The 72,089-nt window shown below is 37.8% G+C and overlaps 2 protein-coding genes across 2 annotated transcripts; both read left to right on the top strand.

The window, feature by feature from the left end:
* The first annotated feature begins 31,397 nt into the window (after window positions 1-31,397).
* On the top strand, window positions 31,398-32,077 carry LOC138910161 (uncharacterized). The gene is made up of 2 exons (XM_070201383.1): window positions 31,398-31,439; window positions 31,640-32,077. The coding sequence occupies exons 1-2, from the start codon at window positions 31,398-31,400 to the stop codon at window positions 32,075-32,077; spliced, it is 480 nt and encodes a 159-aa protein (XP_070057484.1).
* An 8,762-nt stretch (window positions 32,078-40,839) lies between these two features.
* Window positions 40,840-41,498, top strand: LOC138910160 (uncharacterized). Its single transcript, XM_070201382.1, has 2 exons — window positions 40,840-41,292; window positions 41,400-41,498. The coding sequence occupies exons 1-2, from the start codon at window positions 40,840-40,842 to the stop codon at window positions 41,496-41,498; spliced, it is 552 nt and encodes a 183-aa protein (XP_070057483.1).
* The last annotated feature ends 30,591 nt before the right edge of the window (window positions 41,499-72,089 follow it).

Genomic DNA, 72,089 nt, shown 5'->3' with positions numbered 1-72,089 from the left:
GATGCAAAAGGAAAGTGTGGACCTCAGGGGAATTGTGCGGACCGCACAAATTTGGTGCGGCCGCACTCCAGTCCGCAGTGGAGTATGCGGACCACACAATTTTGTGTGCGGCCGCACGCAAGAACTCTCAGATTCGCTCGTTCGACTTCGGAAGCTTATTGTAATGACCCGACTTGTTATTTTGAACATTTACGCTCCTTCTAACTATTTGAAGTCTTGAATAGCTTCATATGATGTATTATAACATGTGTGAATCGTCGGTTTTGATTTTCAAGTGTTTCGGGATTAGTTCGAAAGAATAAATTCCATGTTAGAAGCCTTAAGTTGAAAAGAGTTGACCGGAGTTTGACTTTTGAGCAAAACGACTCCGGAATGGGATTTTTATAGTGTCAATAGCTTCGTATGGAGATTTCAGACTTAGGCGTATGTCCGGATTTGGATTTGGAAGTCCGTAAGAGAATTCGACGCATTTTGGCGAAAGTTGAAAAATGAAAGATTTTAAGAAAAATGTTGACTGGGAGTTGACCTTGATGTATCGTGCTTGGACTTCGATTCCAGAAATTTGTATAGCTTCGTTATGTCATTTACGACTTGTGTGCAAAATTTGAGGTTATCCAGATCGATTTGTTATGTTTCGGCATAAGACCTAACTTAGAACGAGATTATCTACATATATATAAGGTGTTATGTGATGCACAGCCTATCAAATGAAAGATTTTCGAGTCTAGTTTCTAACGCTTCAAACCGTTTGTCATTTGGACTTTTCGACAAGAAGTTATGACCAAATTACCAAAGGCTGACAGAGGAGACTGCGGATGCGAAGCATCCGGGGCCGCATCCGAAAAAAGGGCTGGCAGTGAAGTGCTGCCATAGCATCCGGGGCAGCATCCGAAACCCAGAAATCTGGGCCTATAGATACAATTTCGGGGTTCATTTTCCCCACTTCATTTGGACGAATTTTGGAGCTCTTCTCCACTCTCTCAAGACCACCAACTCCTCTCTTCTTCAAGGTAAGCAATCCCCATTATCTTGATGTGAAATTCCATTATTTCTACACTAGTATTGATGAAATCTACACATAAAATACTTAGATCTTCAAGAAATTTCTTCAAGAACTCAAAAGCGGGTTTTGCAAGATTTCTTCCAAAAAGATAATCCTACACCCTTAGACTTACATGTATGGATATATTATGGGAATATGAGTTTGAATTTAAGTATTAGAACTTATGGTATGGTGATTGGAAGCCATATGTTCCCAATTTAAATACATAACCATTGTAGAGATTGAAAGGTTATTATTTGATGGAATTTTGTTGGTTGGGTGTGGATGGATGGTCATGTATGTGATGCTGGAAGTTATGAATTGTTTAAGAATGATGGTGGGATAAATTATTGGTAAATGGTAGTAGTTGGATGAACTAATTCTATGGTTAAGATATGTAGAGATTCATGCCTACTAGGTGTTTAATAAAATGCCTAAATGACCAAAAATCTGAAAACTTGTTTACTAATATTGGTGCAATTGTTTTGTATTGTTGTAGATTGAAATTTGTTTAGTGTGGTGGACCATCGTAGTATTATTAAGGGGTGAATTTCAGATTTGAGCCGTCTGAAGGTGGCTTCACTCACGAAGATCATTTAAAATATTGACTTAGTTTCGTCGAGGTAAGTGTCTTGCTTAACCTCGAGTGGGGAAATTATCCCTCAGGCATTGAGTATTATGTGCAAATTATGTAATTAAAATCCATGTACGTGAGGTGACGAGTACGTACTTGGTTTATATGTGCAAATTTTATTGATTCAAATAATTATACGCCCTTATGTATCAAATTGGAAATTATTGGCAATTATTAAATCCTCTATTTGTCATGCCTAGATCCTTGTTTGTTGAAATTATTTTTACATGATGATTTGGTATAATTGCCACCTTGATTTTTATGTGAAATATTATTTTGTCGAGTTGTTTGCTTCCGGATATTTTGTTAAGATTTTTGTGCACATTATGATCGAGTCGTGGGCTCCTTATTGTAGAAAATAATGTATTGTTGATTTCTGTGGAAAGTTGTAATATTTGGGCACTCGATGTGCAATTTGTGATATGTTGTAAGATTTGAGCACCTGATGTGCAATCTGTGATATGTTGTAAGATTTGAGCACTTGATGTGCAATTTTTGATATGTTGTAAGATTTGAGCACCTGATGTGCAATCTGTGATATGTTGTAAGATTTGAGCACTCGATGTGCAATTTGTGATATGTTGTAAGATTTGAGCACCTGATGTGCAATCTGTGATATGTTGTAAGATTTGAGCACTTGAGGTGCGATTTGTGAAATATTGTGATATTGATACGCATGCGGTGAGATAAGGGTGGCTTGAAACGCGTGGCTAGTAGGGGAACTACTAGAAGTCATTGCGGTGATATAAGGTCAGGGTGATGAAACGCATGCGGTGAGATAAGGGTGGCTTGAAACACATGGCTAGTAGGGAAACTACTAGAAGTCATGCGGTGTGATAAGGGTGGCTAAAACGCGGGATGCTATTTCGGAAAAATGATTTCTTTAAAATTAAATGTGAAGGCTCCCGCGGTGATATAAGTAAATGAGATATTGTGAATTTATTTATGATTTGGAACTACGAGGTAGTACCTCGGGAGTGCCCTGTTGATATTTCTTTATTCATGTACTTGCCTTGGGTGATTTTGTTTCTTTTAATATGTAAATTCTTGTCTTCTTCCGTGATGTACTAGTTGACTTTATTATTATGTGTTTTATTCTCCTAATTGTATTGTGTTGACTTTGGCTTTTAGCACGAAACTCTGAAGAAGTATATTTCTGGTTTTCTTATTGATTTTCGATGATTGAGTTGATTTAAATAAAAGAAATTATTATTATGTTTTTAAATTAAATAGTTTTACAACCAAATCAGTAGTTTATCTAATACTTTGATATAAGTGCAAAGTTATTTTCTTCACTCAAATGATTTATAAAAATAAATTCAATTCTTTGTTGATTTCTTAATTGATTTAAAAACTTTTAAACTCACTTTAGTGGAAATAAATTGATCATGTGGATTTTATATACATTGAGGATATTGGCATGTGAATTGTGGTTGTGATATGAAATGTGGGCACGAGGTGCTGTGATTAAATGATAATGATATTTGGCACGTGAGTTGTCCGTGCAGTTGAGATATGAAATGAGGGCACGATGTGCCGGAGAAATATAATGATTTAATTATGGGCATGAAGTGCCGTGGAGATATAAAAAATAGGCTGAGACCCGTATTTATGAAAAATATAAAAATGGGCTGAGACCCGTATTTTTATGATTATGAAATAAGGTGTCACATGATGACTTTTTAAATTGAAGAATTATATTCAAAATATTTATTTAGAAGGATTTTTATTTAGAAAGTATTATATGAAAGAATTGTATTTGAAAGATAATTATTTGAGAAAAATTATATTTGAAAGAGAGTTAATTGGTAGAATTATATGTGAAGGATATTTAATTGAAGAACTTGATTTAACTGAGTGTAATTTTATTAATTAATTGTTGAGCGATATTAAATGGTGATCTTATTGTCTTACTGTGCATATTACTGGTTGAGTTGTTGTTATCATTGCTAGTTATTTTCCAGTACTATTGTATACTGCTATATTGCACAGGGTATTAGACTAGTGAGTGTCTTGATTGTACCTCGTCTCTACTCCATTGAGGTTAGTCTTGATACTTACTGGGCACCGCTGTGGTGTGCTCACTCTACACTTCTGCACATTTTTGTGCAGAGCCAGGTATTGAAGATAACGGACTTTAGCAGAGTTAAAGCGGGATCGTAAGGATTCAAAGTAGAGCTGCTTGGTCGTCACAGTTCTTTGGAGTCCTTTCATTTCATTGTACTGTTAACTTGTAATCAAACAGTATGGTATATTCGGTCCTCGTGATCATTCTATGTATTCGGTTAGAGTTCGTGACTCAGTACTACCAGTCTTGGGAGGTTGTATATTATAATTATTTTCGCTATTAGTTAAAAAAGAATGATGATTTCAAAAATGCAATGGAAATCGGCTTACCTAGTCTTATAGACTAGGTGCCATCACGACGCCTGTGGTGGGATTTTGGGTCGTGACACTTATATATTTTGATCTACGAGGAAGTTTTAGATGATTCAAAAACGAAAGTTATAGCTCCTAGTGTCTAGTTTCCAGAAAGATAAAGAAGTCATCATTTGGATATATGTAGAGAAAGTTATGGCCAAGTACTAAAACATAGCAGTACAGTCACCAAGAGAGTGCGACCGCACCATTTTTGTGCGACCGCAGGAGCTGGGATGTGCGGCCGCACTTGGAATTATGCGGACCACACATTGAAAGTTCAGAGGATGTACTATATATCCTATGTTTAGGTTATTATTTTATTTTTGGACTTTGGGAGCTCAGTTTGAGACAATTATTCGTGGGGTTTTCAAGAAATTCATCAGGAGAAGTGATTCTAACTCAGTTTTGGTTAATATACATGAATATATCACTGATTTCATCATTTAATTAGTACTTTGAGATGGAAATTTGGGAAAAATTGTAGAAATTTAATAAACCGCAAATTTAAGATTTGGAGGTCGATTTTTATTGGAATTCGATAAAATTGGTATGGTTGAACTCGTATCGGAATGGATGTTCGGATTTCGTGGAAATTTTATCGGGTTCCGAGAAGCGGGCCCCGCATTGACTTTTGTTGACTTTTTGGAATAAATTTTTAAGTCGACGTTTTATTATCCGGAATTATTTTCGATGAATTTTAATGAAGTTATACAACTGATTTGAATAGATTTGAGCGATCCGGAGGTCAATTCAAGAAAGAAGGCGATTTTAGAATATCGGTATAACTTCAAAAAATTAAATGTCTTGCTTAACCTCGAGTGGGGGAATTACCCCTTAGGCATCGAGTCTTATGTGCCATTTGTGAAATGTGAAAAGCCGTGTACGCAAGGTGATGAGTACGTACTCAGGCTTATATGTGCAAATTGTATTGGATTAAAGTCTTAGGCATTATTGTGGAGTAAATTGGGTAATTATAGACATATATTAAATCATCTGTTAGCCATGCCTAAATCCTTGGTGTTGAATTTGTTTTTATATGACAATTTGATGTGATTGTTACTTGAAATAATTCTTGAAAATTAATTTCAATATGAATTTTTCCTATGCAAATAATTAATTAAGCAAGTTTAAAAAGAAGTGTTACTATAATTATCTAAATTTGGATTAATGAAGGCTTTGCCTTATGCTGAGTAATTTCTATCTCTGTTGATGGTTTTTGGGGTGTTATACACATTGTGTGGAGCCTTCGGCTATTTGTTGTGAAATTAATTAATTTGGTTGCATCTCTGGAATTTTGGTTGTGGTCATTGGGCAAATTGTGATATGAATTGATTTTGTTATATTGCCGTAATAATTTTCCATGTAAATTATTGTGTTGTGTGAGTTATTATTTTGAGGAGATAAGGGTAGCATTTCACCGTTGATATTATGTGGGTATAAGAGTGGCATTTCACTATTGTTGTGTTTGTTGGAATATTGTCTGGACGGAGCGATAAGGGCGGCTATATGAGCGATAAGGGCGGTAATATGAGCGATAAGGATGGCTATTGATATCGTCAGGGTGGAGGGATAAGGGTGGCTATAGGAGAGATAATGGTAGCTATAGGAGAAATAAAGGGGGCCATTGTCAAGGACGACATGTGATGATGTGGAGTTGTGGTGTTGGTGATTCTTATGTGATGTTGTGATATTCTTGTGTTTATTTTTATACCTTGTGCAATTTATTTTGTTATTGGTAAATTGATAAAAGTCTGATTTATGTTGAAATTTAGAGCCTGTGGCTATTGCTAGATGGATTATAAAATAAAATGTGGGCACGAGGTGCCGTGAGTAAATAATGAGGATATTGTCACGTGAATTATGCGTGCGGATGTGATATGAAATGTGGGCACAAAGTGCTGTGAGTAAATGATAATAATATTTGGCACGTGAATTGTCCGTGCAGTTGTGATATAAAATGAGGGCACGAGGTGCCGGAGAAATATGATGATTTAATTATGGGCACGAAGTGCCATGGAAATATATGAAAATGGGTTGAGAACCGCATTTTTAAGATTATGAAATGAGGTGTCATTGGGTGACTTTTTAATTGAAAGAATTATATTCAAAATATTTATTTAGAAGGACTTTTATTTAGAAAATATTGTATGAAAGAGTTGTATTTGAAAGATATTTATTTGAAGAAATTATATTTGAAGAGATTTAGTGAAAGAAGTTTTTATTCGAAAGATGTTTATTTGAGAAAATTATATTTGAAAAAGAATTTTATTCGTAAGAATTATATGTGAAAGATATTTAATTGAAAAACTTGATTTATCTGGGTGTAATTATATTTATCAATTATTGAGCGATATTAATGGTGATTTTATTGTCTTACTGTGCATATCACTAGTTGTTTTATGTTGCCTTTATTGTTATTTTCTTTCTATTATTTTTGTATATTATATTGCACAGGCTATTAGACTATTGAGTGTCTTGACTGTACTTCATCTCTACTCCACTGAGGTTAGTCTTGATACTTACTGGGTACCTCCGTGGTGTACTCATACTACACTTCTACATATTTTTGTGCAGAGCCAGGTATTGAAGATATCGGACTTGAGCAGAGTTAAAGCGGGATCGTAAGGATTCAAGGTAGAGCTGCTTGGTCATCGCAATCCCTTGGAGTCTTTTCATTTCATTGTACTATTAATTTTTAATCAAACAATATTGTATATTCGGTCCTCGTGATCATTTCATGTATTCAGTTAGAGTTCGTGACTCAGTACTACCAGTCTTGGGAGGTTGTAGAATCATATTTGTTCCGTTGTTAGTTTTGATTACTTATTTAATTCAAATAAAAAAATAAATGACTTCAAAATGTAATTGAAATCGGCTTTCCTAGTCTTAGAGATTGGGTGACATCACGACGCCTGTGGTAGGATTTTGGATCGTGACAATATATCATTTATCAGGCATAATTTTTACGTGCAGTAAAACTAACTTTTCAATAGTAGCATAAATATAACATAAAGCTAAAGCAGTTAAATTAGCATATATAGTTTATGAAATTCAATATTACGGAATATCTCAATCTCAAAGCTTAAAGAGTAAAAGAAAAATCATAGTTGACGCAATAAAGCTATATAACTTTTAGAACATAATAAACTACTCCAAAATAAATAGATTTTATAAAATATTATTTATGAGATCGATAAGGAGAATTATTTACTTGAACTAATGAAAACTATCAAAATTTTGGTTAGATGCAAGGACGCCAATTGACCAGGGCTATTCTTTAATTACCAAAATTTAAAATTTTGATAGGTATACTATAGTCAATTAAAAGAGGTAATCAAATTTAATTTTTCCTTACCAAATATGAACTTTTTGAGCTGGCATAACAACTATAGAGTGAAAATAATTTTAAATTAATAAAATATTTAATTGATATGAGTTAGAATGTCTAACCAATTTTATGTGATGAATACATCGAGCCAAACATTCATAAATGAGTCAATTATAAACAGTAATCATATATGAGGCATTATAAATAAAAATTACAATTAACAAACTTTCGAGTAGAGTTATTTATCAATTATCAATAATGCACGAACAAACATATATGTTTAGACACTAAAGAAAAAAATCACTTTGTTTTTAAGGCAAAGTAAATTATCAAGCAACAACTCTAAAACAATATTGTACATCGAAAGGAGAAGATTCGAGGTACAATCATGTAGCTATTTGCAACGGCAAATTGAAATAGAACAGAGGGGAAAATCTTTAAAAAATTGACTCGTTTGATGCAATCATTCATGTGATATGACCCAAAAGGTCATCTTATACTTTAGAACTTGAATCTACGCTCTTAAGCCTTAAAAATCTCATTTTTATCCTTCTCGATTTGCGTGCACAGTCCGAACATATTTCCGAAAAGCGTTTACGTTGAAAATAAGAATTTATGCCTTAAAAGTTAATTTTAGTTGAATTCGGTCAATATGTTTGGTAAACATGCCTGAATCTGTGTATTTAATATCCCGGTGGGTCCGTATCGAATTATGGGACCTGGGCGTATGCCCGGAATCGAATTCGGAGGTCTCTAGCTCAAGTTATGAATTTTTTATGAAAATTAAAAGTCTGAAAAATTAATTATTTTTAAGAATTGATTGATGTTTGGCATTGTTAGTGCCGGGTCTGTATTCTGATTCCGGAGTCTGGTACAGGTTCATTATGATATTTAAGACTTGTCTGTGAAATTTGGTGAGAAACGGAGTTGATTTGACGTGATTCGGACGTCCAGTTGAGAAAATAGAAATTTAAAGTGTTCTTGAGAATTTCATTTGATTTGGTGCTAAATTCGTAGTTCTAGGTGTTATTTTGACGATTTGATCGCGCGAGCAAGTTCGTATGATATTTTTAGACTTGTGTGCATGTTTGGTTTGGTGCCCCGAAGGCTCGGATGAGTTTCGGATAGGCCACAATATGTTTTGGACTTTGGAAATCTGGTATTTTGCTGCAGCACGTGTTCTGGCATGTCCTTCTTTGCATTCGCGAAGGTGCTCTCGCGAATGCGAAGAGTAAACTGGGCAGCTGAAGATTTCTTCTTCGCGAATGCATAGGCTTGGCAGTCAGTACCCTTCGCAAATGCGACAGTGCTCTCGCGAACGCGATGAACACTGTCGCCCAGCACTTAACAGAATCCAAAAATAGAATTTTAGCCAAAAGATTCATTTTCTCAAAAACCAAACGGTGAAAGGCGATTTTTCAAGAGCCATTTCTTCCCCAAATTGTTGGTAAGTGATTCTAAACCATTTTCTTTTAATTACCCATTACATTTCTTGAATTTTCAACCAAAAATCTAGAGTTTTCATGGTAGAATTAGGGGTTAGGGTAGAAACTAGGAATTTCGGGAATTTGAGGATTTAAACCCCAATTTGAGGTCGGATTCCAAAACTAATTATATATTCAGGCTCGGGGGTGAATGGATAAAAGAATTTTGGTCTGAACCTCGAGTTTTCACCAAGCGGGCCCGAGGTCGATTTTTCAACTTTTTGGAGGAAAATTTGGGAAATTTAATTTATGAAATATAATTGATTCCTTTAGTAATATTTGATATTATTGAGTCATTTTTGAATAGATACGAATGGTTTGGAGGTGAATTCCAAAGGAAAAGATGTGATTGAGAATTAAGTGGCCTTCGGAGCAAGGTAAGTGTTGTGTCTAACTTTGGCTTGAGGGAATAGCTATTGTGTGATTATTTGCTACGTGTTTTGTTGTTGAAAACGATGTATAGTTGAGGTGACAAGCATCTATGCGTTGTAGTCGAGTCATAGCATGCGAGTGAAATTTCATTCTTGTAAATTTGTAATCTTAAATCTTGTTATCCATGCTTATTGTTGGTGTTGAAATGTTGGGAGACTTGTATCCGGTTCCATCAAGGTTGATAAAATTGTGAATATTGATTCGAGGTTGAGATGTTAAATTGTGAAAGTAATCATTGATGAAATATTGATTTCTTTGTGAAACCTCTCTCTATCCGTTGTTATTGATTCTGTGAATTGTGAGAAAGAGTGTAAAGCACGAAGGGTGATGCCGTGCATGATTTATTTATATTGTGAGGAAGAGTGTAAAGTACGGAGGGTGATGCCATGTATGAATTATTTATATTATGAGGAAGAGAGTAAAAGCACGAAGGGTGATGCCGTGCAGTCTTATTTATATTGTGAGAAAGAGAGTAAAAGTACGAAGGGTGATGCCGTGCAGTCTTATTTATTATTTGGTGAGGTTGAGAGTAAAAACACGAAGGGTGATGCTGTGCAGTTTTCCTTACTGTTTTAATTGCTCAATTCGTTTAAGGATTTTCGGATTTAATTCTGTCTTTTTATTATTCTCACTATTTATGTTGTATTCCCCCACTGTATGTTCCCTTCCCATTATTTTCATGTTATTTCTTTATTTACTGTTGGTGCCACTAGCAGGATTATATTGTTCAGGTTATATGTGAGTGTCTTATCCTAGCCTCGTCACTACTTCGCCGAGGTTAGACTCAACACTTACCAGTACATGGGGTAGGTTGTACTGATGCTGCACTCTACACTTTCTGTGCAGATTTTGATACCGGCTCAGGTTGATCGAGATTTGCTACTGGTCCGCTGTCCGGAGACTCAAGGTAGATCTGTCGGTGTTCACAGACCTTGAAGTCCCTGTCTATCTTCTATGTTCTACTGTTTTCTTTCATTCAGACAGTTGTATTTCTTTCAGACTATTACTTGTAGTAAATTCTAGAATGCTCGTGAATTGTGACTCCAGATCCGGGTGGTAGTAATTAATACAGTGTTATGATATTCCATAGTTATTATATTTTATCTTAGTTAATTATTGTTATTTACTGAATGGAAATAAGGAATTGGTTTAATAATTTTTCTAATGTTGGCTTGCCTAGCAAGTGAAATGTTAGGCGCCATCACGGTCCCGTCGGTGAAAAATTTCGGATCGTGACAATTCAACTATGATAACGCACGAACAACCATTATTAACATAACATCAACAAAATAGCACATGGTAAAATGTTTACCTCAAGTCACATGCAAATTTTCATATGTGGATATCGATATTATAAACAACTTATGATAAAGAATGTAGAATAATGACTTCTTTTATAAAATAAAAAAAAGACTAGCTTTTCCTTATTATAAACTGTTTGGTTCTAAAATTCTAGAAACCTAAATTAAATCCAAAACCTAAACAAAGTAAAGACACAAAGTATTAAGTGGTAATTAAAAATCCTATGCCTACAATCAGTAAACTAAGACATAAAAGGAACAATAGACCAGCGCAAAGGGGACAACGAAAGAAAAATACCATAATTAAAAAAAAAGAATCTTAAGAATCCAAAAGCTAAAGGAAACAAAAACCAAAGAATCCCAAACCATGTAAACTCTAAGTAAGTATACGGCAATTTTATTTTTTCTCCCCCCAAAAAATAGTTATTATAATTATAATTATATCCAATATATAATGCACTTAACGTTTACATACCTTTAGAAAATTGTCCTTAAAATCTTAGTTAATTTTAACGTTTTAAAAATATTAAGCAAGAGATTTATAATTTAGATTTCCTAATATTAGGAGCTCTAACCTAAATCAAATATTTAGAAAATAGTTAATTGCCAAAAAACTATTATCTCCTAAATAAAGGAGGATATTTTTTTAATTACAAATTAGAGACGTAAGTTATGCATAGTTTTTCCATTTCAATTTGCTTATAACTAAATCATAATAAGCGTCTAAAATTCCAAAATCGGAAGGAGTTAGAAAAATTAAAGTTTTAAATATTAGGAGAATAATTAAATGACTATTCTTAAATATAAGGAAAATAATTAAATGACTATTCATATATATTAGAAAATTAATCAAATGACTATTTTGTCCAGTGTAAACTTTATTTTAAAGGGGTAAAAAAGGCGAACGACATTTCGATAAGTGTTTTCGTGCTTTTAATATAGTATAGATAGATGAACATGCTGCAGTTTATGCCCACTAGCAGGCTATACAAAAAATTCATCAATGCAATTAGTTATTGACCTTGACTCACTTTCTTAAGAATTCAGTTTTAGGTCTACACCTCAAATATAAAAAAAAAAAAAAAAAAAGGCTGCATTAATTAGAATGTGATATTTTGACTGAGAAGTAATGTGTACTACTAGTAGATTGTGCTCCCCAAATTACTCTAATTAAATCATTAAGTCGTCCTAATTTCAGATCCATTATTTCAGGAAGATGTACATTAGAATTGAAGATGAATCTGATCCAATGCAGAACATTTTACATTTGAATATGGCTATCATTTTATTAATGTAAAAGAAACTAGCCAGCACCGGCCTCCACTAGCTGGCTGACGTGGAAGGAAAATACATAAGATGTACCCCGAACTTATCCTGAAAAATCAATTTTCAACTCAACCTTTACGGGCGTTCTTTTTCCACCCTATACTTGTCCAGATTAAATTTAATTCCTCTCTAAAAATACATAATCAAGCTCGTGGAGGGTTGTATTCTCCACGCTCCGCCACATGTAAATTTTTAATTTATTTTAGTATTTCAATTATTGTTTTATTTTTTAATTATTTTTCAATCCCCACTCTACCCCTGTCACTGTTATTTTGAAACAAATATTGGATTTTTATGGAGTTATCACTATTTTCTCTCCTTCAACCATAACCATTAAAGACCACCAAATCAGTTGTTGCTAGCCTAAAGAATGAAGTTCGGGCAGAATAAAGATGGAGAACAAAGACCCGCCAAAGCTCTTTGAATAAATATTGGCCGGAAAAATTATCTGATGAACTGACCGGTAGAGACAATGAAGACAGCTAGAAAAAAACTCTCCAATGGTGATTTTATTTGATCTTTTGGGACGAGCTAATGAAAATGAGGTTGGAAAAATATTGGAAGCATGGGTCAAGTGGGAAAGAAAATGGTGGGGTAAATAAGGAAGGGAGATTAGGTGGTCCAGCAATGTTGGGAGTGTAGCGCTATGTATTTTGGGTTGGAGAAGAGGATATAGAAGAAAGGATTGAGAGAGAAATAATAAAATAAAAAAAAATAAGATAAAGAAAGTGGGACCCACAAATAATTAAGTTAAGTTAAATATATAATGCCAAATAAAAATATAATATGTATATAATTTAGTATAATTAATGTTCTTTTCTTGGTTCTACTCGAGTTTGGGAAAGTGACACCACTTTCTCTACTATGTCACCATTTAGGGAGGAATTAAATTCTGTTTGGACAAGTATAAGGTGGAAAAAGAACGCCGGTAAAGGTTGAATTGGAAACTGATTTTTCGGGATAAATTCGGGGTGCATCTTATGTATTATCCTTAATTTAAATGCACTCATCTGCAAATTCTGTCTAAACTTATAGAAGAAAATCTTTTAATTTGGTTGCTCATTATTTGTTTGGTGCATTCCTGCCTCTGACAAACAGAAATTTGCTGCTCCCTTAGCCACATTGCACTCACCAGATTTAGCAGCATGAAATATGGGACTATGCACATTGAGGTGGATCTAAAATTCAAATTTTATGTGTTCAATATTTAAAGTTTTTAGTTTGGACCTATTATATTTTAAAAATTATGGGTTCATATTGTTTTTTGCAATTCTAATGAATTTTTACACATAAATTTATACTCCAACTCAAATGTTATGGCTTCAATCTAATCTTTCACTATAATGCTAGTTTGTTACATCCCTTCCACATTAAATTTGATGATCGTTATCTTTTTAATTTTCGAATATGCATCTTTTTCGTAATACCGTACCCCCTGTATGCATGTATGATTCAAGAATTACGTCGAATCATCTATATATATAATTTAGGGACTAAGGACGGTGACGTGGCACCTTTCAAAAGCTAAGAATTTTATTTATCCTTTACCTCATTTTTGGGGGTTTTTCTCCTACATAAACTGTTTAATCTCAATAATTAAATAGCAAAAGCCAAACCGTCTACAGTGAAAAGACACCTTTCCGAAGAAGCCTTATGGTTTCTTTTTCTCATAACCTTCGCATTTATTGAAGAAGCTAACGGTTTCTTCTCTCTCATATTTCTATTAAATATACGTTTTCTTCTTTCCAAAAGGATTAAAGTTAATTATTAACCTTTTGGAGATATAATTAGTCAGTTAGTTAGTTGAGAGGCAGTTAACACACAATGTAAAAGCACGGGACTATCAGGTACAGAGTAAAGTAGTTATGCACCGCATAAAAGGGAAGTCATCTTCCCATTATGAATAGACAAAAAATTATTTTCACAAATCTCTCTCTAGAAGATTCTATATGTTGAACTGTTCCATTGGCGTATATGGCATTCTTCTTCTACTGATCTCTTAGACACAAATTGATATGGTATCAGAGCAACGATCGTGAGGACCGCAACTCTGAAGTAAAGATCCGATCAATTGTCGCCGGAAAGTTCGATTTTGAGAATCGAAGGGATCGATAGATACAAAATCACAAAAAACTTACTCTATGAGAAGTTATGGCAGGAAATGAGGTAACGATGCTCGATCACCATCCACTCTTCCTTCAAGCCGGAGATGCACCAGGTCCAGTTCTAATTCTCATTAAGCTCACCGGACCTGAGAATTATACGCTATGGAGTAGAGTAATGAAATTAGCTCTGCGAGGTAAGGGAAAGCTAGGGTTTGTGGACGAAAATTGTACGAAGTGCAGCTATAAAGGAGAATTAGCTGAATGGAGGGAAAAATGTAATGCCATTGTGCTTTCATGGATTGGAAGTACAATATCAAGTGAACTAACGCCAAGCATAGTGTTTGCATCGGATGCGAATAAGATGTGAAATGGTTTTCAGGAAAGGTTTGATCGGTAAAATCTGACAAGGATTTATCATTTGTAGACAAAGATCGCAACAATGAGACAAGGTACAGATTCAGTTACTAATTATTTCTCGAAAATGGAAGATTTTTCGGATGAACGTGATATGTTAGCTCCACTGTCTACTTGCGATTGCGAAGAAGCCAGACCTTCTATTGAACACTTAAAATCCCAACGATTGCTGCAATTTTTGATGGGACTGAATGAAAGTTATAGAAATATTAGGAGCATTATATTGTCAAGAAGGCCGGTTATTACAGTAAATGAGGCTTATGCTATTGCAACACAAGAAGAAAGACAGAGAATATTAGGTGTAGTTGATATGAACAAAGAACCCCTAAATCTACTGGCAGGGAAGGCACAAATGCTTAAACCTAAATTTCCTGGTGTGTGAGCATTGTGGATATAAAGGGCATCAAAAGAAAACTGCTACAAAATCATTGGTACCCAGCAAAATTTTAAAGCAAAAAGAAGTTAGGGCAACCAAGTGGTACATGGCACAGTAATAACAATTTCAAGCAAGGATAATTTAGAGCTACAGAGCAGAATAACAATGGATTCAAATCCTATGCCAGCAATTCAACAGGAGAGAGGAAAGTACAAGGACATTTCTTTACAAAATAAGAGTATTCACAACTAATGGGATTGCTGAATAAATATTCACAAGATGGATGCAATAGCAACATGGAAGGTATTGTTTCATTGTTGTCCAATGCATATGCATGTGAGTGGATAGAGGATTCATGTGCCTCTCATCACATTACACCTTACATAGAATTGTTACAAGAACTGAGACGCATAGATAAACTACAGAATAATAAAGTGCAAGTACCAACTGGAGGGAGATCACATATAGCTAACACGGGGAGTACATAGGTTCTAGGAAAATACAAGATCACAAATATGCTACATGTGCCAGATTTTTTTAAATTCAATTTGTTATCAGTTTTAAAACTAACTAGGGAGCTTCCATGTTCAGTCACATTCTTCCCTAGTTTCTGTGTATTCAGGTACTCTACATTGGGAAGATAACGGGGATTGCTAGATAAAATAATGGACTCTACATTTTAAAGAGGGGAATACAGTTGACAGTGAGAGCTGCAATATTGAAAGATGAAGACATTGCAACATTATAGAATTTGAGATTGGGACACCCTTCGGTGGGAGAAATAAAACACATTCCCCTATTAAAGAATAAATTTACTGACAGGATACAAGAGCAGTGCATGGTCTGCCCTATGGCAGAGCAAAGCAGACTAAAGTTTTCTACTAGTGGACATAAATTAAATAGTGTCTTTCATTTAGTCCATGTTGATGTATGTGGACCCTATAAGAGGGGGCCACCTATGACATAAAGCAATATTTTGTTACTATAGTAGATGACTATAGTAGATTTACCTGGATATCTCTGATACAATCAAAATTTGAAGTAGTAGTTGTATTGAAAAACTTTCTGGCTATGATAAAAAATCAGTTTGCAGTTGTTGTGAAAGTACTTAGATCAGTTAATGGTACAAAATTCTTCAATTCTCAGTGTAATAAATTACTTTCTTTCTCTTGGAATAATTCATCAAAGTATTTTCCAATTGTCACGACCCGAATTTTCTACCTTCGGACCGTGATGGCGCCTAACATTTTACTTGCTAGACAAGCCAACGTTAGAATAATATTAACTATTTCTAAATAATTTTTAAATTTATTAATAATAAAGAAATAAATGTGGAAGTAAGGTCTGAAATATAGTGAATAATCCATAAAAATAACGGTGTCTAAATACCATCCCAGAATTGGTGTCATAAGTGCACGGACTTCTAGAATAATATAAATAAAGGTCTGAATAAAATAAAGCTGTATGGAAACAAACACACAACTAAAGTAAAGTAGACGGGGACTTCAGAACTGCAAACGTCGTGCAGTTATACCTCAAGTCTCCTCTGAGTAGTTGAAATCCGAGCAAATCTATAGTATGCCGCTGGGACCAACTCCGAAATCTGCACAAGAAGTACAGATTATAGTATCAGTACAACCGACCCCATGTACTGGTAAGTGCTGAGCCTAACCTCGACGAAGTAGTGACGAGGCTAATGCGGTTCACTTACATCAACCTGTACGCAATATTAGTAACAACAACAAATAATAGAAATAAATCAGGTAACTCATTTATAATAATTGAAGTCAATTCAGCAGTCGTAACCAATTATCTTTTCCATCAATTCTGTTGCAGCGTGCAACCCACTCTCATAACATATTCACATTCAATTTTGTTGCAGCGTGCAATCCGCTCTCACAATATATTCATTTTCAATCCTCTCATAAAATTATTTTTAATCAAGTATATATATTGACTTTTAAATAAGTCTATTGCGGCGTGCAATCCGATCTCCCAATATGGACTTTTTAATAAGTCTTTTGCGGCGTGCAACCCGATTCCCCAATATAAATATATTCCTTTTCATGTTGCGGCGTGCAACCCGTTCCCCCAATATAACTTTAAACAACTCATAAATGTAATAAAAATTACTCCAATAAATATTACATCCAATGAGAAACTATTAAGCATCAAGGCACACAATAATTATAATTTATCTATGAGCAAACAATGGCAATTATCAATTAATTGTAAAAATCATGGAGAAAATAGGCAGTTAATATTTAGTATGCTAAATGTCAAATAATAATTAAGATACATAAATCAAATAGCATGTAACAATTATTGCAGGAATTTAAGAATTAATATTTGACAAAGAATAGGAGAGAAACAATTATTATAACAATTAATTCATGATTTAAAATGATTTATGATTTTACAAATAATTATATAAACAATTAATTTGACGACGTATAGACACTCGTCACCTCACCTATACGTCATTCACATGCATTTCACATAACAAATAATTTAAGGCTTCTATTCCCTCAAGTCAAGGTTAACCACGACACTTACCTCATTTTGCAAATTCCAATTAATTACTCGACCACAACTTTTCCTTTTAAATTTATCTCCAAAAGCTTCAAATCTATTCATAAATAATTTAATATACTCCATACGAATCATAAGAATTAATTCCATATGAATTTACTAATTTTTCAGATAAAAATTTTAAATTCATTAAAATATTTGATAGTGGGACCCACGTCTCAAATCCCAAAAAAACTCACGAAATTCGAACACCCGTTCCGCTACGAGTTCAACCATACAAATATTATCCAATTCCGATATCAAATGGACCTTCAAATCTAAAATTTTTATTTTTCGAAAGTTTTACAAAAATTCCAATTTCTTCCATCTAAATCCGAAATAAATGATGAATATAGACATGGATTCGTGAAATATAATCACTTTTGGTTATAGAACACTTACCCAGTTCGAAATCATAAAAAAACTATCAAAACTTCGCCTTAAACCGAGCTCAAAATGAGTAAAAATGTAGGACTCTTCGATATATACACTGCCCAGGCATTTTCGCACCTACAGTGCCTGGGCTCGCACATGCGACCTCGCATCTGCGAGAAAAATCTCGCATCTGCGAAATGGGGCTGCCAGGCGAGGCCTCGCACCTGCGGAGGAAAAATGCGCACCTGCGCTGCCTTCCGCTTCTGCGATTGTCAAGTCCGCTTCTGCGGACGCGCGAGTGCGTCCAAGTTTCCGCACCTGCGGACATTTGCCCAGCCTGCCCAGGCCGCTTCTGAGATGGAAGGATCGCTTTTGCGAGCTCGCACCTGCGGTCAAAAATCTGCAGGTGCGATTATAACAGAAGGCAAAATTTCAGATTTTGCTTAAGTCCAATTCTTGTTCCGATTTCCAGTCGAGTCATACTCGGGGTACTTGGGACCCCGTCCGAATATACCAACAAGTCCTATAACATAATACGAACTTACTCGGGGTCAAAAATCATGTCAAACAACACTGAAATTATAATTCACACCCTGATTCGAACTTTGAGTTTTAAACTTTTCCATTTGTAAATCTCGTGCCAAAACATATTAAATGAATCCGGAATGACTTCAAATTTGGAACACAAGTCCTAAATGACATAACAGAGCTATTCAAATTTCCATAATCAATTTCTGGCTCCGATATCAAAAAGTCAACCCCGTGGTCAAACTTGAAAATCTTTAGCTTTCAAATTACTAGTTTCCGTTAAATGGTCATAACTTGAGCTAGGGATCCCCAAATTAAATTTTGGGCATACACCCAAGTCCTAAATAACGATACGAACCTAGAAGAACTGTCAAAATATTGATCCGGGTTCGTTCGCTCAAAATATTGACCAAAGTCAACTCAGTTGAGTTTTAAGACTCTATTTCACTTTTTAATCTATTTTTCACATAAAAACTTTTCGGTAAATTTTAAGGACTGCGCACGCAAGTCGAGAAATGATAAATAGTGTTTTTCAAGATCTTAGAACACAAAATTACTTATTAAATTTAAAGATGATATTTTGGATCATCACACCCATACACACCATAACAAAATGATATGGTTGAAAGAAAATATAGGCACATACTAGAAGTGGCAAGGTCCTTAAAGATACAAAGTTTAGTTCCAATTACATTTTGGGGAAAATATGCTAAAACTGAAGTGTATTTAATCAGTAGATTGCCTACAACAGTATTTGGTGGGAAGACACCTTATGAACTACTATATGGAAAAGAGCCTAAACTGGACCATCTAAAGGTGTTTGGATTCTTGAGCTATGCTAATAACTTGCCCAGATGTGATAAGCTAGGCCCAAGAGCAAGGAAAGCAATCATGTTGGAATATTCTGATACACAGAAAGGTTATAATCTATTTGATCTAGACACAAAGATCTTCTTCATAAGTAGAGATGCCAGCTTCAGGGAGAATATTTTTCCTTTCAAAACTGTCAGGGGAGAATATTTTCCCTTTCAAACCTGTCAGGGGTAATGATGATGATATACTCTTTGTTCCTATACCAAATGCTGTAGGAGAAGCCTTGCAGCCTGAAGTAACAGATGTCATACAGTCCTCGACAGGAGCACACAATTCTGATCCCAATAACACAGAACCTGAAGCCCCCACAAGTCCCTTAGAAATTATTGATGATAGAGATGGATCAAGGGAAGCTCTAGCTGAAACTGGATGCCCTAGTCTTGACCTACCTGAAGCACAAGGTAGACCAACACAGGAAATAAGTGTGCAGACCAACTAGGAGATAATAGTAGGAGGAAAGTGTCAGCAAACCACCTACTTGGCTCAAGGATAATGTGACAACCTGCAGGCCCACTAGGCATTGTATATATCTTGTAGCTCACTATGTGGACTATAGCAACCTATCTCTAGATTATCAACATTATTTAGGACTATTTTTAACACCAGTTGAACCCAAGAATTTAACTGAAGCATCATAAGACCAGAACTGGATAACAGTAATGAAAGATTAGATAGTAGCTTTAGAGCACAACCATACCTGAGAGTTAGTAGACCTTCCAAAGGGTAAGCCATCAGATCCAAATGGGTATATAAGATCAAACACAAGGCAAATGGAAAATAGATAAATACAAAGTAAGGCTTGTAGCCAAAGGATTCAAACAAAATGAGAGTTTATATTACCATAAAACATTCTAACCAGTGGCCAAAATGATCACTGTGAGGACTGTGATCATTGTTGCTTCTTGTAAAAATTGGGACTTGTATCAAATGGATGTTAATAATTCCTTCTTACAAGGAAACTTGTTTGTAGAAGTTTACATGGAAGTCCCTCAAGGTTTTCAAAGACACGAGGAGTATAAAGTGTGCAAATTGATTAAGTCATTGTATGGATTGAAACAAGCCTCGAGACAATAGAGCATAAAACTCACTGATGCACTTTTAAGAGTTGGATACAAACAGAGCTCTTATGATCATTCTTTATTCACCAAAAAGGCAAGGGGAGAAATAGTTATCATCTTGGTGTATGTGTATAATCTTTTGATCACCGGGAGTTGCAAGGAACTGATAAAGGAAGCAAAAACCACCTTGCACAACAATTTCAAAGTAAAATACTTAGGAGAGCTGAGGTACTTGTTGGTGATGAACTAAAGATGGAATATTGCTTAATCAGAGGAAATATACACTTGGGTTGATATATGATCCAGGACTAGGTGGTGTTAAGCCTGTAAGTACACTATTGGAGGTGAATTTGAAGTTGACAACAACTGATTATGATGAATGTTGGGGGAATTGATGATCATGTACTTGTAGATATAACAGCTTGCCAAAAGCTTTTTAGGAGGTGATGTTTGGCTAAAAATCTATATTTTTGCATGTAATTTGCGTTGCATTATACTTTGATCTTGTTAAAAGTAGTGGAAATATTTGTAACTCGAGCTTAATAATGATATTTATATGTGTAAGAGTCAATTGAAAGTGATTTGGAAAATTTGTGTGCAACTTGAAGTAAAATGGAAGAATTTGGAGGAAATATGACTTTGGCGTCCAGTTTAGCGCCAGGCGCCAACCTGTGACGACCCAGAATTTTTCTAGTCGTGATGGCACCTAACCCGATCCACTAGGTAAGCCAAATAGAGTCAACACAATTCTACTGGAATTAATATGAAGCCAATAAGTGAAATAACTAAAATTTATACAACTTCCCAAGGACTGGTAGTACAAGTGACGAGCGACTACGATTTAAATTTACAAAATCGATATGATGAATAAACACAATATCCGTTTGGTAGTCATGTCCGACAACGGTTACATATTCAATGTCAGCTCCCACCATGCACAACAACATCAGCTCTAAGATCTGCACGCAAGGTACAGAAGTGTAGTATGAGTACAACCGATCCCATGTACCTAATAAGTATCTTGACTAACCTCGGTGAAGTAGTTTCGATGAATTTTAGTTAAAAAATATTCACTGATATAACATGTGCAGTAACATAGCAATAGAAACAATACTAAAACATAACAGAGAAGAGGACAAGAACGAATATGCGAAACAATAAATAATTATTAGAAGAAATTACGGTCAATATTTCTCTATACCATAAACAATCCTTTCCTTAAAGTGATGACTATCAACCACCGTAGTAAATCCAGAGCTTTCATAGTGTGAGAAATGAACTCAAGATATCATATGAAATGGCAGGCAACACCCTTCGTGCATTTATCTCATCCTCACCAAATATATGAATGTATCTCAAATCAATTGGCACAGTAACATCCTTCATCCATTTATCTCTTCCTCACCGAGCATACGTATAACAGTACCAACCAGGTGAAAGAAATGCCAATAACAGTAAAGACAAAGTGGGAGATACACATATAGCAATAATGAACAAGGTAGTGCATATGGGCAATGGTAACAGACTAGGTAGGAGGCATAGAAGTAATGATAGCAATTAAGATAGAAGAACATAAATTTCACTAACTAACATGGTAGAAGGCTTAGATGTAGATATAACAAACATGAAGGAAAGCATGATCTTTGTAAGCTAAATAAATAGAAGGCATGGATAACTAACATGGTAGAAGACTTATACAACAGTGCAACAATTGAGAAACGACATAGATGTAGATATGACAAACAAGAAGGAAGCATGATATTTACAAGTTAAGCAGATAGAAGGCACGAATAATACAACAACAATTGAGGTAGAGGACAAAGACATAACAACAACGACAAGTGACATAGAAAATATAGGTGCAACAGTAACAACTCAAGATAAAGGTATGAATGTATACACAAGGAAAAGATATCACAATGTAATGCATGTCTCTCGTCCTCACCTGCACGGAAACACTCTTCGTGCCATGAACACATGATAATATAAAAATAATGGCACGACATCACCCTTCGTGCTTTTACTCTCATCCTCACATGATATGTAAATGAAATGGCACGACATCACCATTCGTGCTTTACTTTCCTCCTAACATGATAATATAAATAAAATGGCACAGCATCACCCTTCGTGCTTTACATTCTTTCTCACATGATAATGTATACGCAATGGCACGGGATCACCCTTCGTGCTTTACACTCTTCCTCACCAAGCACATGTATAACAATAACAAGTAAGGTAGGAAGCATGAATAATATCAAGGAGAGTGATTAACCAAATATTCCAAATGAATATCAATCACAGCTTTCAAGCCAATAACAATTCAATAAACCTCAAGAACCTTATTGTTCAAGTATTCAACAAATCTCAAAAATGATCTTCAACTCAAGTATATAATCTAATATCTCGAGAATAACAGTCGCAGCGATGTATTTTGTGATTAAGTATAGTGACGACCGAATTTAGCACATCAATAGTTTCACAAAAAGTCCGTCATATTTTAATCAAATTATAATAAGCTAAACCATGATTTCTAGCATTTAACTTCATATTCATATAAATTTAGAAGTCAAGTAAAGCACGAAGCAAGAAGGTCTTATACTTCAACAAGATGAAAATAATTGTATAATATATCCTCAAGTATGATAAACCCTAGCACATGCATATACGCTCGTCACCTCATATATGCATCACCCCCGCATGTAGAAAACAATAACAATTAGTAGAAAAAATTTCTCCAGCAAAGTTAGGCAATACACTTACCTCAAACAAGACAAATCGATATACTAGAAGCGTCATCCCGCTCAAATCGACCTCCGAACGACTCGAAACTAGGCAAAAGCAACTCAAAATCATCAAATAATACCATAGGAAGCAAACCTAAACGATAAAGGTCGAATCCTTAATCAAATACTCAAAGTCAAACAGAAAGTCAAACCCGAGCTCGCACCTCGAAACTCGATAAAACTTATAAATTCTGACAACATATTCAATTACGAGTCCATCCATACTAATCTCACTCAATTTCAACTCCGACCCGATGTTCAAAATTCAAAATTTTACTTTAGGGAAGTTTAGACAAAAACTTCTAATTTTTCTTTCAAAATCATCAATCAAATGCCAAAATGGAAGATAGAATTATGAAATATAATCAAATTTCTCAAAATTCTCAATTTCTACCTAAATCCATTATTTCTACCATGAAAAAGGATAGATTAAGGACTAGAAATCAATGGGTGTTTATGAAAATGGAGGAAAACAAGTTAAAATCTACTAACCTATGAAGATGGGATGGAATTTCTCTTCAAAATCGCCTTTAGGCCGAGCTCAAACTTGGAAATGGTGAAAAAAGGGTTAAATCCCGACTTTGGGATATTTAAGTCACTAAGGGTCAGGCCTTCTTCGTGTTCGCGAAAGGCCGAACACGATCGCAAAGAGCAGCGGCCAAAGTGGCCTTCGCGTTCGTATGGGTTGAACACGTTCGCGATGGTCTGTCCCCCTTGGCCATCGCGTTCATGTACAACAAACCCCTGCCTCCCCCTAGAATCCCTTACCCATCGCGTTCGCGAGTGAAGGGTCGCGTTCGCAAAAGTTAATCCCTTTGTGCTTCGCGTTCTCGACCTCTTCTCCGCTTTCGCGTAGAAGAAAAACCTCCTCAGTTCCAAGTTATCTTTCGCGATCGCGAAGAACAACACACCAGACACCAGCAACAGTGAAAACCAGCAACCTTCTAAATCAAAAAATAACCCGTAGCCTATTCGAAACTCACCCGAGCCCCTCGGGTCCAAACCAAACATGCACACAAGTGTAATAACATCATACGAACTCGCTCGTACGATCAAAATGCCAAAATAACACCTAGAATTACAAATCGTACATCAAAATGTATGGAATTTTCAATGAAACTTAAGAACTTTTAAATTTACAATCGACCGTTCGAATCATGTCAAATCAACTCCGTTTTGAATTAAATTTTGCAGACAAATCAATAATAGTAAAATGAACCTATACCAAGTCCCAGAATCAAAATCCCAACTCGGTAGTTATAAAGTCAACCTACAGTCAAACTTCAAAATTCTTTAAACCTTCACATTACTAGTTTTCAACAAATCACGTTAAATCAAGTTAGGACTTCTGAATTCAATTTCGGACATACACTCAAGTCCCAAATCACGATACGGACTCGCCGGGACCGTCAAAATACTGATCCGGCTCCATTTACATAAAATATTAACCGTAATCAACTCAAATCATTTCAAAGGAAAATATTCACATTTTCTTTTATCTTTCACATAAAGACTTTCCGGAACAAGACATGAATTGCGCACGCGAAATCGAGGAATGCTAAACGGAGCTAATCGAGGTCTCGAAACAAGAAAATAAAGGCTTAAATTCAAAATAACATATCGGATCATCACACTCACAAAGCACATGTATATCAATAACAAGCAAGATAGAAAGCATGAATAACATCAAGGAGAGTGATTAAGCAAATATTCCAAATGAACATCAATCATAGCTTTCAAGCCGATAGTAATTCAATAAAACTCAAGAACCTTATTGTTCAAGTATTCAACAAATCTCAAAAATGATCTTTAACTCAAGTATAGAATCCAGTATCTCAAGAATAACAGTCGTAGCAATATATTTTGTGATTAAGTATAGTGACGACCGAATTTAGCACATCAATAGTTTCATAAAAAGTCTGTCAAATTTTAATCAAGTTATAATAAGCTAAATCATGGTTTCTAGCATTTAACTTCATATTCATATCAATTTAGAAGTCAAGTAAAAAATGAAGCAAGAAGGTCACAATTTCACTCATTCAATTACGAGTCCAACCATACTAATTTCACTCAATTCTGACTCCAAATCGATGTTCAAAACTCAATTTCACTTTAGGGAAGTTTAGACAAAAAATCCCCCAATTTCTCTTTCAAAATCATCAATCAAATGCCAAAATAGAAGATAGAATCATGAAATATAATCAAATCCGAGTAGAAAGTACTTACTCCAATCCATGTGGTGAAAATCTCCTACAAAATCGTCCAAATCCGAGCTCCCCAACTCAAAAGGTGATAAAATAACTCAAAGGCCCGAGATACTTATGTGCACTGCCTAGGGGCACCCTTCGCAAAAGTGGAATAACCCTCGCGTTCGCAAAGCAAAAATCACACAACCCATAGATTAACCCTTCTCGTTTGCGTCCAAAACCTCGCGAACGCGATGCACAACCCAGAGTACTCTTCGCGAACGCGTACTCTATGTAGCGAACGTGATGCTCAACCTCACAAAGCTATGCGAATGCGTCCCAAACATCACAAATACGATGAAGAAAAAAATACTCAGCCCCAATATACTCTACGCGATCACGGCCAGTCCTTCGCGATCGCGAAGGACACCAGCAACATAAACATGGAAAGAAATGGTCCGAAATCAATTCGAAACACACTCGAGTCTCTTGGGACCCCGTCCGAACATACCAACAAGTCTCAAAACATAATACGAACCTAGTCGAGGCTTCAAATCACACATAACAATATCAAAACCACAAATTGTACCTCAAATCCAACTTTATAAACTTTTGAACTTTCAACTTCCAAAACTCGTGCCGAACCATATCAAATCAACTCGAAATAACCTCAAATTTTGCACACAAGTTCCAAATGACATAAGAAACTTATTTCAACTCTCGGAATAATAATTCAAACCCGATATCATCAAAGTCAACTCTCGATCAAATTTATGAACATTCCAAACCTTTAAATTTCTAACTTTCGCCAAATAGTGATGAAATCTTCTAGAAATATTCAAATACAAATCTAGGCATATGCCCAAATTCAAAATCACTATCCGGGCCTAAAAAATCATCAAAACTTTGATTCGAGGGTCAAATATACAAAATTCAAGCTTGATCAACTCTTTCAACTTAAAGCTTCCAAGTTGAGAATCATTCTTCCAAATAAATTCCGAGGTACCTGAAAACCAAAACCGGTGATACACACGAGTCAGAATACGCCATATGAAGCTACTCATGACCTCAAGCTACCGAACTGAATACAATTGCTCGAAACGATCGGTTGGGTTGTTACACAACCAAAACGTCATTGACAACAGGCCAAAAAGTTCACTGTCCAAATTCGCGCCAGGCGCAAACCGTGGCGCCCTAGGGCGGATATCGTCCTAATTCGGTTGGGACTTGGTAATTTCAACCCTACACGTCCCAACATGTATAAAAAAAGGTTCTAAACCTATTTATTTGGGGGGAGGGGGGAGGGGGGATAGGGCAATATTAGGAGGTGAGAACATCACGTGGAACAACTTTTGGAGAACAAAATCATCGAGTTCTTCATTACTTTATCTTTTCTTTGAAATTTTTAAAACAAAATACTTGGATATCTGTAACTATGAACATGAGTGACTATGCAATCTAGTTTCTAGGGTTGTGGTTGACATGATTATTGACTTTTAATAATTATATCTTCGTTAATTCAGATTATCATCTTGTGGTAGTTTTTTTTTAATTTTTATTTTAACTTGTGAATTGTTGTAGCTACCGATTTACCCTATGCTTAGAAAGCCGTATTTAGATTAGAGTAGAGTTAAAGAAAGCTTGTTTCTAAACCTGTGATTTGGGAAATGATTTCGCGGTTAGGATAGAAATATACCTAACAACCTCGCTTGGTTGAATGCCGTATTTTATTCGTTCATGATAGATTCAATGCCATAGGAATATAGGATTGCTATATTATGGATAGACGATTAGTATTGTGGAAACATGCTATTCATATAAACTATTCGGTCAATTAGCAACCATATATAATTCGGATTAATGAGGGTAATTTACGAACTCAATATGATTATTAATAAACCGACCACAACCCTGGAGTCTTCATCGCTTCTGAGAAAAATCCAATAACATATGTTTGCATTCTTGTTAATTTAGTCAGTTACTTATTTTATTTTCGAAATCATAGATTAATAGAAAAACAACACTCTTGATTATTTTTGACAGTTAAGTGATTTTATTTAGCCTAGTTAAAAATTATTTTAAGTTTCTGTGAGTTCGACATCTGACTTTCGAGTCACTTTATTACTTGACGGCCACATATACTTTCGTGTATTTGGGAACCAACAAGTTTTTGAGTGCAGGTATTGAGTTAGTTTATGTAGAGGCCAAAGACATCTCACATGGAATGCAACTTTCAGACTGGTGAAGTATGTTAAAAGTGCACCAGGACAAGGAATTCTGTTGAAGAAAGATCCTGAAGCCCAATTGACAGTCTTTTGTGACTCATATTAGGCAGTTGTCCAAACACCAGGGTATGTGGTAAAGCTGGGAAGTTTTTTAATATCTTGGAAGTCAAAAAAGCAGCAGATAGTATGCAGAAGCTGAGTATAGAAGCATGGGAGCATCAATCTCAAAAGTAATTTGACTAGAAGGGTTGATGGTAGAATTAGGGATGTAAGTTTCAAGACCTGTGAAGCTCTTTTGTGATAGAAAAGCTGCAAGTCAGATTGCTTTTAATCCTATTTAGTATGAAAGAACAAAACATATCGAGATAGATTGTCACTTTATAAGTGAGAAGATCAAAGAAGGGCTGATACAAGCACATGTGAGCACAAGAGATCAACTGGCAGATATACTAACAAAAGGGCTAGGGACAGTGCAACACCAGTACTTATTGTCCAAGCTTGGAGCATTCAATATATTTCACCCTCCAGCTTGAGGGGTATTGGAGATATAATTAGTTAATTAGTTAATTGAGAGGCAGTTAGCACGCAGTGTAAAAGCACGGTGACTCCCAATAAGCAAAATGGATCTATACCACGTATGTTTATTTACAAAGATACGAGCTTGCCGCTTACTTTCTTAGTTGCTTCTTTAAGTTATTGATTAAATGGAGTTGATGACTCTTCATCATGATATTATTGGAAAACATTTTCCAACTTTTGCGTTAATCGGGAGGTAATTTTCATTATTTTAAAAAAAATATTATATTTTGTAGTTATGGGGTTGTAATATTTTAAGCTTGATCTTTTTATTTTATTTTAGGTCGTTGCTCTAAGGGAGAGATTCGATGCTAACAATCATGTATGTTCTTATTTCCCTTTTGTTTGTTTCTTTTTCGTAATATTTTTTCTTTTTTTCTTCCAGTAAATCTACGATTTCTTTGCTTATTTGCATGTTAATTCTCTAACTTGATTAAATTTATAAAAGATTATTTCGTAAATCAATTGTTTTTATTAATGCTGCGAGAACAAAGACAAATACATTTGAATTCATAACACAAGAGAAATTAGTGTATTATGATTTCAGCATTAGAGTTCAATCTTCCAAATACAAAATTGTGACAAAAGACCAGGATCTTTTAAATTACAAAAAAAAAAAAAAAAAAAAAAAATCCTTCTGCACTATATAGCAGAGAGGAGAGAAACTCCAACATATTTCTTGAGAAGTACATCTAACAAGGGGGAACAAGAAGCGGACAAATTCTTGGAGTTTCCACAGAGGAAATTTATAGCAAAGTTTAAAAAAATGGAGTTTGAAGATTTTATCATCTACTACCGGTGCTTGAGTTTTTCTTTAGACATTCTTATTAAAATATTACTAGATTCTTGATGTTTTTGGTAGCACGAGTTGTTAGCTGTGTGAAAAATAAAAATCAGAAAGCACTACAGTTTCTTTAACGGTGTGTATGGGTAAAATCGGGAGCAGAGTTTTATCCAATTTTCCTATGCGGAAAGACGGGAAAGCATGGCCCCACATGATTATAATCCCAAGAACCCTCGTATTGAAACCCGGAGGAACGAATGATCTATTTGAGATCGGGCACGGTGAAATAACGGATCCATACCAAGTATAGCTTCTCGACTTCGAAAAATACGGAGAACGGTTATACATGACGAGTAGGGGGCATAATATTCGCCCTCAACTGGATATTACAGAGCGAAGCCCGTTCAGTATCAACTGCAGATCGACATTTATCGAAAAAAGAAGATTTTTTACCTTATTTATACTTGTACTAGGACTGAAGTTTCCCTACCATATAAAGGGGAAGATTTTCTTTATTCTGACACTGGGTGGCATGCAAATCAAAGCAATAAAAATTTACTTTTGTCCTCTACCTATTGTTCAAAGCATTATTCATTTGTTCTCTTCTTTACTCGCAACCGAGCATGTACAGAAGGTCCAATCGAGGACGAATTCCCTTGTTCAATCTAAGATCGGGCTTGATCACCACATTGCGATTGATTTGGTCATTTATTTTGTCCTTATATTATTTACCTATTGTTCTTAATCATTCGTATTGAATTAAATCACATATCCTTTAAACTGCATACAAATTTAATTATTACTCATTTTTGGGGTAAACAATTTGGCGCCACCGTGAGGCTAAGGATAACAGTGGTAGTTTGATATGATTCTCCATAACACACTCTATTTTACGCTTGTTCTTTGAAATTTTGATTCCAGGTTAGCCTAAGGATGTCAAACTCTCTGTCTGCTCACTTGAACGTTGATGCTTAGTCAGGCCATTGCGGCAAGAATAATAATGTGATGCCTAGTAATGATGTGCCTACTGTTGACCCCGGATGTCCTAGTTGTCGACCTGGTCGATGATAACTCGCAGGTGGCCGTCAAAATCAATTTACCAACTGATCCCGAAAATAGTGTTCGTGGGGGACCTCGGACAGCGGCTCGAGAAGCGCCCGAGGGTGAAGATGATGGGGGTGAGCCTGTTGTTGATCTTTGAAATGTTACAGGATCAACAAGCGGTGATAGCACAGTTGCAAAACCAAAGCCACGCCCCTAACAGGATCGAACTCGAACAGTCCCAGAAAAATACTCGAAGGGACGAACAAGTTGCCGTAGAATCGGGTGAGCTTAGACATGAGGAACCTTTCGAGGTGATGAAGATGCTTGAAGCGTTGAAAAAATGGGTGGAGTCAGGCGAGAAAAAGATTGAGGCCAACGACAAGAAGGTGGAAACGTACAACTCCAGGGTTAATCAGATCCCGGGAGTGCCTCCGAGATTGAAGGGACCGCACTCCCAAAAGTTTATTCAGAAGGCTTTCCCCCCGAGCGCAGCATCGAAGCTAATCCCGAAGAGGTTTCGAATGCCTGACATTCCCAAGTATTATGGGACCATGGATCCAAATAAGCATGTAACCTCATATACATGCACGATCAAAGGGAACAACTTAGAAGACGACGAAATCAAGTCGGTGTTGCTAAAAATGTTTGGGGAAACCTTGTCCAAAAGAGCGATGATATGGTATCACAACTTGCCTCTGAATTCTATTGACTTGTTAGCTATGCTTGCAGATGCTTTTGTGAAGGCCCATGCCGAGGCCATCAAGGTAGAGACCAGGAAGTCAGGCCTCTTTAAGGTCAAACAAAAGGATAACGATATGCTCAGGGAGTACGTGTCGAGATTCCAGATGGAATGGATGGATCTACCACCGGTTGCGGATGATTGGGCCGTTCAGGCATTCACTCAGTGGCTCAACCCCTGAAGTTCCGTGGCCTCGCAACAGCTAAAGCAAAACTTGGTGGAGTACCCAATGGTCACCTTGGCCGACGTCCACAACAGATATCAATCAAAGATCAGGGTCGAGGACGATCAACTAGGGGGCCCTTCGGGATCTATTTACCCCATCATAATCGATGACTGATCTAAGAGAACCATTGATCAGGAGCCGAGGATGGTCCTTGATCGATATCAGCCGTAAACCACGGATCGGAAGGAAAGCGGATCCGGGCACCACCCGACAAGGAACGAGGATAGGAATGATCAAGGACCGAGCGGCTGGGCCCTGATGAGCAAGAGCGGGTTTGACAGGTCGTTCGGGAGTAGGGAGGCACCAAGGTTATCGGAGTATAATTTCAACATGGATGCTGCAAACATAGTGTCATCCATGGGCGCATCAAAGAAACCAAATGGCCCCTACCGTTGCAGTCCAACCTTGCCCAGAGAGATCCTAATTTGATGTGTAAGTACCACAGCACTCACGGTCATAGGACCGAAGATTGCCGACAGTTAAGAAAGGAAGTTGCTCGATTGTTCAACAATGGGCACCTCCGAGAATTCCTGAGCAAGCTAGCCAAAATCCACTTTAGAAACATGGACGCCAACAAACAGATCGAACAAGAGAAGCCCCAGCACGTAATCAACATGATCATTGGGGGAGTCGATGTCCCCGAAGGGCTATGATAAAACACACCAAAGTGTCTATCACGAGGGAAAAACGCACTCGGGATTACGTCCCGGAAGGAGCTATCTTGTTCAGCAACGAAGACACAGAGGGAATCGTAAAACCTCACAATGATGCATTGGTAATATCTGTACTTATCAATAAATCTCAGGTTAAGCGTGTGTTTATTGATCCAAGTATCTCGGCCAACATCATCGGATCAAGGGTCGTAGAGAAATTGGGGTTACAGGATCAAATTGTACCGGCAGTCCGGGTATTAAATGGATTCAACATGGCGTGCGAGACCATGAAAGGTGAGATAACTTTATCAGTAATCACTGCCGGAACCAACCAAGAAAAAACGTTCTACGTGATCGAAGAGGATATGAGGTACAACGCTTTGTTCGAAAGGCCGTGGGTCTACAACATGAGAGTGGTGCCTTCGACCTTACGCCAGGCGCTAAAATTTCCCACTTCAGGAGGAGTCAAAATGATCTATGGAGAACTGCCGACAGCAAGGGAACTGTTCGTTGTCGATGAAGTGATCCCGGCGCCCGCGATTTCAACATCAAAAAGCACAGAGCCGACCAAAAAAGAAGAAACTAAATAGCAATCAATGATGCCGGCCTCAGCCGAATCAGAGAAATAAAGAGAACACAGAGCGGACGATGTGGATGATTACAGTGTCCTGAGGTCATTCATAGCACTCGATGACATCGACGCCACCAAATAGACGATCGAGGAGTTGGAGTAAGTTATATTGATTGAGCACCAATCGGATCGAAAGGTATACCTGGTGTAACGACCCGACTTGTCATTTTTTGAGAATTAGCATCCCGTTTGGTAGCTTAAGGTCTTGAGCAGCTTCGTAATATGTATTATGACTTGTATGTATGGTCGAGTTTGGTTTTTCGGATGATTCAGAATTAAATCGAGAGAGAACAATTATTATTTTAGAAGCTAAAATAAAAAGGGTTGACCAGAGTTTGACTTTTGTGTAAACGACTGCGGAATGAAGTTTTGATGGTTCCAATAACTCGGTATGGTGATTTTGGACCTAGGAGTGTGTCCGAATATTTATTTGGAAGTCTGTAGTTGATTTTGGCTTGAAATGGCAAAAGTTGGAAATGGAAGGTTTGGAAATTTGACCAGGAGTTGACTTTAGTAATATCGGGGTCAGACTAGTTATGAAAATTTTGATAGGTCCGTTATGTCATTTATGACTTGTTTGTAAAATTTGAGGTCAATCAGACTTGATTTGATAGGTTTCGACATCGAATATAGAATTTGGAATTTGAAAGTTCATAAGTTTCTTAGGCTTGAATCGGTGCGTGATTTGTTATTTTTAGGTTTGGTACCTCGAGGAAATTCATGAACAAATCTTATGTGAAAGTAGTGGTTACCGAAATAACCTTGACCCGGGCGAAATAGAAAACAAATCCCGTCACCAGCGCCTAGGGTAGCGTGGGGCGCTATCCCTGGCACTGGTATTTTTGAGATTCTGGAAACTGGGACACAGGTAGTTCCCCACGCTACCAGTGGCGCTCAAACATTAATCCTTATAAATGGAGAGTTTTGCCATATCTGACAAAATAGAGTTGGGGAGTTCGGTTTGGGCAATTTTCAGAGGGTTTTTTCACAAGTTTGAACTGGGTAAGTGTTCCTTATCTTAAATCATTTATATATCATGATTCCATACTTATTTATATCATGAATTCGTGAATTTAATTGAAGAAAATCGGAATTTTGTAAAATCTTCGAAAAATGTAAAATGAAGACTTGAAAGGCAATCCGATATCGGAATTCGATAATTTTTATATGGTTGAACTCGTATCGGATTGGCTGTTTGGATTCCGTGATTTTTCGTCAGGTTTCGAAAAGTGGGCCCCACGTTGACTTTTGGTTGACTTTTCCGTAAATGACTTAAGTTAAGTCTCTGTCGAATTGTGAATAATTTCTAAAGCTTAAATTGAATTATTGGTAAATAAATTGCTAGGTTTGATTGGTTTGGAGACTAATTCGAAAGGCAAAGCCGTGGTTGAGCTTTGAGTTGATTTTTGGAACAAGGTAAGTGTCATGGTTAACCTTGACTTGAGGGATTAGGACCTGTTTTCCTAATTGCTACGCATTTAAATGTTGGGTACAACGTATATATGAGGTGACGAGTACTTATGCGTTGTTGGTGGGTTAAAACATGCGGTTGAAACTTGTCTCTCGTGATTTATTTCCTTCTTTGATTATGATATCCATGTCTAGACTAGTTTATTACTTAATTGATCATTCTTTCCTCATTTATGAATTATTTGTGATAGTTGAATATTATTGGAAGTTGGGGCTCGGTATTGTGGAAATGTTGTTGACGTAAGGTTTATTCTTGATTATTCTTTCTCCCAATTATTATATATTCATTGCTTCATGGTAAGGGAGAGAGTGTTAATGCACGAAGGGTGATGTCGTGCCGACTATTGTTCCATTTGTTGATTTATACATAGAGAGGAAGAGAGTTAAAGCACGTAGGGTGATGCCGTGCCGTATTTATCATTTCATGATGAAATTGAGGGTAAAATCACGAAGGGTGATACCGTGCCGTATTTTTCATTTTATGTTGAGATTGAGAGTAAAAACACGAAGGGTGATTGAGTGCCATTATTACTGTTTCATGGTGAGGTTGAGAGTACAAGAACGAAAGGTGATGCCGTACAGTTTATATTCATTATGTTTATCCATTTCATTGGCTGAAGGTTTATTGACTGTTTCATGTTGTCATTCCCTGTTGTAGTTACCGTAATTTGTACCCCTTTCGCATGTCCCCTCCCAGTAGTTCATGTTAAATCCTTAATTATTGTTATGTTGTACGTATATTTTTATCTGTACAGGTTTAATTACGTGGGTGTTCTGTCATAGCCTCGTCACTATCTCGTAGAGGTTAGGCTCGATACTTACGGAGTACATTGGGTCGGTTGTACTCATACTACACTCTGCACTTCTTGTGCAGATTTTGGTACTGGTCCCAGCTGTATTTGAGGTTCATAAGCTCAGATTAGCATTTGGAGACTCGAGGTAGATCTGCTGGCGTTCACAGACCTTGAAGTCCCCTTCCTCCTTCCTTATTTACTGTTCATCTCATCCAAGACAGTTGTATTTATTTCAGACTCTATATGTTGAACCTCTAAAAGCTCGTGTACTTGTGACTCGAGATCCAGTTGTACTAGATTTTGGATTATTATGCTATTTTATACTTCATTTTAACTTCATTTCTATCTGATTGGTTAAATTGTTCAGAGTGTTTAAAATTGGTAAAAGAATTACTCTAACGTAGGCTTGCTTAGCAAGTGAAATGTTAGGCGCCATCACGGCCCTGAAGGTGGGAATTTCGGGTTGTGACACCTGGGCACAGAGTTAACCCCCAAGCTCAGGAAAAAACTTATTGATTTTCTTAAAGCTAACGCCGGTTGTTTTTTCTGGTCCCATCTAGACATGAGAGGGATCCCACCGAAGGTAACCACTCATAAGTTAAGCATGGATCCGAAGTTCCATCCAGTTAAGCAAAAAAGAAGACCGCAGTTCGAGATCAAACACGCGTTCATCAAGGACGAGGTACCCAAACTTCTAAAAATAGGTTTCATCCGGGAAGTTAAATACCCAGATTGGTTAGCTAACGTAGTGGTAGTACTTAATATAGGAAATAAACTGAGGATGTGTGTAGATTATAAGGATTTAAACAAGGTATGTCCAAAGGATTCTTTCCCTTTGCCTATCATCGATTGAATCATTGACGTGGAGACCAGACACGAGATACTCAGTTTTCTCGACGCCTACTTTGGGTACAACCAAATTCGGATGGACCCGGACAATCAAGAAAAAACTTCTTTCATAACCAAGTTCGGCACCTACTGCTATAACGTAATTCCATTCGGATTAAAGAACGTCGGTGCCACATACCAATGCCTAGTCAACCATTTGAAACATTTATAGGAAACCTTTGACATATTACGGAAGTACAACATGAAGTTAAACCCAAAGAAATGTGCATTTGGGGTCGGCTCGGGTAAGTTTCTCGGATTCCTGGTATCTAATCGGGGAATAGAGATCAACCCCGATAAAATAAAAGCCATAAAGGACATCACCGTAGTTGACAACGTCAAGGTAGTTCAAAGACATCTCAGATTTTGGCAGACTTTGTGGATGACTTTATGCCGGCCTTGATACCTGAGGTCGAATGGGAATTGCTACTCACCTTGGGGACTAGCTCTGGGATCTAGACCCTATTCACAGACGGTGCCTCCAACATGAAAGGGTCCGAGCTCGGGTATTAAAACCACTGCGGGTAACGTAATTAGACAGTCCATTAGAACTTTAAAATTGACTAACTATGAAGCCGAGTATGAAGCTATGATTGCAAGTCTAGAACTGGCTAAGGGTCTCGGTGCCGAAGTGATCGAAGCCAAATATGATTCCCTCCTTATCGTGAATCAATTCAATGGAGCAATCAAAGTAAAATAGGAACGGATGCGGAGGTACTTGGACAAATTGCAGGTGACCTTAGACAAATTCAAGGAGTGGACTATCCAGCACATACCTCAAGATCAGAATAGTGAGTCCGATGCACTGATCAACTTGGGGTCGTCTGTTGACTCTGATGAATTCGACTCAGAGGAAGTGGTATAGCTTATGAACTCGGTGGTAGAAGAAGGTCAGACAGAGAAAAACTCGACAAGTTTGACTTGGTATTGGAGTAACAAATATATAGACTACCTGAAGACAGGAAAATTTCCATCGAATCCTAAAGAATCGAAAACCCTACACACCAAAGCTGCCAGTTTCTGTTTGGCCGAGAGGAAATTGTTTAGAAGATCCTTCTTCGGCCCACTAGCTATGTGCTTGGGTCTAGGAGAGACCGAATACTCCATGAGAGAGGTCCACGAGGTCACTTTCAGGAACCACTCGGGGGTAGAATCCCTAGTTCGGAAGTTAATCAGAGCTAGTTACTACTGAAATGAAATAGAGAAAGAAACGAAAGACTTCGTATGGAAATGCAACAGGTGTCAAAGACACACCCTGATGATTCATCAACTGGGAGAGATGCTTCACCCAGTCCTGTCGCCATGGTCGTTTATGAAATGGGGAATGGATATCGCTGGTCCCCTGCCATGGGAGCCTGATAAATCCCAATACATACTACTCACGACCTATTATTTTTCTAAGTGGGTCGAGGCTCAGGCATTCGAGAAGGTCCGGGAGAAAGTGGTCATCGACTTCATCTGGGATAACATAATATATCGATTTGGAATATCGGCTGAGATCGTTTGCGACAACGGAAAATAATTTGTCGACACCAAGGTAAGTAAGTTTTTCGAAGACCACAAAATCAGGAAGATATTATCAATGCCTTACCACCCAAGTGGGAATGGGAAAGCGGAATCGACGAACAAACTATACTCCAAAACTTGAAAAAGAGATTGACCGATTCAGAAGGAAAGTGGAAGGAAATCTTTCCCGAAGTCATGTGGACATACCAAACGACTTCGAAGTCGAGTACCAGAGTGACCCCGCTATCTCTAGTCTACGAAGCAGAAGCCTTAATACCGATCGATGTAGCGGAACCAAGACTCAGGTTCCAGTATGCTACTGAAATGTCAAACGGCGAGGCTATGACCACGAGCGAGGAATTATTGGACGAAAGGCGGGATGCAGCTCTGGTCCGGTTGGCCACCCACAAGCAGCAAGTAGGGAGGTACTACAACCGAAGAGCTAACCTTCGACATTTTCAAGTCGGGGAATTGGTGTTAAGAAAAGTAATATTACACACCAGGAACCCAAATAACGGGAAACTGGGCGCGAATTGGGAAGGACTGTATAGATTTGCCGGAATAAATGAAAAAGGCTCGTATAAATGCGAGTTGGGAAACGGTTTACAACTACCGAACAACTGAAACGTGGCACACTTAAATCGATACTACTGCTAAGGTACGAGTGCAATCCCCTCTTTAATTTTATTATATTACGGACTAACTTATGCAGGTACTAGGCCGTGGGCAAATGTGACTATTAGGTCTGAAAGCACGTGTTTTACTCTTTTTTCCTTGAATTGGTTTTTTCCCGAAGTAAACTTTTTGGCAAGGTTTTTAACGAGACAACAGTAAAACGTGCTACCTTAGTTTCGAAGGCCGACCTAAAACTAGAATTTCTGATCATTTGCACCGAACCAGCAACATTCGAGCCCTCACACATTCAGCCTCAGATAATGGGGGCTATTACCCCTAGGTTAAGATCTTTAGATTGTGCAATCACTTAATACTAAAAGCCAATACTTGGTAGTTAGGACTCGTTTTAAGGGTCAAGCGATCAAATGAACCGTACCCATGTAGCCACTGTAGCCACGACACAAGGCTTATACGCCCATGATTATGTACTCTACATACAAAACCATGAAAGAAATATTTGCTTTTTTTATACTTTATCACTATGAATTTCGCTCCATCGATGAATCACAACGGATCCTAAAGCCCATGAGCTACCCCGACTCGGGGACTGTCGTCTGATAAAAAATTGGATGGCCTGGGCTATCGAATCCCGAAGGCATCGAGCCTATTAGGTAGGGCCCAAACATGAAAGGCTACGGCCAACCTAAAACGGCTGGGAGACGTCCGTAGTCCGTACAAAGAAAGTAAGGCCCTTACGTATAATTGAAACCTATTAAAAGGGTTACCCTCAGTAAAACACCGTCGTATATGAATGAAACACTCAAGTTTCTTAATAGCTTTTGATTTTTATCAAAATTTTGAAGCCACGAACAATCCGGAGTTATAATCGAAATCAGGCCTTATTCGGGTTTTAAGAGAACGGATGCTCCAGATTACATCTAATTATATGCTAAGGCATTAAGAATGACCCACAAATAAAAAAATAACAAAATTGCAAATAGAAGCTTAACTGTATAAGACAGGGTGTTGCCAAAGTAAAAATGTTATATATTTCAAAAAATATGTACAAAGGCACGATAAAACGGCCTCAAAATAAAAAAAAAGAAAATGTTCAAAAAGGAAAAAAAAAGGGAGCTAAGGCATCTCTGCCTAATCTTCACCGGAGCTTGACTCGGCACCAGAATCTGCAGAACCTTCGTGACCTTCATGTATTGATGGAAAAAAGACATGATACGTGGAATGTCAGCAAGCTAACTGGGCATGACACATGGAGCATCAATGTAACGACAAGTGACATTCTCAATTAGATGAGTTAAGAATGCAGGAAAGATACGGGAGAAACACTCACAGGGTTATGTAGAGAAAAGAACCGAACCTCACAACTGTTAAAGATGAAATAGAAATGAAATGCATAAAGGCTGCAAAGAAGGGAAGGTACATGAACCAGAAATAAACAAGGAAGGGGAATCGGTACAATTATATGTAATCTTTAGTCATAAATGTATCAGCTATGGTTACATATGGTAACATGCAATCAATACAATTAATACCATTAGTGAGCCCAAATTAAGTATGAGAATCGTTATAATTGTATGCTCCTATATAAGGACAGAAATCTCATTTTGAAAGAAAAAAGGACGATTGTTATTGAAATCCACACTATTCTTCTTTGCTTTATTCTCTAGGCCTTAAGACTTAATTTTGGGGAGTGATTATCAGTTTATTTCTTATTTTCCATTGTCAATCATTTCCATTCTTTGATCTATTCTTCTAAAATTATTGGAAAATTGAAGTAAATCTTGGTTATCAATAACCCAATTTCTTCTAGATATTGGTTTTGACCGAGAAATGTATTTTTGGTTAAACAAATTGGTTATGTTACCGGGAATATGATAATCTGTTCACTTTCCAATTGCTAACAATCAAATATGTCTACCGTTAACGACAACAATCAGCAAAACCAATAAGGTGCAACTTCACCACACCACACACCAACGGGATCCCTTCAATAGTCATGTGGAACTTCGCCTGCAAGGTCCACTTCTCGTGCTGACGATCAACAGGGAAACGACCAAACTGTGGAGCAAGACGCTCTAAATAAATTAGCTGCGGAGCATGTGAATAATGTGCTGCAAGCTTCTATCATTGGATTACCTAATGCGGTGCAAACTCCTCCACTAGTTAACAAAACAACTCTAGATAACCCGCGTTTAGGGCTTGATAATTTTGGTAGTGGAGAAAATCATAATGAATCCCGTGATGGAGGATAAGGTACTCCAAATAATTCTAATTTATAAAGTATAGTGCAAACTTTGCAGAAATAGTTGAAGGAGCATAACGATCATATAGAGCAGATACCATGCGTGTCACCCGTAATCAAAGGGGTAGATATTGACAAGTATTAACAACAACCCTGGAAGCCAAGTGCAACATCTTTACCAATTCCTAAAAAGTTTAAAATGCCTGATATTCCCAAATACGATGGAACAACTGACCCTCGAGATCATGTAAATGCGTTCACTACTGGCGTTAAAGGAAACGATTTAACAAACAAGAAATCGAATCGGTTTTGGTCAAAACGTTTGGTGAAACACTCACGAAGGGAGCATTAACATGGTATTCTCATTTACCTAAAAATTATATTGATTCTTTTACGGAGCTTGCAGATTCATTTATAAAAGTACATTCGGGAGCTCAAAAAGCTATGAAAAGGATGGAAGACATCTTTAAGGTTAAGCAGGGGAATACAGAATTGCTCAGAGAATTCGTAGACAGATTCCAGCAGGAGAGGATGATGTTACCTCGAGTACCTGATAACAGGGCGGCTATGGCCTTCTCGAGCAACTTGTACGAGAAAAGTTCAGAAACGAGAAGGCCGAAGGAAAGTTTGCGAGAATTTTCAGCAACAACTTGGAACGATGTGTATAACAGGTATAGTACGAAGTTGGATATAGAAGAAGATACGATCACACAACCAAGGGCCGATGAAAGAGCAGGATCGAGACGTGCAGAATCAGAAAACAGATCCGATAAAAATAGGTACGAGCCGTACATAGGACCTGCTGGGCGAGACTCTCGATCTAAACAGAAAAGCGCACGATTCAACTCAAGACTAAGGCAAAAAGACATGAGTTCTTCATCGAGGTTCAGAAAGGAACGGGATGCCCGAAGCAATGACTCCAATACGCAAGCGAGGATAGGAGATTACAACTTTTATGTCAGCACCTCCAAGTTAGTAGTTCTTTTAAGAGATATGGGGGATAAGGTGTGACGGCCTAAAGAAATGAAATCAGATCCAAGCAGAAGAAATCTAGATTTATGGTGCGGGTTTCATAACGATTATGGCCATAGAACAACATAATGTAGACTTCTGCAAGGAGAAGTCGAGCATCTGTTGAAGAAAGGTTATCTTACTGATTTGTTCACTGAAAAAAGAAGATAATCATATATGAAGAAAAGACAAGAGCCCCCAAAACCTTCATCACCAAAAAGAACAGTTAATGTAATAATTGGGGGAGATGAGGTCAATGGAGGAACATATACAGCTGAAAAAAAGATGTCAAAAGTCACGGTTACTCACGGGAAGCGAGTTCGTCAGGTGTTGGATGTTAACAGTATTACATTCGATGATGAGGATGCAGACGACTTGATAATTCCTCATAATGATGCATTGGTAATATCTCTACTTGCACATGATACTTACGTAAAAGGAGTTTTGATTGATCCAGGTAGCTCAATGAACATCATTTTACTGAGGGTGGTGAATGAAATGCAAGATAATTATAAGATGATACCAAAGGCACGATCCTTGTCCGGGTTTTATAATTCAAGCGTTATCACAAAAGGGGAAGTAGTACTCACCACATTTGCAGAAGGAGTTTTCAAGGATACAAAGTTTCAGGTGATAAACGCGGACATGGCCTATAACATAATTTTGGAAGACCGTGGATTCACGATATGGACGATGTCCTATCCATATTACATCAAGTTATAAAATTTCCTTCACAGTGGGGAATTCGTCAAATCTGTGGAGATCAACAAGCTTCAAGAATTATCAACTCAGTGATGATTGCAAGCACAATAACCAATGATGCAGACGCGAAATAGCAACTACAGAATTCGGTTGAGGACGTTGCTACAAAGACCTCAACTGAAGACACACTAAGATAGACTGATGTTGATTCGAGACCCGATGTTATTCAAGATCCAGAAGAAAATGAAAATATTAAGACAACTACTGAAGAGCTCCAAGGTGTAATGCTATTTGTACATTGGCCACACAAAAATGTTTACATCGGAGCAAATTTAAGCCCAGAAATGAAAGGTAAGTTAATTGAATTTTTACGAGCAAACTCATATTGCTTTGCTTGGTCGCACTCAGATATGACAGGTATACCACCGGAGGTGATGACCACAAACTAAGTGAGGATCCATTATACCCACCTGTCAAGCAGAAGAAGAGGAAGCAAGGATCCTTCAAAAATAAAGTGGTCCATGATGAGGTACAAAAGTTTTTAAAAATTGGGTCAATACAAGACGTAAAGTACCCTGACTGGTTAGCTAATACCATGGTAGTTCCCAAAAAGAATGGAAAATAGAGAGTTTGTGTAGATTATACTGATTTAAATAAGGCTTGTTTTAAAGATTCATTTCCTTTACTACATATAGATCAACTAATTGATTCTACCGTATGACATGAAATTTTGAGTTTTTTAGATACGTATTCAGGATATAACCAAATAAAAATGAACCTCTACACGAGGAAAAAACTTCGTTTATCACATACATGGGGACTAATTGTTATAAAATCATGCCATTTGACTTGAAATATGCTGCAGTCACGTATCAAAGATTGGTGACTACAATATTTCAAGAACATTTGGGAAAAACTATGGAAGTCTACATAGATGATATGTTAGTCAAGTCAACACAGGCGGGAGATTATTTTCAACAATTGTCAGACACTTTTGAGATTCTCCGCAAGTATAATATGAAGCTAAATCCAAAAAATGTGCATTTGGCGTGGCTTCAAGTAAGTTTTTAGGTTTTCTTATTTTTAATAGGGGTATTGAAGTGAATCATGCGCAGATCAAAGTTATCAAGGAAATACCAGATATACTCACAAGCAAGGAAGAAGTGCAGAGATTAACAGACAGGATAACAGTCCTGGGGAGGTTTATATCAAAGTCATCAGAAAAAAGTTTTAAATTCTTTTCAGTATTGAAAAATCAGAATCAGTTTGAATGGACTGATGAGTGCCAACAAGCTCTCAAGGACCTAAAGTCGTATCTGTCAAATCTGCCTTTGCTAGAAAAACTAAAAGACGGTGAAAGGTTGCTTATTTACCTTGTTGTGTTAGAAGTAGTGGTAAGTGCGGTGTTGGTACGAGAAGATAAAGGTAAACAATACCCAATTTATTATGTTAGTAAATCTTTACTAGATGTTGAGAAATGATATCCACACTTGGAAAAGCTTGCTTTAGCATTAATTATGGCATATAGGAAGTTAAGACCCTATTTTCAATGTCATCCTATTTCTGTTATAACTGCTTCCCCCCTGAGGACCATACTGCATAAACAAAAATTATTAGGTAGATTAGCTAAATGGGAAATAGAACTCAGTGAGTATGTTATTATATATCAGCCAAGAACTACAATAAAATAGCATGTTTTAGCAGATTTTGTAGCGAATTTTAGCACGAATTTAATTCCTGAAGCAGAAAAGGAACTACAGGTTTCTACTGGAGCTAATACGGGGACTTGGATCCTATTTACCGATGGTTCTTCAAACGTTAAAGGAGCAGATTTAGGAAATATTCTGATTCCACCTTCAGGTGAAGTCATAAGACAAGCAATAAATATTATCCAATCACTAACAATGAGGCATAGTACGAAGCTATGAATGCAGGCTTGGAATTGGCATGAGAACTTGGTATAGAACAGGTTGTGATCAAAAGTGACTCACCGTTGGTAGTTAACCAGATATAGGAGACTTACGTGGCAGGAGAAACGCGAATGCAACAATACCTGGAAAAGGTACAAGAATTGCTTAAACAATTTCAGACATGGAAGGCTGTGCAGATACCCATGGAAGAGAATGCAGAAGTAGATGCGTTGGCGAATCTCGCGTTTGTCAAGGATGAAACTAATGCAGAAAATGTTATTGTGATACATTTGTTTCATTCGGTACTCAACCAAGACAAGAGTGAGGTAAATTTTAGTAATCTAACTTGGGATTGGAGAAACAAATTTGTTAACCTTTTGCAGTATGGTATCTTGCCTAAGGACAAGAAGAAGTCACAATTTCTTCGACAAAAAGTCGCTTGGTATTGATTAATTCGTGGAAATTTATATCGAAATATGTTTGCCGGACCTTTAGCACAGTGTCTCGGTCCATCACAAACGGAGTATGTGATGAGAGAAGTACATAAGGGACATTATGTAAATCACGTCGGGGGAAGATCATTGGTAAAGACAGGGTATTATTGGCCAAAAATGGAAAAAGAAGTAGAAAACTTTGTAGCCAGGTGCGATAAATGTCAACGATATGCCAATAACATGCACCGCCCAACAGAACTGTTGCATTAAGTTATTTCACCATGGAACTTCATGAAATGGGGCATGGACATTGTAGGTCTGTTGCCTCAAGCTAAAGGAAAGGTACATTTTCTGTTAGTTTTGACAGATTGTTTTTCGAAATGGGTAGAAGCAGGTGCTTTCAAACAGGTGCGGGAAAAATAAGTCAGGGATTTTATTTGGCGAAACATTATATATCGATTTGGGGTTCCAAAGGAAATCGTATGTGACAATGGCCCGCAATTCATAGGCACGAGAATCATAGAATTCTTTCAATGTTGGCAGATTAAATAGATTACATCCACACCTTACCACTCTGTGGCTAACGAACAAGCTGAATCGACAAATAAATTTATTATCAATAACTTGAAAAACAGATTAGAAGAATCAAAAGGCAAATGGCCAAAAGTATTACCGGGGGTGTTATGGGGTTATCGAACGACATCAAAAACAAGTACGGGTGAGACTCTATTTTCGCTTGTATATGGTACAAAAACTTTGATTCCGGTAAATATAGGTGAACCAAGTACGAGATACACACATGCTACTGAGGAAGCAAATAATGAGGAGATGCGAGTAAATTTGAATTTATTAGAAAAAAGGAGAGAATCAACATTAATTTGAATGGTAGCTCAAAAACAGATGATTGAACGATATTACAACAGGAAGGCTAATTTGAGATACTTCAAGATTGGGGACTTCGTCCTCAAAAAGGTGTTCCGGTCAACAAAAGCAGCCAATACAGAAAAGTTGATCCCAAATTGGGAAGGCCCATATAGAGTTCAAGGCATCACTGGAAAATGAGCATACGAGTTGGAAACCATGGATGGCAAGATGCTACTATCGAACTGGAATGCAGTTCATTTGAAGAAGTATTACTTCTAGACGAGGAAAGTGCCCACTGTCAGGTATCACGCAAGTTCAATTTTATTTTCTTCTTTTGAATTTTACTAACCATTTTAGACGATAGAAAAAAAGTTAGCCCACACTAAATGATGATATTAGACCCGAAAGACACGGAGAATACTGAGTTATTCCCGGTCTAGGTTGCAATGTTTTTTATGGAAAAAGGGTTATGCAGTCGTCATCTAAATAATTATCTCCGAGTCTCGTTCGTATTTTCCTTTTCAGGGAATGAACCAAAAGAAATGAGTGATCTAGTGTTCGAGATTTCATACTTCAAAGCTCCAACAATGAGGGGACTATGCATATAGAAGAAAGCAAAGAACCAAAAAGGCATAGTTCAAGCCTGAATCAAAACCCTTGAAGAAACCTTGAACATTTTTCAAAGGAGTTTGAACTCGCGAAAAGGATGCAAGATATTCCATATTCCCACGAGTTTTAGGTGGAGGCCAAAAATTTAGTAATGGGATAGTAGACCCGGATTTGTATTTAAAAATCTGCTACAATAAAAGTAGTTATGAAAATGATGTACGAAATTTATTTGAAAGTTTAAAACATAAAACTTCCTCAAATTATTTCTCTTTTCATGTCTGTTTCATGTTTATATATTTACACCAATATGAAGATGAGACGTCATCTTCATCAGTGTCGTTAACATAAAAGGGCCCTCTTTTATAAAAATCCGTGCTTATCAAAGTCACGGACTATTAAGGAATTTTTAAATGCAAGAAAAAGCTCAAATATAAAAAGGGCAAAGAGCATAATATGCGACAAAAGCAACCAGAGCATTCATATATATTGACTTTAAAGAACAAAGCTGATAACTTTTCATCAAACCCCAAAAAGACAGGGGCAACCAAAACAAACTTTCCAAAAAAGTTGTTAAACTAAGGGAAAAGTAACATAAGGGAGTTCAAATAAAAGCCAATAAAAGAGTAGGGAAAAGAAGAAAAGCTAAGGAGCATCATCAACAAGTGAAAAAGGATCAACTTGGGGAGAAGTGGCTTGAACAACATCTCCTCCAGGAACAAGTCCATCTCCATCACCTTTAGAACCTTCGTCTTCAGGTGTGGAAAAGCTTTGCCGTTGCTGAGTTTTATCAATTGCTTCTTTAGCCCTAACAATCTCAGTATTAAGGTCAAAACCTTTCTCGTTGGCTTCAATTAAAGTCTAGAGGCGAGTGTGTCACGCCCCAAACTCGGGGAGCGCGATCGGCGCTCAACCGACTGAACCCGGCCGAGCAAGCCTGTTATATTTCCTTATACCCAAACTCATCTATGAATAAAGAGGAGATGCACTCCATTAGTCAAACACTGAAAAGATTTTATTAACAACTCCCATTTCATTTCCATTAGCAGCTTCATTCATAATTTCCAAAATATTACAAGTTTATAGATATAATGAAAAATATGTTTGCCAAATACCAACATTTTTAGTTCAATTCCCCACATCAAACACCACCCACAACCTGTTTACGGAGCCTCTAAGTACAATAGAAGAGTAATATGGAAATGTCGGCACAAGGGGGGGCTATACCACAAAATACAAAATACAACATCAAATGATATTAGGACCAGAATAGAGTAGGGCTCACCAAAACCTGCTGAATAGGGAGTAACTGCTAACAAGGACCAAAGTTGCCCGCTAATGAACCACCTGCATCCATTGAAGATGCAATGCCCCGGCAAAAGGAACGTTAGTATATATAGAATAGTACTAGTATGTAAAGCTAACTGTCCTCTTTCAAAATAGAATGCCAATATAAGAAAGGGAAAACCATAGAAGCAACAAGTCACAATCAACAATATCCAAATGCCCAGTTAAAACATAACAATTTTCAAAATACGAAAATAATATATATTTTTGGTTGGGAGATCTTTAGCACCGATATACCACTGTTCACAATACCAATACCTCCATACTTTTAGTACGGAGTCCGATCACGACCCAATCGGCTAGGCCATCTCATTAGAGACATCAACCACAATCTCTCAATACCAATACCACCGTACTTTTAGCACGGATTCCGATCACAATTTTAATTACAATTTCCAAAACAATCACCACCATGTGTGCGGTATGGCGTCTGATCACGATCCGATCGGATATGCCATCTCACCACAATGCCGTGTGGATCGACATCATCCTATTCTATCAATCATCCCATCCCAATTAATGGGGAATAATTTTATCACATCAATCTCATCCTAAATAAGGGGAATAATCACAATCCACTCCTACACTGGCACGTGTAGTTTCGAGGTTAGGTTATTTGATCCTACCCTTCCTCAGTGACTATCGATACTCCCAAATACATTTTTTATTTGAATACAAAGGAAACAGAAGTACAAATTGCATTTTACCTCACAACCTTTCATACCGTATATAGCCTCATTGGCACTTTCAACCACTTACAATATCATTATTTCACTGGCTCTCTTGGCCATACATATGATTCTTCATTCATGGCACAATGGCCGTATTTCATATTACACACTTTCATTTCTTTCCTTTCATGGATCGTCATCATAAATATCAACATATAAAATATTCTGTGAATCACAACTTTAAATTCATTAATAATGAAGACTTTAAATACGTGGATTTCTTTCCAAGAATGAATTAAAATGATTGGCAATCGGTGCGCAAGTTAAAATCATAAACATGTAACACAACATATATTCTTGAAATACCTTTCCCCAAAAAGGGCAATACACCATTTCCACTCACGAATATGTAAGAACGCAAAACACATTGCAAATACTCAAAAAGCATAGCATTAGTTAAAACAACCACATATGGGCATGACTTGAGTACATAAGCTTTTAGGTAATTTTATTTTTAAAATAATTTTGGAACAGTTGAATTAAAGCTCATTTCATAATCTTTCTCACATCATCTTATTTCATTGGCACCATTAGCCACAAGTATAACTTTCTTTCTTGGCACCTTGGCCACACTCTATATCCCCAATACACTTATTTCATTTTCAAGGCTCTTTATAGATTATCAACAACAAGACATTTTCAATCAAGACTTTAGGTACACATATGAACAATTAAGAGTCTTAGGCATATTGAGTTTTTCTCACACAATTTGGCATACTAGCTTTCATTTGATACACTACCCAAAGCCATCACATTTTAATACACAATCAACACTTTGAACACATATATTTCGACATAAGGCTCATTCTGAATAGTCAAGTTTATAAGGGATAACCCGGAACATAGGAATTAGGAACTTGAGCCAACAATACTTGAAACTTAAGGGAACATCATGGAATTCATTTCTAAAAGATTAGTTTAGCTAGCATGCCTCAAATTCGTCCCTTAATGATACTATAACGATCCACTGCACTAAGCAACTTCAATCTACAATAACAACATCCAATGGGACCAATATTAGTAACAAATTTCATAATTTAGGCCATTTAGGAATTTTATCAAACACCTAGTAGGCATGAATCTCTACACCTCTTAACCATATAATTAGTTCATCCAACTACTATCATGTACCACCAATTTATCTCACCATCATTCTTAAATAATTCATAACTTCCAACATCACATACATGACCATCCATCCACACCCAACCAACAAAATTCCATCAAATAATCACCTTTCAATCTCTACAATGGTTATGTATTTAAATTGGGAACTTATGGCTTCCAATCACCATACTATAAGTTTTAATACTCAATTCATACTCATATTCCCATAATATATCCATACATGTAAGTCTAAGGGTGTAGGATTACCTTTTGGAAGAAATTTTGCAAAACCCTCATTTGAGTTCTTGAAGATATTTCTTGAAGATCTAAGTATTTTATGTGTTGATTTTATCAATACTAGTGTAGAAATGATGGAATTTCACACCAAGATAATGGGGATTGCTGCCCTTGAAGAAGAGGGGAGTTGGTGGTCTTGAGTGAGTGGAGAAGAGCTCTAACATTCGTGCAAATGAAATGGGGAAAATGAGCCCTGAATTGGTTTAAAAAGAGCTGGAGCTGGGGCGCGCCCAGTCTGGCGAAGTGACCCTCACTTCGCTGTCCACTACATGCAAGGGAATACATGATCCACGCCCAGTCGTTGTCCGGCAAAATAACTGGTGGTCTGACTTTAGTAATTTGATCATAACCTTTAGTAGGAAAGTCCAAATGACGAACGGCTTGATGCGTTAGAAACTAGATTCAAAGGGCTACATTCCAGGGGAAAATTTCATTGAAACTATATTTGTATTATGAGATTTATACCCATTCAAAGTCAAGTGTTGTGCAAATTTGGGCATCTATTCCTCTTAACATTTCCAACTCGTTCCAAACAACTTCTTCCCACTTACAAACCTCCTTAATATGTTCTAAAACACTCTCCATATGTATTTGCAAGTCAAACTAATTTGGTTTTATCCCCTAGGTCTCCTTTAGAACTCAAAGACATTATTCCTAATTATTGTTGGTGCACTATAAAGTCTTAAATTATTAGAAAATTCTTACGGTGCCTTACAGAGTGTTCAGAAAATCCCAGCTAACATCCAACGATGACTTATCCTTGAGGGCCTCATAATCCTTATCCCACTGATCTATCTTAGATCTCAGCCCTTGTTGTTCTGCTTTCGAGCCTTCAAAGGCTGTCTTCAAAAGGGCAAGAGAACTTTCAAAGAACTGAATTTGTCTGTAGAGGTACGGAGATCTTCCTGAGCTTGGGTAACGGTCTGAACCAATTCACATGCGTAAACCTCTTTTTGATAAATGAGTTCTTTCAAACCCCTTATCTCTTCAGTAGCCTTGGAAAGTTGTTCAACAAAAAAGGATTCCAATCTATCCTTATCCTTCCCGACTTGACTGGAAGAAGCTTTTTCAACCGCTAACTCAGCGGAAACCATTCTCATTTGTTGCTCCAAAGCACTCTTCTCTTCTTTAAGAACTTCCTTTTCCAGTTGAAGACCTTCGAATTGTTCTTTATAGTTGTCAGCCTCGGTACGCGATTCAATAATTTGCTGATCTGTCTGGGAACCTCTTTTCATAAGCTCTACGCCAATTAAATTAATCTACAAAAAGGTAGGGGATGAAGAGTTATGAATGAGGAAAAAGAAGGAAGGAAATGTAAATAAACTTATACCTTCAAAGAAGAATGAACAATGTTATTCATTAAGGTTAGTGAACTATGGTTTTGTAACTTATTCTTCTCCACGGGGCCTAGCAATGGCTTCAACCACATATCAGCTTGACCAGACTTCCTCAATAAGTTCCCGCCCTCAGGGACCTCAATTACAACTCTTTTCATCTCCTTTCTGCTGCTAGAAGACTCAGCTTCTATATGAGAAGCAGTAACGGGAGCGACAACTGGAGTAACATCAGGTAAATACATAGAAGGGTTAATGGTAGATGGAACTGGAAGGGAAGCGAGAGGTAATTCTTCAAAAATAGGCTGGAAATCTTCTTCACCCTTGAATCCTTGGGCGAGCAACCTGTCAACAGGACAAGATGGAGGATTAGCAGCGTCTTCATCAGAAATCACTAAAGGAGAATTTTCTGGCTCATCTATGAGTCTGAAAGGAATCGAACTCAATGGAAGGTCATACAAAGTAGGAGTTTCATCATCAGAAACCACGCGTCTCCTGACACGCTATTTTCTCACCAAAGAACCTTCTTCTACCTCCTCTTCATCATTTCTACCTCCTCTTCATCATCATAGCCACGAGCTTCATCAGTTTTCCTCTTGGAGGAAGATGCACTCAAAATCCATTCATGGTCAAGACTCACAGAAAGCCTGGTTGATGGAACAGACGTGGGACTAATGCCATGAATAGAAAACCCTAATAAAAAAAAGGAGGATGAAAATTTCTCATATGAACAAGTAAAAGAAGAAGAAGAATAATGAAGGGAAAAAGTACCGTGCATTTTCACTTTCCATCCGAATTTTTGAGAAAGAAACTTCCAAGATCTTTTGTCAATAAGAGTAGAAACCAATATCTTTTCTACCCATGCACAGAAGTCGGGAATCTCATCAAAGATTTCCATGGTTGCCGAAACATGGGTATGTGATTACATGAAGTAATTCAAGACATATAAAAAGAAAAAGAAGAAAACTTAAGTGCAAAGTTCCACTTTTCCGAAAAAGGCATGTTTTCTTCACTCACTAACCCTCTAGTGGGGGCAGCAGCAAAGCGGACGTACCAGCCACAGTCTCGATTATCCTCGGGGATAACTAAAACTCTTTTACTTCTAGCCATGAGGGAAAAAACTCCTTCACGGAACAACTTGGGGAAATAAAGATGAAGTAAGTGCCGAAAGGTAAAAGGGACAGAAACCAAATCCAAAAAATAATGAAGGCATGCAACAGCCCTCCATATGATGGGGCCAATCTGTCCAAGGCACACATTAAAGTAGCGACAAAACTCTATAATCACTAGATCAATGGGAGGTTTAAACCCTAAAGTAAAGGGGTAGGTATAAACAAAAGAAAAACCGGCATGGTAAGAGGTGATTCTTTGGTTGGCACCAAGGACTAAAACTAGGAAATATGGTTTCCAATGACATTATCATCGAACTAAGGAAACAAGACCGAAGTGATCAAACTTAGGTAAAGTTTAGCAGGGTTAAGGGAAGCTATAGAAGAGACTTTATTTCTCATGGTCTCATGATCTGTTACAAAAGAAAACTCTTAAGGAACAATCTCTACGACTATGGGTTCACGTACAGGTTCATTCAAGTCCCTATTTCTAGAAGAAGATCTAGGGGTTAGTGGAGCCCTAGATCTAGAAGAAGATGGCCTGGCAGAACTACTTTGAGAAGAGGAACCACAATTAGATAATGAACAAAGGCTACAAAGTCTACCACCTCTCCTACTTCTAGTAGGGGCAGTGGAAGGAGCAAGTTCGTCAACGATCAAAACTTTGTGAGGGTCTGGTGTTGACGAAGACATGTTTAACAAAGAAAATACAGAAAAAGGGTACAAAGATAAGAAAAAGGATTAAGGTAATGGATACTGAAGGAAGAATGCTTCAAGAAATCAAAAGGAATGAAGTAATTACAAGAAGATACAACCGTTGTTAGAAATTGGTCATTATGAAGCATCATAATGGATGCAGCCGCAGAAAAAACCCTAAAAGCACGGAGAAACTGCAGAACTAATCGTAAGAAACCACGTGGCATATGCATTAAATGAATGTGACATACGTTGCATCGATTCTGAAGACGATGATACTCGAGAAACGGCACCAAAGAATTCCCTCCATAAAAACTTACCACTTCTTGAATATTCAGTTGAGAATATTCAGAAAGTGGGGGACTATCTGTATTGGTGGAAAAAAGACATGACACATGGACTGCCAGTAAGACGACGGGGTATGACATGTGGAGCATTGATGTAACGACAAGTGGAATTCTCAATTAGATGAGTTAAGAATGCAGGAAAGACACGGGAGAAACACCCACGGGGTTACGTAAAGAAAAGAACCGTACCTGACAGCTGTTAAAGAAGAACCAGGAATAAAATGCATAAAGGCCACAAAGAAGGGAAGGTACACAAACCAGAAGTAAATAAGGAAGGGGAATCGGTACAGTTATAAGGAATCTTTAGTCATAAATGTATCAGTTATAGTTATATGTGGTAACAGGCAATCAATACAATTAATACCATTAGTGAGCCCAAATTAAGTATGGGAACCGTTATAATTGTATGCTCCTATATAAGGACAGAAATCTTATTTTGTAAGGAAAAGGGCCGATTATTATTGAAATCCATACTATTATACTCTAAGCTTTAAGCCTTAATTTTGGGGAGTAATTATCAGTTTATTTCTTATTTTCCTTTGTCAATCATTTCCATTCTTTGACCTATTCTTCCAAAATTGTTGGGAAAGTGAAGTAAATCTTGGTTATCAGTAACCTGATTTCTTCTAGATATTAGATTTGACCGGGAAATCTATTTTTGGTTAAACATTTTAGGATCATAAAGTTTTTTTGCCTCAGACTCAAGCCTCTTGGCCTCTTCAATCTCGGCTGACAGATCAAATCCCCAAGCATAAATCTCCTCGAGGGTCTCCCTCCGAGACAACCACTTTACATACTGGGTGTTTGTTATTAGATGGGCCTCGGCTATATCCACATCCATTTTATACTGGGCCAATATTTCTTCGACCTCGTAGGAATCAATTGAGGTTGCATTCAATTTGGACTTCAGTGCGATATATTCCCGACCAAGGTCATCCCGTTCCGAGATGGCTGAATCCAGTGGTGCCCGGAGTTCGTCATTTAGCCGAGACCACTTGTCGGCCTTGTCCTTTGCTACCCGTAGCTGGTCCTTGACCGATGCTAATTCCTATTTTGTAGCCTTATTTTCCGAAGCTAGGAGGTCCATCCTGTTCCTAAGCACCTCGACCGTAGCTTTGATCTCGTTCATCTCGACCCGAAGCTGGTCAATCAAGTCTATCTTCTCTTAGACCTGCGAAGTTGCATCGTTAGTCACTACGTGTAACCTCTTATTTTTAAACTCAAAACTCATTACCTTCTCGACCAGTTCGACATGCTCCTGTTTCATTGACAAGGCCTCCTTCTGTGCTTTTTCCAGCTCGGTTCGGAGAGTCGGGAGATCCTTGAGTGCCTCGTCTTTTTGATCACTGAGAACCCTATACATGTCCTTCTGCTGGACTTGCACTTTGAGCTCGAACTCGATCTGGCTGACTTCCATTCGAGACCAAAGGAAGCTTTCATGGTGGAGCACTGAAGCTTAAAAAACAAAACGATAAGATCGTTAGAGCGTGCTGAAGCTAAGCAAGATGCGCAAAGGGCATAAGGAATAGGAAACTTACCCGGTTTAGTGCATGTTGTGCCTCGTTAAAGAGGCTCGATGTGCCTACTCTGTTCATCTTCGCCTGGTCCTCCTCGGTCACCAGGCAGTGAAGATAGCTGGCCACACCTACCAGAGCGGACAACACCCTGGTGTCCACTAGGATAGTAAGAACGACCGTTCTTTTATGGTCGGGATCCACACTCGGAGCTGGGAACTGCCTCACCAGTTTCGGGCTCGAGCTCGGCTCGCCTGCTCCCAACGGCACATCCTTTTTTGGGATCTCCAGGTGGCCAAACCCGGAATTATCCTCCAGCGCGCCCATGTCCATGCCGTCAAAAAACATGTTAAGGGCCCCGTCTACGCCCCGTTTCATCTCATTTGACTTCTCCTTATCGACCTGTGCCTCGTCGAACATGGACTCTGTATGAGATGGTGACTCCGCAATGTCAATGACACCGGCTATTTCCTTTGGGGCGGGGATAGTTTCTTGGGAGGCCGTAGCCTCTGATTTGATTTTTGTCTCCCATGCTAAAGAAGGATCGGCCTCTCGGCTACCTTCCTCGGTTACCACATGTTCCTCTCCATCAATGGTCGACCCATGAGCTACGAACTCTAGTTCATCGTCTTTAGGCTAATCCCTGAGTCGGAAGAGGGAGTCGGGGTCCAGTGCCCTGGCTTGGTTACTCTTCTTATTGCTTTTATAGACCCAGACTGTTATCCTCTTCTTCTTGACCTCGACGTCAGGGGAGCCAGAGAATTTCCTCTTTTTCTCCTCCCGTGCAGCAGCTCCGAGGTGTCCCGAAGCGGAGGGTTCGACAAGTGAGGACGGAGCCTTATTCTCATCTAATGGTCGAAGCTCAATGGTCTTGGGCAAACTTTTAAAAGAGGAAAGACTTAGTAGAAAAAAAAGTTGAGTATGAAAGCGAACTTGTTCCGAAAGAGCACTCACCATGGGAACGTGCTTCCCACTTGCCCTTTGAATGCTTGCGCCATTCGCGCTCAAAATACGATATTTGTTTGCAGATCCCCTTAATCCACTCCTTGAAGTGGGGGACTGCGTTGGGAAGTTGGACAACCGCTGTACAGTGATAGGCACATGCAATTAGAGAAAGAACAAAGGAATACCAAGTACTTAGGAAGGAAAGAAAACTTACGGGTTGAGTTCCACTTCTCAGGGAACGGTAGAAATTTGGGGGGGAATGAGGTCCTTAGTTTGCACATATTTGGGCATTTCTGCCATCGGATTCTGGAAAATATGAAGATTTGAAGGTGAGGATGAAGATTTGAAGATAAAGATGAAGGTATGAAGGTCAGATTTGAAGATTTGAGGAAGGAGTATGAAGATTTAAAGATGAAAATATGAAGATTTCGAAAACAATATATGAAAGTTGGAAGGAGTTAGGAATATGTGAAGAATTCGAGGGTAAGTCATGGAGCTCTGTAACCGAAAAGTAAAAAAGTGAAAAAGAGATCCAACCTTTTATAGAGAAAGGGTAATCAATGCATGACGTTTCGAATTCGGGCACGATCAACTGACGGCTGACATGTGTTCGAAGTCAGAACGACGTGACTGATGGGACGTATTGTTGACCCGTCAACTTGGTTCTAGTGTACAGAAGAAGGAACCAGGGTTAATTTATCACTTTCTGTCACTTCGATAAACTACTCTCCAGGAAACGAGAGGACTATCTATGTACGGGTAAAATCAGGGGCAGAGTTTTCCCCAACGATGTGGAAACAAGGGGGAAGCATGGTCCGACATGATTATAATCGAGGCCTAAGAACCCCTCGTATCAAAACCCAGAGGAACGAACGATCTATCTGAGATCGGGCACGGTGAAATAACGGACCCAGACCAAGTATAGCTTTTGGACTTCGAGAAACGCGGAGAACAGTTACGCATGACGAGTAGGGAGCAGTAATATTTGCCCTCAACCGGATATTACGGCGTGAATCCCGTTAAGTATCAACTGCAGATCAACATTTACAGAAAAAGATGATTTTTTACCTTATTTAGACTTGTACGAGGACTAAAATTCCCCTACTAAATAAAGGGGAAGGTTTTCCTTATTCTGACACTAGGTGACAGGCAAATCAAAGCAATAAAAGTTTACTTTTGTCCTCTACCTATTGTTCAAAGCGTTATTCGTTTGTTCTTTTCTTTACTCGCGACGGAGCTTGTACCGAAGGTCCAATCTAGGACGAATTCCAGTGTTCAATCTAAGATCAGGCTTGATCACCACATTACGATTGATTTGATCATTTATTTTGTCTTTAACTCATTTACCTGTTGTTCTTAATCATTCGTATTGAACTAAATCGCATATCCTTTAAACCGCGTACAAATTTAATTGTTACTCATTTCTGGGGTAAACAAACTGAATGGACATTTCAAAATGGTAAGGCGATTAATGTAATAAGAGAAACAAGATGATTTTAGACTTCTATAGAAAATTAGGAAGAAAAATATTGGGATTTATATAGATGGTGACTTGGCACACGTCACCTAATATCTTTCTTCATTTATTTTTACTCTGTAAAGAGAAGGCAAATCGTCAATGCTAATACAGGTGAAGCTTCATTGTGATTATTTCCTTCCTTTTCTCAATGTGAATTGAATAGTTGTTAATCTTTTTTCTTAATGTATACTAGTATATATACTACCGTTAGGAAGAAATTACTCTCCAATTTAAATTGGTAGTTTTTTATTTTTTTTTATTTTCGTTTTTAATTTTAAAATAATTTTAAAACTCCAACTTGAAATTACTCCCCAATTTGAATTGGTAGTTTGTTATCTTTTCTTTTTTCGTTTTTTTATTTTAAAATAGTTTTAAAATTCCAACTTAAAACTACTCCCCAATTTAAATTGATAGTTTTTTTTTAAAATTTATATTTTCGTTTTTATTATCTATAATAAGAATATTATTGTATTAAAATAGATGGTATTGAATTAGCTCAACGGTTATACAAAGAAATTCTTTTATTATACGTCATAAATCTACTAATAATTATAATAATAATTATTTTTGTATTATTTTCAATTAGAAATTAAATTGAAGTCTTCTTCCCGTTTTTATTTAATATGAAAGTTTATTATTTTTATTAAGAAGTTAAATTATATATTTATATATTTATATATTATTTCCTTAAATTATTGTTTATATTTTTGTCTTTAGTTTTATCTATTATAATATTTTTTGTTTCATGATCTTATCCATATAACTTAAAAATATATAAATATTTAATTATTTTTAATTCAAATTCAAAAACAGTACCTACTTATTAACTAACCTAACTAATTTTATCCTAAGATTTGATTCTTGTTTATTTTTTGTTGTGACACTTGGCATCATCACATTGATTTGTTTCTCCTATTCTATATAGATAGAAGATTTCTTTATAGCAGTTTCCTTAAAAATATGTAGATATTTAAGTATTTTTAATTCAAATTCAAAAAGAGTAATTACTTATTAACTAACCTAACTAATTTTATCCTAAGATTTAATACTTGTTTGATTTTTTGTTGTGATACTTGGCATTTGTTTCTCCTATTCTATATAGATAGAAGATTATTTTTATAGCAGTTTTCTTAAAAATATATAGATATTTAATTATTCTTAATTCAAATTCAAAAAGATTAACTACTTATTAACTAACCTAACTAATTTTATCCTAAGATTTGATACTTGTTTGATTTTTTGTTGTGACACTTGGCATCATCACATTGATTTACTTCGCCTACTCTCTCTTTCTCTCTCTCTCTCTCTCTCTATATATATATATATATATATATATATATATATACACACACACACACACATATACACACAACTCACACACACTATTATTAGGAAGAAACCACTTCCCAATATAAATTGGTAGTTTTTTTTTTTTTTTTTTAAAATAAATTTAAAACTCGAACCTGAAACTACTCCCCAATTTGAATTGGTAATTTTTTTTAATTTATATTTTCGTTTTTTATTATTAAATAATTTTAAAACTCTAACTTTTTGGAGCTAATGTGTCCTAAAAATTTATATTTGTCATCTTATGGTTATGTCAGTTGGCTTAATATGGTGACTTTGCTTCTCTTTTTATTATATATAGATTTTAGCATTTTAACATTGTCTATTTGAGTATAAAAGAACAATTCTTTAGTAAAGTATCATATATTGTAACCGAGCCAATTCACAGAACTTTTATGTTCTCATGTGAGATTGAATATGTTGAGACCCGACATTTCAACAACTGAAGTTTTTTGGAAGTTAATTTTCTAATAAATTTTTCTGGAAAAAATGAAAAGATAGGGGAGTAAGAAAGAAAAAATAAACAAAAAGAAAAGAGGAAAAGGTAAAAAGACGAGATGAGTTTCACCTATATATTTTATCAACTATCTCTAGAAGACCATAAAATCTGAATAATGTAAAATTACAAAAAATATACTCCCTCAATTTTAATTTAGATGAGGTAGTTTGATTCGGCAAGAAGTTTAAAGAAAAAAAAGATATTTGAAACTTGTGGTCTTAAAAGCTTAAAGGGTAAAAGCTTTGTGGGGCCATGACATATGTGTGATTATAAATTTTTTTCATTAAGTGTAAAATGAAGAGTTTAAAGTTAAATTATTTTCAATTGTAGAGATGTGTCATTCTTTTTTAACGAACTAACAAGGAAAGTGTGTCATTTAAATTGAAACAGATGGAGTACAATATAATAAGATCGATTAAAACTTGAATCCGATATATTTAGGTTTTGCGATTAATATATATTTTTAATATTCGGATATTAGAAAAAATTATTTGACTAGTTAATATGTAATTGGAAACTTGACCCCAAGGCCTAGTAATCACCTTCAAAGTTCACATGTGAATCTTCTGGTTTTTGGCCATTTCCATGATTAGGCTCCGGATCTGCCACACAACAATCTGAGATTGAGTGTCATAAGTGCTTGCATCCAGGGCCGGATGCAGTATTGTATCCACGGGTTCAATTGAAATTATAAGCATAAATTATTACAACAAATAGTAGATATGAACCCATAACTTCAAAAATTATAACGGTCTCAATATTAAGAACCTTAAATATTGAATTCATGGAATTTAAATCCTTAATCCGTTTATGCTTGCAACCAATCCAATATATTCTTGGATGAAACCGTATAAGCTACATCTAATCACTTAATAGAAATCTCATGAGTCTTTGTTTTACAAGAAACTCTAAACTCCCATGCAGCTCCTGAAATAAATCAACTTCAGTACGAATTTTAGCCATATTCAAGGTCTCTGTCGATCTCTCTTTGTTGCATTATCCACGTAAAGTGGATGTCTAATTGCATTAATTTAGTACTCAAAACAGAGCCTCTATATATGATGACTTGTTAGTGGTGGGAGAAAAGAAAAGAATACAAGTTTAGTTATCCTCCATGGGTAAAACACAAAAGAAAATAAGTCTTTTCTAAACACTTTTTTGTACGACGTCTCATAAAATACTTAGTGGGAAAATTTTGAGGGAAAGTCAAATTTGATTATATATTGTCATGACCCAAAATTTCAATCGTGAGGTCGTGATGTCGCCTAAATCCGTTTGCTAGGCAAACCAACATTAGCAAATTATTTAACCATTTTTAGCAATTTTAAGACAGGACCTTAATGATACGAAACTGAAATAAGCTGAATTAGATGTGATAATTACAACGTAATGCAGTCTAAACATATCCCAGAAATCTGTAGTCACAAATACATGAGCATACTAGAGTTCTACAAATAGAGTCTGAACAAAATACAACCGTTTGAAATAAGGTAAACAGTAAAGCCATAATAGAAGGGGACTTCAGGGACTGCGAACGCTATCATCTCTACCTCAAGTCTCCTGTTGTAAGTCGATCCGGGCAAGAAATCCTCTGCACACCGCTGAGACCAACACCGGTATCTGTACAAAAAGTGCAGAAGTATAGTATGAGTACAACCGACCCCATGTACTCTATAAGTGCCGAGCCTAACCTCAACGAAGTAGTGACGAGGCTATGACAAGACACTCACAATATACCTATACAAATAATAATAATGGAATGCACAAATATAGATAAAACGGAAAATTCATATAAACGGACCTGAAGGTCAACTATAAGAGGGCCCCAGAATAACATAATATCAAATCTCATATCGCAATATCGAGAATAAACTCTACAACCACAAACAACTACAACACATCAAATCCATTGCGGCGTGCAACCTGATCCCAATATCATATCAATATCTTATAATTTCCTGTTATAGCATACAACCCGATCCCCCAATAACAATTTATTAACATAAACAACTCAACACCATTATTTATGAAATATCAACACAAAAGAGAATGAAACATGCGAAACAATAAGGAACTACCAGTACAAACGGAGAATATCCAATACTTCATAATTTCAAACCTTGGCAAAATATTAAATTTTGTATAAAAGTTCAGTTATTTTACTCATTGACTCCAATTATTCTCATTTGAGTTGTGTTGATTGTTATTTGGCTTATCAAGCGGGTTGTGCTAGGTGACATTATGACTAGATTGATTTTGGGTCGTTACACAAACAAGGATGGCCGTGATGCAACGCAAGCAAGAACCTTGCTAGGGTCCGAAATGTCCAACCTTACGAACATGTTGGCCAAAGCCTGAACATCCAGAGCTAACAGACTTTCCCTAGCTAGGATAAAAGTAAGACTCCCCATGCTCTTAACCTTCTTACTCAAAGCGTCAACCACCACATTGGCCTTTCGCGGATGATAAAGAATGGCGATATCATAGTCCTTTAGTAGCTCTAACCACCTCCGCTGCCTCGTGTTCAAATCCTTCTGCCTGAATAAGTGCTAGAGACTTCTATGATCCGTGAACACCTCACAAGACACGCCGTAAAGATAATGCTTCAAAATCTTGAGCACATGAACAATGGCTGCTAACTCCAAATCATTTACTGGATGGTTCTTCTCATGGGGATTCAACTGAAGCGAAACATAAACAATCACCCTGCCATCCTGCATTAACACACACCCAATGTCGACTCGTGAAGCATTACAATAGACTGTGTAAGGACCCGATCCTAAAGGTAAAACCAGAACTGGAGTTGTAGTCAAGGCAGTCATGAGCTTCTTAAAGCTCTCCTCGTATTCATCAGAACACCTGAATGGGGCACCCCTATACGTCAATCTAGTCAATAGGGCTGCTATAGATGAAAACCCCTCCACAAACAGTCTGGGCCAACTCCGAACTACCTTAATATTCTTTGGATCTACCTTAATCCTCTCACTGGTCACCACGTGACCCAAGAATGCCACTGAGTCTAACCAAAACTCGCACTTGGAGAATTTAGCATATAGCTTCTTATCTCTCAAATCTTGGATCACAATCCTCAAGTGCTGCTCATGCTCCTTCCGACTGCGAGAATACACCAATATATCATCAATGAAAACTATGACGAAGGAATCCAAATAAGGTTAAAATACGTTGCTATCAAGTGCATAAAAGTTGTTGGGGTATAGGTCAGCCCAAAAGACATTACCAAGAACTCATAATAGCTATAACGGGTCCTGAAAGTCGTCTTAGGAATATCTGAAGCCCTGATCTTCAATTGATGGTACCTCGATCTCAAGTCAATCTTCGAGAATGCCCTAGCACTCTGAAGCTGGTCAAATAAATCATCAATACGTGGTAGTGGATACTTGTTCTGATAGTAACATTGTTCAACTGCCGGTAGTCAATGCACATTCTCATAGAACCATATTTCTTCTTCATAAATAGCATCGGTGCACTCCAACGCGACACACTAGGCCTAATGAAACCCTTATCAAGCAATTCATGTAGTTGGTCCTTCAATTCCTTCAACTCCGCTGTTTCCATGTGATATGGTAGAATAGAGATGGGTTGAGTGCCCGACACAAAATCAATATCAAAATCAATATTCTTGTCGGGTGGCATGCCCGATAGGTCTACATGAAACACATATGAGAACTCCCTCACTACTGGAACTGACTTAATAGTAGGAGTGCTAAATACACCAAACACCCCTGCTCAATAATTTGTTGTGCCATCAAATATGAAATCACTCTACTAGGAGTGTGACCAGGAGAACCTCTCCACTACACCCTAGGTAACCCCGGCATCGCTAACATCACGGTGTTAGTATGACAATCAAGAATAACATCGTATGGAGATAGCCAATCCACACCTAAAATTACCTCAAAATCAATCATGCTGAGCAAAAAAAGATCAACTCTAGTCTCATAACCCCCAATGGTAACCACACACAACTGATATACACGATTCACCATAATAGAATCACCCCCCGATGTTGATACATGAACGGGAATATCTAAAGAATCACGAGGCATATCCAAAGAACGAGCAAAATAGGATAACCCATAAGAGTAAGTGGAACTGGGGTAAAATGATACTAAAGCATCCTTGTGGCACACTGAAACAATACCTATAATCACAGCATCGGAAGTAACTACCTCTGACATAGCGGTAAATGCATAGCAACGGGTATGACCGCCCCCTCTTGGGTGACCTTTAGCAGACTGAGCCCCACCCCTAGCTGGTTGTGTGGGTGATGTAGCTACTGCTGCTGAAACTATAGGCTGTGTGCTCTACTGTGGGACTTTACTAAGAAGTCTGGCACAATTTCTCTTGAGATGACTCAAGTCTTCACACTCAACAACCCTTCATTTAATGAGGCTATTGACCCTGATAACTTGAATAACTACCTGTGGAACCCTCTGCAGATGGAGGATGGTAAGAACTATGTGCTAACAACGTACTGAATAAAGACCAAACTGGACGAGCACTATATAAATTGTGGCTGACTGATGAACCACGAGAAACCTGGCGAGCTGCCTGAGCAGGCCTAAAAGGATGGCCTCTACTATGATGTGACTGCCCTCTAGATAAGGCACCACCCAAACCATAGGGCCTCTTGGCCTCGCGTTCCTTTAGCTCGAGCCTACGAACATGCTCTAAACATCCAGCAATCTCAACCATATGGTCAAATCTAGCATCCGTCTCGGCCTCCCGAGCCAACTATATCGTAGACCATAGTTGAGGCCATCAATGAACCTTTTGATCTTCTCCCTCTCAATGGGAACCAATCATACTGCATGGCGTGCCAACTCCGTGAATCTCATCTCATACTGGGTCACAATCATGCCCTCCTGGCGTAGATGCTCAAACTCTTGTGCAACTTCTCTCTGCGAGTATTTAGAATAAACTTCTCTAAGAATAGGATTGAGAACTGATACCATGTAAGTGGTGATGCGCCAGCTAGTCTACCTGACTCATAGGTCTGCCACTACCTGTAGGATGGCCCCGTCAGTTAAAAGGTAGTAAAGTTAGCTCATCTGGAGTCCACAAGACCCGTTGTGCGAAGAATCCGATAACACTGATCAAGAAAACCCTGAGCATCCTGTGACTCTCCTTCACTGAACTGGGGAGGATGGAGCCTCTAGAATCGCTCCAACCTCTCCTACTTCATCAGTCAAAGATGGTCTAACCTTAGCCCTAGCTGTGACAAGTGGCTGAACTAGCACAAGCCCTAGTGTCTGATAACCCTGAGCTAGTTGCTTCGGGGTACAGCGGCGGGAGTCTGGGCTCCTCCCCCAGCATGTGAGGTAGCTGGTGCAACTGGTATCATACCCTCCTAAGCCAAGCTCGTGTACACACTCAAGATTTGAGCCAAATTCTCCTGAAAAACAGTTATAGAAATAGGTACCGCCAGTGTCTGAATTGGTCCTACTGGCTCCGTAACATCCGGATCCTACTCCTCCACTAGAGCAACTAGTGGCTCCACAGATGCTGCTCTAGTTGTAGTGCGAGCCTACCTCGGCCCCAGCCTCTCATGGCCCTGACTGATGGTACTGGTGCCTGCTCGCCTAAGCTGGCTGAACGTGTCCTCACCATCTATGAGATAGTATAAGAGTAAAGGTTCAATCTTCGAAATTAACAAATCCGCACGATAAGAATGCAAGAAAGTGAAGTTTTCTAACAGCTCGGTAGCCTCTCGAAGATAAGTACAGACGTCTATGTACCGATCCGTAATAATTTACTAAACTTGATCTTGACCTAGAACCTATGAACCTAGGACTCTGATATCAACCAATCACAACCCAAAACCACCATAGGTCGTGATGTCGCCTAACTCTCTTGCTAGGCAAGCCAAACATAATAAAAGTGGAACAAAATAACAAAAATAACGAAAAATAATACAAGTCTAAAGCCAATAATATAAATAACTGCGTCGATACATAAAAATCCCCCAAAACTGATAATACAGAGTCTTGGGCTCTAAATGGGAAGTACAAGTCTGAAATACAAAGTAAAATATTGTCTGAAAGGAAGCAACATTACAGAAATAAAATGAGATGCTAAAGAGTGCGGTCGAGATACATCTCTACGTCGTCTCTTTGCAAAAATCCTCAGCAATGAATCATAGCTACTCATAGCTCGGTCCAACACCTGGGTCTATACAATTAAGTGCAGAGTGTAGTATGAATACAACCGACCTCATGTACTCATCAAGTATCATAATTAACCTTGGCGAGGTAATAGACAAAAAATATTAATGATACTCGCTAATAACTTGTTCAGCTCATAAATCTCATAAGTACATAGCAATAATATGATCAAGTTATGAATCACAGATAAAGCCACTTCAGTACGGAAGATAATATAACATGCTCTACTTTGTTAATAATCTAGCATATAGAGAAGATATGCAAAACAAGGCATGCATACACTCCTGATCTAGCATATAAAGAAGATATGTGAATGAAACATGTATACAACCAAGAAAATTGCAAGTAAAGAAGAAATGCAATAACCAAATCAAACATTGGCCAATTTTCTTATATCGCGTGTACACTATCAAGAGAGAAACATGAGAGGGTGACCTTAGGGGAATGGATCTTTATCCATACGCTGCACGGACAACTCATGTGCCGATAATATCAATCGCGCAGACAACTCGCGTGCCAATAATATCAACCACACGAACAACTCACGTGTTAATATAATATCTCGTATCCGAACGGATAACTCAGGTGCTATCATAAATCAACCGCACAGACAACTCACGTGCTATTATATCTCAATCGCACGGATAACTCATGTGCCAATAATCACAATGGACAACTCACATTCCAATAAACACAACCGCATGGACAACTCACGTGCCAATAATCACAACCGCACGAACAACTCACGTGCTACCAGTCCGATCCATATCACACAGAAAGCAGATATAGAAGTTTACATGCACATGAACAATGAATATCAAATTTTATACTTCTAGACTAGTATATGTGACATGTTAAAGTGTATGCATGTTTAAAGTGTGCTACTATAGCTAAAATCAGACAATTACATCATCAACAACAACAACAACAACAACAACCCAGTAAAATCTCACTAATGGGGTCTGGGGAGGGTAGTGTGTACGCAGACATTACCCCTACCCCAAAACAGTAGATAGGTTGTTTCCGAAATACCCACGGCTCAAGAAAACAAAAAGACAAAAGGACAAAAGGAGACAATATTAGTATCACCACAACAATCATAGGAAAAATAGGAACACCACGAAATGCAGAAGAAAGATGCAAAGAAAAAGCGATAGCTAGTAAATAGGACATGCACTGAGAAATAAAGTAGTAAAACACAACATTGTCACTAGGTATCTTAGACAAAAACCCTACCTGGCTAGTCCCACAATGGTACGAAGTAAGTCAAGACTCAACTACATCCTAACCTACAACTCTAATAGTCTACCTCCACATCCTCCTATCAAGTGTTATGTCCTCGAAAATCTGGAGCCTCGCCATATCCTGTCTGATCATCTCAGGCCGCTATATACCTCTTCTCGTGCCCTCCACAACCAGCCGCTCACACCTCCGTATCGGAGCATCTGGGCTTCTCCTTTGAACATGTCTGAACCATCTAAGACTCGCTTCCTGCATCTTGTCATCAATGGGATCCACATGCCCGCACATCCGCCTCAATATCCTCATTTCTGCTACTTTCATCTTCTAGATATGTGAGTTCTTAACGGGCCAACACTCAGCGCCATACAACATGGCCGGTCTAACCACCGCTTTATAGAACTTACCTTTGAGTATTGGTGGCACTCTCTTGTCACACAGGACTCCAGATGCTAACCTCCATTTCATCCATCCTACCCCAATACGGTGTGTGATATCTTCGTCGATCTCCCCTCCCCCCTGGATAACCTAACCAAGGTACTTGAAGCTGCCTCTACTTGGGATGACCTGTGATTCAAGCCTCATATCCACGCCCACTTCCCCTGGCTCAACGCTGAATTTACACTCCAGGTATTCCATCTTCGTCCTGATCAGCTTGAAACCCTTAGACTCAAGAGCCTATCTCCAAACCTCTAGCCTCTCGTTAACACTGGCTTGAGACTCATCAATCAGAACTATGTCATCGGCAAATAGCATGCACAATGGCACCTCCCCTTGAATATGGTGTGTTAATGCGTCGATCACCAGGGCGAATAAGAATGGACTGAGTGTTGAACCTTGGTGTAACCCCATTACAACTGTAAGATGCTCAGAGTCGCCTCCTACTGTCCTAAACCAAGACTTATCCCCATCATACATGTCCTTAATTGCCATAATTTAGGGAACTTACACACCTTTTTCCTCCAGACATCTCCAGAGAACTTCTCTAGGAACCTTGTCATACGCTTTCTCTAGGTCAATAAAGACCATGTGCAGATCTTTCTTCCTCTCTCTGTATAGCTTCTTTAGTCGAACGACCCGGCATGAACCCGAACTGGTTGTCGGATACAGACACTGTCATCCTCACCCTCACTTCTAACCACCCTCTCCCACACTTTCATGGTATGACTCAGTAATTTGATACCCCTATAAATGTTACAACTCTGATATCACCTTTGTTCTTATACAATGGGACCACCGTACTCCATCTCCATTCATCTGGCATCCTCTTCACCTTAAAAATAATATTAAATAACCTAGTTAACTACTCCAAACCTACTCTCCACACACACTTCTAAAATTCCACCGGAATCTCATCTGGCTCGGTCGTTCTGCCCCTACTCATCTTACACATAGCTCCCATGACCTCATCAACCTCGATATGCCTGCAGTACCCAAAGTCATGGTAACTCTCGGAATGCTCCAATTCGCCTAGCAAAATATCTCGATCCCCTTCTTTATTCAGAAGTTTATGAAAGTAAGTCTGTCATCTCCTCTTAATCTAGGCATCTTCCATAAATACTCTACCATCTTCGTCCTAGATGCATCTCACTTGGTCCAAATCTCGAGCCTTCCTCTCTCTCAACTTGGCCAGCCGGAATAACTTCTTCTCCCCACCTTTTTTTACCCAGCTTAGCCTCCTTCCTAGTTATCTTATACCTCTCCATGTATGCTCGCCTCTCCTCCTCATATATGCTCCCTACTAACTTCAGGTATGCCGCCTTCTTAGCTTCCACTTTACCTTGAACCACTTCATTCCACCACTAGTCTCCTTTGTGCCAACCAGAGACGCCCGTCGAGACTCCGAACACCTCTCTCGCAGCCTCCCTAATACAGTCTGATGTCGCTGACCACATAGTGCTCGCGTCACCACTGCTCCTCCAAGCTCCCATAGCCGACAACCGCCCCTCCAACTCTTGGGCTTTATCTTTAGTTAAGGCTCCCCATCTAATTCTCGTACTTCCTCGAGTAGACCTTTTCCTCCTCTTTAACCTAATACCAACGTCCATCACTAAGAACCTATGTTGCGTCGCGAGTATCACCCGGAATCACCTTGCAATCCTTGCACAGTCCTCTGTCACCTCTCTTGAGGAGGAGATAGTCAATCTGAGTCTTCGCCACCGCATTTTGAAAAGTAACCAAATGCCTCTCCCTCTTTGGAAAGCTAGAGTTCGCAATCACCAACCCAAAAGCCTTAGCGAAGTCTAACAACGATGTACCTCTTCCGTTACTCTCCCCAAAACCGAAGCCTCCATGCACCTCGCCATAACCACCTGCAGTCGACCCAATATGCCCATTGAAATCTCCTCATATGAATAGCTTCTCAGTAGGCGAAACCTGACACACAATCTCATCCAACCGCTCCAGAAGCGTCATTTAACCTCCTCATCTTGGCCCACATGCGGCGCATAGGCGCTAACGACGTTTAGGGTACACTCTCCAACCACCAACTTAATAATCATCAATCTATCATTCACTCGTCTAACCTCGACCACAGACTCTCTAAGTTCCCTATCTACCAAGATGCCCACTCCATTCTTACCTTTTTGGACTCCTGAGTACTAAAGTTTATACCCGTCTGCTTCCTTCGCCCTCTATCCTACCCACCTAGTCTCCTGGACACACGCTATATTGACCCTCCTCTTCTGGAGGATCTTCGTCAACTCTATAGACTTAACCGTCAATATACCTACGTTCCATGACCCAATTCTCAACCTACAGACACCCTTGTTCCCTTTACCTCCCTTGCCTCCCGCCCCACCCCCTAACCCCTGCCTTACCTCCCACCCCACCCCCCGTTCACACACGATATAATAGACCAAACCAGAAGAAGACAAGTTGCAACTACATTCACACTAATACGGTGAATAAACTAATACGAACTAAGCTGGCAACAATTTAACTAACATAACTAAGGGAAACTGGAAAATGGGAGGTACCAACTCACACGAGTCCAATATTAACAAATAGCAAATTCTAAGCAAGAACAATAGAACCTAAAGTCACAACGAGTGCCGAGAAAGGTGTTGTCCACAACATCTATATTTTGGAAGTTCCCGCCCGTTTCGCCCGAGGCTAGCTGGAAAATTGTCTCAGCCGCCACCGCCGCTAGGCTAGGTCAGTGCGCCAGAAAATAGGGGGACGGGGTGGAAGAGATGAGGTATAGGGGAGAGAAAGAAGGGAGAAGAAGAAAAGGGAAATATAAAAGGGGCATATTTGGAAAGCAAGGGGGGGACAAGAAAACAAGAAAGAAATGGAGGGGAAATGGAAGTAACGGGGAAGAAGGAGAAATAAAGGAGAGAGAAAGAAAGGAAAAGAAGACAAAGGGTGGGGGGCCGGTCTTACCTGGTCTGGTGTTCGCCGGAGGTCCGGTGATAGGGATGATGGAGCAATAGGAGAAAGACATTAGAGAGAGACAATTTCAAAGAGCAAAAATTATCAATTGTTCGTTCCCCAGATAATTACATCACAAAAGTAGAAATTATCATGTTCAATCAGCATATTAATCCTATATGTAACCTCGAACATAGTTCAAACAACTCACAAAAGGGGTACAAACATAAGAAACATAACATCATGAAGCTTAGCAATCAATTCAAGGCATATCACAACCTAAGCACTACCACGAGCATGAATAATACCCGTTACACGCACATGCACTCAACCTATCACATGTGCGCCACTCATAGTACGTAGCTATCACTAATAACTCAGGTAACTAGTGCCTCAATCAAGCTTAGGTAAGACACTTACCTCAAGCAATCCAAATCAATACTCTAAGAATTCCCGTGTGAATCAACCTCCAGACGGCTCGATTCTAGCCAAAATAACTTAATATCATCAATAAAATTCATAGAAAACAGTCCCAAATAATAAAGCTATAAGCTTAAATCAATTATGCAAAGTCAACTCAAAAGGTCAACCCCGTACTTGCATCGCGTAACCTGATAAAACTCACAAATTCTGAGTACCCACTCCGATACGAGTCCAAATATATGTATTTCATCCAAATTTAACCTCAAATCGACCCTCAAATTACCAATTTTCACACTCCAAAATCATAGTAAAAAACCTCCAAATTCCACCTTTAATTTACACAAATTAGGTGTAATAATCCATGGGTAATCAATATATAGTAACAAAATCGAGTAAAATGCACTTACCCTTTCAATTGTAGTGAAATTCTCTCCAAAATTCGTCTCTAACCGATTTTCACAAATCAAAATAATGAGAAATAACTAAAACCCTTCGAGATAATATTATGTCTAGCATTTTCGCATTTGCGGACAAGATACCGCATCTGCGGCTCCACTTTTGTAGATAAAATCTCGCATCTGCGAGTCCCACTTAATCTCCCGACCTCCCGCATCTACCGCCCCTCTTCCGCATCTGCGGGCTCACTTTTGTGCCCCAACTTCCACATCTGCAGTCCCTACTCCTCTTGCCCAAATCTCACATCTGTATCTCAAAGGCCACATCTGCAACCAGACTTCTGTATATGTGAAAACACCAGAGTCAGCAAATCCTCAGCGATTCCAACTTAATCTGAAATGGTCCAGAATCAGTCCGAAACATTTAGGCCCCCCAGGACCTCGTCCAAATACACCAACCAATCCTAAAATATAACATGGACCTACTCGAGGCCTCAAATCATATAAAGTAACATCAAAACCATGAATTGTACCTCAATTCAAGCCCATGGAACTAATGAACTTCCAACTTCCAATACTTATGCCGAACCATATCAAATCAACTCGGAATAACCTTAAATTTTTCATGCAAGTCCCAAATGACACAACAGATCTATTTCAACTCCCGAAACAATCATATGAACCCGATATCAACAAAGTCAACTCCGATCAAACCTATAAATCCTCCAAACCTTTAACTTTTTAATTTTCGCCAAATAGAACCAAATCAACCTAGGAACCTCCAAATCTAAATTCGGACATACTCCCAAGTTCAAAATTACCATACGGATCTATTAGAACCATCAAAATATTATTCGGGGTCGTCTACATAAAAGTCAAACTTCGATCAACTCTTACAACTTAAGCCTCAAATCAAGGGACTAAGAGTCTCAATTCAATCTAAAACTTCCTCGAAACCAAACCAATTGCCCCTGCATATAACGATAAATACATATATTTAAAGCATAAAATAGGGGAAACAGGGCTAAAATACTTAAAACAATAGGTCAGGTCGTTACCGCAAGGATATTTTTAGTACCAAAAGCAATCTAAAGGTAAAATTAAGTTAGTTTTTTAATAAGCCTAATGTCCTATAGGCACAAGTCTTAATAGGAAAACATTATAGAAGAGGGCAATGCAATAGAAGTCCAAAGACTAAAACCTGAAAGAATATTATGGAGGATTGGAGATATGCTCTAAAGATTATTTTTCTTTTTATTTATTATTTATTATGCATGGGGGAATCATTACCTAAAGACTAAAACCTGAAAGAATATTATGGAGGATTGGAGATATGCTCTAAAGATTATTTTTCTTTTTATTTATTATTTATTATGCATGGGGGAATCATTACCTATAGTATGTCTGATTAGCATATTTCTGTTATGCCTTGTAGCTCTACCTCAGCCAGGCTTGTGCCACTAGATGGGTAGTCCATAAAGGAAATCGAATCAGTTTTAAATGGAACTTGTATCCCAAAATTACCACCCCGTTAGTAATTCCATCTGTGGCCACTTCTTGCAGGGAGAGGGAAATGTCAAAATTTTTGATCTATTTTCAGATGGATACTCGGGGCCTCTCCTCACTATCAGGGATGCTTTCATCTATCCATATAGCTTAGAGGAAGATAAGTTAATATGGGGTCTTACAAGAAACGACATATTTTCTACCAAGTCATCATACAAATTTCTTGATGTCCAATCCAAAAATATAACCAATGATGGCTAATGATGGTAGGCTAGGAATCCGTATTTTAGATATATTTTATACTCTAATGACTATACTTTGATTGTATTTGAGCCTAATTATTAGTACTTTGTATTTACTATGTGTTATATTATTTAGGATGTGATTTGGAGTGAAGAATCAAGTTTGAAGTTAAAATTGATGATTTGGAGCTTTGAAGTCTGAGTAGAAGCCCAAGAAATTAGGTCGGGATCACGTTTAGGGGTTGAGGAACAAGTCTAAATGTCAAAAAGTGAGAAAAAAGATTACTCTGAGAAATATACACTACCACTCCACGCCATGCGCCACGGGGCGCGGGGTGCTAGAGCAAAATTCCTGTAGAATGGAAATAATAGGCCTCTGAACTTTGACACTAATCCGGCACATGATGTGCTGCGGTAGTATATTTTCTCGTTTAACTTTTTCCACTTCGTCTTAGAGAGGATAGTTTCATCCGGGTCCGTTCCTACATGGTATAAATACACTAAAACATGATTTTTAGAGGACTTTTGTCCTTGGGAGCTTTTGGAGAGCATTAGAGGCTTCAAGACATAGGATTTCATCATCTTTCCATTGATTCAATATGGGAGTTTGGATCGTATTCTTTAACTCTAATTATGATGAATTCCTCCATGATTATAGAGTTTTTTACCTTAGGGTTTGACATGAATTTGTGAATTGATTGTTATTTATGGATTTCACAATTGTTTGATTGCTTGAATTTGTTGGAGGATCTTTAAC

Source organism: Nicotiana tomentosiformis, chromosome 4 (assembly GCF_000390325.3).
Source record: "Nicotiana tomentosiformis chromosome 4, ASM39032v3, whole genome shotgun sequence".
In the NCBI taxonomy this organism is placed as follows: domain Eukaryota; kingdom Viridiplantae; phylum Streptophyta; class Magnoliopsida; order Solanales; family Solanaceae; genus Nicotiana; species Nicotiana tomentosiformis.
The sequence above is the reverse complement of the archived record's forward strand: the minus strand, read 5'-3'. Positions and strand labels throughout refer to the sequence as shown.

What these genes read in the sequence shown, in the direction of transcription:
- LOC138910160 (XM_070201382.1), top strand. Translation starts at nt 40,840, where the DNA reads ATGAAGAAAAGACAAGAGCCCCCAAAACCTTCATCACCAAAAAGAACA. An exon ending in TCAAGGATACAAAGTTTCAG is followed by an intron (nt 41,293 to 41,399) that starts GTGATAAACGCG and finishes TTTCCTTCACAG; the next exon opens with TGGGGAATTCGTCAAATCTG.
- LOC138910161 (XM_070201383.1), top strand. Translation starts at nt 31,398, where the DNA reads ATGGACGCCAACAAACAGATCGAACAAGAGAAGCCCCAGCAC. An exon ending in AACAAGAGAAGCCCCAGCAC is followed by an intron (nt 31,440 to 31,639) that starts GTAATCAACATG and finishes AATAAATCTCAG; the next exon opens with GTTAAGCGTGTGTTTATTGA.